Source organism: Scyliorhinus torazame, chromosome 7 (assembly GCF_047496885.1).
Source record: "Scyliorhinus torazame isolate Kashiwa2021f chromosome 7, sScyTor2.1, whole genome shotgun sequence".
NCBI classification, from domain to species: domain Eukaryota; kingdom Metazoa; phylum Chordata; class Chondrichthyes; order Carcharhiniformes; family Scyliorhinidae; genus Scyliorhinus; species Scyliorhinus torazame.
This window is the reverse complement of record NC_092713.1, coordinates 67,238,759-67,310,847: the sequence shown is the minus strand read 5'-3', so window position 1 is coordinate 67,310,847 and position 72,089 is coordinate 67,238,759. Positions and strand designations below refer to the sequence as shown.

Here is a 72,089-nt window from a genome sequence, read left to right as displayed (position 1 = left end):
CCGTAATAGTGACCGCCAGTACACTGCCTTTGAAGCAGATGGGCGGCTCTACCACTTTTTAAGGGTTCGCTTCAGTATCACAAATGGGGTCTCGGTCTTCCAGCGTGAGATGGACCGAATGGTTGACCGGTACGGCTTACACGCAATGTTCCAGTATCTTGACAACGTCACCATCTGCGGCCATGACCAGCAGGACCACGTCACCAACCTCCGTAAATTTTTCCAGACCTCCTAAATCTGACCTACAATTTCTCTGCACCTCCTAAATCTGACCTACAATAAGGAGAAGTGCGTGTTTAGCACCGACCGTCTAGCCATCCTAGGCTACCTAGTGCGAAATGGAGCCATAGGCCCCGACCCTGAATGCATGCACCCCCTCATGGAGTTCCCCCTCCCTCACTGCCCCAAGGCCCTAAAGCATTGCCTAGGCTTCTTTAGCTACTATGCACAATGGGTCCCTAATTACGCCGACAAGGCTCGACCCCTGACCCAATCCATAACTTTCCCCCTGTCGACGGAGGCCCGCCAGGCCTTCTCCTGCATCAAAGCGGACATCGCAAAAGCCACGATGCACGCCATTGACGAGTCCTTCCCCTTCCAGGTCGAGAGCGAAGCGTCCGACGTAGCTCTGGCCGCGACCCTCAACCAAGCGGGCAGGCCCGTGGCTTTCTTCTCCCGCACTCTCCATGCCTCTGAAATTCGCCACTCCTCGGTCGAAAAGGAGGCCCAGGCCATAGTAGAAGCTGTGCGGCACTGGAGGCATTACCTGGCCGGCAGGAGATTCACTCTCCTCACGGACCAACGGTCGGTGGCCTTCAGGTTCGATAATGCGCAGCGGGGCAAGATAAAAAAACGACAAGATGTTGCGGTGGAGAATCGAACACTCCACCTACAATTACGAGATCTTGTACCGTCCCGGGAAGCTGAACGAGCCTCCTGATGCCCTATCCCGCGGCACTTGTGCCACCGCGCAAGTAGACCGCCTCCGAGCCCTCCACGAGGACCTCTGCCACCTGGGAGTCACCCGTTTCTTCCATTTCGTTAAGTCCCGAAACCTGCCTTACTCCATCGAGGAGGTCAGGACAGTCACCAGGGACTGCCAAATCTGCGCGGAGTGCAAACCGCACTTCTACCGACCAGAGAGGGCGCGTCTGATAAAGGCTTCCCGTTACTTTGAACGCCTCAGCATGGACTTCATGCTGCAGGGGGCGTCGGTGCCCCCCTCCACCGACCGCAACACGTACTTCCTTAACGTGATTGACGAGTACTCCCGGTTCCCATTCGCCATCCCCTGCCCAGACATGACCACAACCACCGTCACCAAGGCCCTCCAAAGTATTTTTACACTGTTCGGTTTCCCTGCATACATCCACAGTGATAGGGGGTCCTCCTTTATGAGCGACGAGCTGCGCCAGTTCCTGCTTGGCAAAGGCATCGCCTCGAGCAGGACGACCAGCTACAACCCCCGGGGTAATGGGCAGGTAGAAAGGGAGAATGGAACGGTCTGGAAGACCGTCCTGCTGGCCCTTCGGTCCAGGAATCTCCCAGTCTCCCGCTGGCAAGATGTCCTCCCAGTGGCCCTTCACTCCATTCGGTCCCTGCTATGTACTACCACAAACCAGACACCTCACGAAACGTCTCCTTGTTTTCCCCAGGAAGTCCTCCTCTGGGACCTCGCTCCCAACCTGGCTAGCGACACCCGGACCCGTCCTGCTGCGGAAACATACGAGGGCGCACAAGTCGGACCCGTTGGTCGAGAGGGTCCACCTGCTGCATGCCAACCCCCAGTACGCCTACGTAGCGTTCCCCGACGGATGCTAAGATATGGTCTCCCTTCGGGACCTGGTGCCCGCCGGAGCCCCATGCGCGCCCGCGCCACTGCCCCCCCCGCAGCACCTGACCGGAGGGTCAGTACTGCCGCCGGACCCCTGACCCAGCGCTGAACAGGCACCAACGCCCCCTACAGGCGCCCCCCCCTTGCCCATTTTGTCGCCCCTACAGCGCCGCCTAGGGGTGACGAAACTGCCTGGGAGGAAGACACCACGTTCCCGGAGTTACAACCGCCGGGGCCCTCACCAGGATCGCCGCCAAAACTTAGACGCTCCAGTAGGACGACCAGGCCACCCGATCGTCTGATTGCAGCACCATGAAAAAATAAACAACCCAAGGACTTTCTCCGTTACCCTCGACAGCATGGTACCTGCAATACCTGGTCCTACCATGCAAAGGCGACAGTGACACTGGCCATCACCCCGCTGGCTCCTTTTTTAACGGGGGTGAATGTGGTAATACCAGTTATTGCAGTACCTGAGAGGTGAATGACCATTGGCTAGACTGCGGGGTCTACCATTGGGTAATGTACATAGCCCCACCCTGAGAGGTGGGGTATAAGAACTGGTGCCGTCCCAGCAGCCTTCACTTCTGTAACATCACTGCTGGGTACAGTTCTATCTGATTAAAGCTGAATCGATATGACTCCCCGTGGTCTCAAGAGTATTGATTGTGCATCAGTTAGGAACGGCAACTATTGCTGGAGATGCTTTGGCTTCAATTGGATAGGTAGGAGTTGCACCAAATAAGGGCAGTCACTTTGGACAATGGAAGAGAAGTGGGGATCATGATGTGGTCAACTGTTTATAACTGCAGAGAGCTTGAGGATTATGAGGCGAGATAATTCACTGGAATACGATAATTCACAGACATTGCAATTTTTGACTTTGATAAAGATTGTTTTGGTGCAGTGGCAATCCAAAATCCAGAACAAACAAATTCAACCAGCAAGTTGTGATAAAGGTGGGGAGAGATTTGGGTTGTGAGAAGACATAGCATTGCTGACAGGGCAGTCGTCTATATGGCCAGCCAAGTTGAAACAGTGACGATAGTGGTTTTGAAAGAGGGAAATAGCACCTGAAAAGAGAGAAACATTGATATTGTCAGATAGTGACCCAATTCGCGGCAGTGGTGGGACTTCAGGCACAAACTGGCATGAGTTAGCCATTTAAGAACCCTTCCCCACAATCACTGTCCGATTAGGAAGGGTGGGTAGGGAGCAGAGGTGGGAGATGCATACAGTGCAGCCCAGTGTTCAGGTAGCCAACAGCCTTCATAATGTCATCAGTTAGAGCATTGCTGATTGGGTAACAGCAGGAACACAACAGAAGCGCCACCATTATCAGGGGAGCAGCTGATACTGGCATCGGTCCCAACACAATTGGAAATATTCATCTCCAGGAGATCCCGACACTGGGTTGGTGGGTACCTTCATTAACCAAGGTCTGACCTCCCACTGTGCGGCTGTCTCCTCCAAGTTGCCAGGTTCGTGACACTGAGTGAGGTGGTGGAAGGGTGTGGTGAGTGGGTGGGCATGTGATAGGGGGGGGCACGGTAGCATAGTGGTTAGCACAGTTGCTTCACAGCTCCAAGGTCCCAGGTTCAATTCCCGGTTTGGGTCACTGTCTGTGCGGACTTTGCATTTTCTCCCCGTGTGTGCGTGGGTTTCCTCCGGGTGCTCCAGTTTCCTCCCACAGTCCAAAGATGTGCAGGTTAGGTGGATTGGCCATGCTAAATTGCCCTTAGTGTTCAAAAATGTTGGGTGGGGTTACTGGGTTACGAGGATAGGGTGGAGGTTTGGGCTTGGGTGGGGTGCTCTTTGCAAGGGCCGGTGCAGACTCGATGGCCTCCTTCTGCACTGTAAATTCTATGATTTTATTATGCTGGCAAAATTGTCTTGTGTGGGAAAAATCACTGAAAGTGATCCTTTAATTACCTTAATTGGGTCCCCACAGCAGACCTGCGGGATGCCGGCATGGGATTCAGCCCTGGGAAAAGTGGCTGGAGGCAGGAACTGCTTAGTTAATCACGCATCACAATCCTGTTTCCATTTTTTGGGCACTATTAAACTTAGCCCCCAAACCTACTTCAAATGACTGATACTTTCATTCTGCAGAAATGAACAAGGCTTTACTTTTTAATGTGTCTATTCAGGTGAGATGTGATTAGATATTCTTTTTGTGATCACCTGCAGCAGCTGATCATTGCCATATGTCAGAGATGAAAGGGGGGGAAAGGTAGTTAAAAGTGAAATGTGAAAAGGAGTTTTCTTTCAAAGCTTGATCTTAGCAAGCTGGAAGTTAGTTCTGTCACACCAATTAAGCAGAGAGATATTTTTAAGTTTCTTTAAAACGGTGATATGCTGTGCTCAAGTATCACTGTAGAATTTCACAGCCCCCCCACCCACATTGTGGTTGGTTAAATGTCTGTCTCAGACAGGATAATAAGATTGCGGGATTTTGCCCTAGTTTAACACAGTGGCCGTCTTGTGAAAGAATACATGTCTCCGTCTCTCAACCGTCTCTTTCTGACAGTGAAGGTGTTGAAAGGGCGTCCAAACCCAAGATCGGAATCAGTAAAAGCCAGTCTGCCCACTTAGCTCCTAAGTTTGATTTTAAATCCAGGAAAAATCCATTCAACTCAGAAACAAAATCAGAATATGCTGGAAATACTCAGCAGGTCAGGCAGCATGTATGTGTGGTTAGAGGAGCAGTCAAGAAGCAGAGAGACCTCAGGCTAGTCTGGTGAGGTACTTTCAAGATAATCAAGTCAGAAATGTTATCATCTGGAAGGTTTTACGGAGGATTCAACCACAAGAATACAAGAAATAGGAGCAAGCACATGCTGTATATTCTGCCATTCGATATGATCAAGGTTGATTGTGGGCTTCAACTCCATTTTCCTGCCCACCCCCCATATGTCTTAATTCCTATGGACCAAAAATCTGTCTATCCAGCCTCAAACATATTCAATGATAGAGCATCCACAACCCTCTGTGGTAGAGAACTCTAAAGATTCACAGACGTTTGAATGGAGCAAATTTCTCTGCACCTCAGTCCTAAATGATTGGCCCCTTATCCAGAGACTTTGCTCCCTATGTGTTATATTCCCCGACCAATGGAAACAATCTCTCAACATCTACTCTATGAAACCCCGTCAGTGTTTTGTAGATTTCAATGAGATCGTCTCTCATTCTTATAAACTGCAGAGAATATAAGCCCAGTTTACTCAGTTTCTCATTGTAGGACAATCCCTTCATCCCAGGCACCAATTTAGTGAGTCTTTCCTGTACCACCTCCAGTGCAAGTATATACTTCCATAAATGTGGAGATTAAAAGTGGGCGGGATTCTCCGGCCCCCTTGCTATGGGTTTCTCGGCAGCGTGAGGCAGTGTACCGTTTGTTGGTGATGGGATTCTTTGCCATCAGGGAATGTAATGATGCCTCTCCCAATTAAGCAATGGAGTAATTTTCCACTCCATTGAGTGATATGGTACATGATAAAGCACATATATCCAACTATGGGTTTGTTAATCCGTGTTTACTGATTAACTGGTGGTGCTGCCATCCAAAAAATCTTATAGCTGGTGATTGGCCAGTTCTATCCCTTGGACCTTGATCCCGGGGATGGCCCACCGCTGGGTGCCTGGGTGGCACTTAATACAACGGTTCTGCTCTAAAAGAGGTGATCCAGGGCTCTTGCCAGCTCTCATTCCAGCAGTTGAACCCCCAATTGCCTCCATTAAATACCACCCATGGTGACAGCTACGCATAGCATTGACACTAACTTGACAGCATCTGAATATGTCCCTGTTTAAAGGGGCACAGTCAATTTTTGGGTTATCTAGCTTTCAATGTCAAAATACTGAGCTAGAGAATATCAGTGACTAGATTACAACAATATAACTGAAATTGGTTTGAAACAACATATACTATTAAGTAGTAGATCAGTCAAGATTTCTTCCAGTTTTACGTTGGTAAACTCAAAGCCATCCCTTCCACCTCTGCCGCTGGTTTGAATTCCACAGCTGCTCCCTCAGGCTTTGTTCATATTGTCGCCATTAAGGATACTGGGTTCTGTAATCAAAGGCAATATTTTACGAGAGTGCTATGAAACCTTTTCTGTGGTTGCTTATATTCAAAGCAACTAACATTCTTCAGTGCAATATATACACAGCTGTTTCTGTAGGGCCGGTACCTTGAATACTACAAAGGAAATTTAATACTCAGTTAAATTAAAGATACCTCACTAATGCATCTGAACATGTAAAACTTACCTACTTGTCTATTAGAGTGGATCAAGCCCCACTCCAGGTTTTAGATAAATCTGTTAGATAAATAACTTTGGGTGAATAATGGATTGCAATGGAAATCCTTACAGCTAGCCAACAGCAATATGGCAAAGTTGGTCATTTAGTATTGCCAATTAATTGTTTCCATGTTATTGAGCAGATTGTAGATTTAGTAATGTCTGTAACAAGTAAAGCTTCTTCTTCTGCTAACTCCAATTATTGAATATGTAAACATTTGTCCTCCTTGCACTCTCAGATTGGCAAAAATGGTACATCATCCTGAGCAGACCTCAAGTCCTCATGTTACATCGAGAAATAAAGCCAAGTTAAAGGGCAGCCATCTCCATATTGGGTACTTGAACATGTTTTTTTCTATCTGCTATCCTGGTTCTGCATTTAGGTTACACTTGAAAGCCTAATGCTGTTGGGTGTTGGCTGCTGTTGGACAAGCTCATGGAAATGTTTGACACTCATCTCAAATCAAGTAAGGCCTGGGTTGGCCCCAGGACTTCAAGGTGGGGGTCAAAGATTGTGTTGCTCACCTGAGGAAACAGAAGCCTCGGTCAATCAGGCCCTGATGCACCAAAGGTTCTTTGTCCAGGTCCGGGTGATCATTTATCAGCAAATTGGCAGATCCCATTAAATTGAAGTCGCCAAAGACTTTTTTGACCTGTAACCTGTCCTCACATGTCTGAAAGTACTGCTCTGTCAATACTATTTACCCAGATATCCAGTGCATCAATCTATGCTCCCATTGTGCAGGAAGCAGCAACTTGTATCCTCGGTTGTTGCGAAGTGGGTGACAGTGTCATTTTGCAATGAAGCTACTACACACCCTGTTAGCTTCTGCAGTGAAGCAACTGTGTTCCGGAAGCTCATGGATCAAATCGAGACTCTTGCCAAATGCTGCACATCCTGGCTGAGCTGCCTCCGTGTCTGCATATGGTGGGATGTTTCTCAAGTCTCCTTTTCCCTAATTTCTGACTTCACTACCTAGTGGCTGTAAAGCCCCAGTTGGAAATTGCCAAATCCTCCTCACTTTCTATCACCACACACTCCCTTATATTCATCAATAAAATACCTTCATTGCCATTATATTGTCTCTTCCTCACTATCTCTGAGTTGAGGCATAGGTCAAGACTTGGCATATTGGTGCAATAGGAAGAGAGCGAGGGGGAAATCATGCAGAGTTGCAATCAGATGTTTAGTGATCACTGACCTCCTGAACAGCTTTTCTGAAATCAGAATTTCCTTTGATATTATTATTATTCTCATCAGCCCTCAGTTCCTCCCATTGCTGCAGGAATGCCGAAGAAGAGAACATGAACTAAACATGGAATGTGCAGCACAGGTAGCCTGTAGTTCCTTGAGAATTTGGTCCCTTAAAGTAACACAGTGGAAGCATGAACATAACACCAACTCACTTGCAACTGATTGGTTCATGGGTACCGTCATTTCTGACTTCCACTGTTATTTGCCTTCATTGGTGTTTTTTTATTCGTTCATGGGATGTGGGCATCGCAAGCTGGGCTGGCATTTATTGAGGGGGCAGTTAAGAGTCATATAACCCTGCTATGGATCTGGAGTCATATGTAGGCCAGACCAGGTAAGGATGACAGATTTCCTTCCCTAAAGGACATTAGTGAACCAGGTGGATTTTTTTTACGACAATCGACAACGGTTTCATGGTCATCATTAGACTCTCCTAGATTTTGATGAATTCAAATGTCACCATCTGCAGTGGCAGAATTTGAACCTGGGTCCCCAGAGCATTACCATAGAAGCATAGAATTTACAGTGCAGAAGGAGGCCATTCAGCCCATTGAGTCTGCGCCAGCCCTTCAAAAGAGCACCCCACTTAATCCCACACCTCCACCCCATCCACGTATCCCAGGAACCCCACCTAACCTTTTTGGGCACCAAGGGCAATTTATCATGGCCAATCCACCTAACCTGCACATCTTTGGACTGTGGGAGGAAACTGGAGTGTCCGGAGGAAACCCATGTAGGCACAGAGCGAACGTGCAGACTCTGCACAGACAGTGACCCAAGCTGGGAATCGAACCTGGGACCCTAGAGCTGTGAAGCTACTGTGCTAACCACTATGCTACTGTGCTGCCCTTCCCTGGGTCTCTGGTTTACTAGTCCAGTGACAATACCATTACGCCACCACCTCCCCTGTTTGACAGGCTGGTTCTTGACATCTGCCAGCTCTTGTGTCTACGATCCTGTTGCTCGCGCTCCTCGGGTGTCAGTGTCAATTTCTTCTGAAACAATATTAACAATGGTGGATGAAGGACAGTGCCTAGAGGGAATTGCTCAGGCTTCAGCAGGCAGTCAATGTCACCAGGAAAGTGATAGGAGGACTCTAGCCCAAGAAGGTGGAATAATATGAAGCTACATTCTCCAAGGACACATGAAGGGAGAGACATACAGTGGTTGTAATCGGAAAGAATCATAGATCTATTGAACCCCATTGCATCACGAATGAAAATTTGTCTTTCCATTTAGGAATTGAGCGTGATCGGTGAAATTGGCATTCTACGAAGATGGCAGTTTTCATACTTTTGCCACCCTGGTCAAGGTATTAAACCTTTCTCAGCACTTGTTCCATGACTCTGGCACTGCAATCCTTCACATATTTCTGGTGTGTGCTTTCAGTGACCTCCTGCCCAGTGAGCCTAACATGTATTTACTCCTCTGACACATATCATCGAAGAGCATCTGAAGATTAGCAACTGAATGAATCTGAGCTTGTCTCTTTCTTCTACCTATCCAGAACAATGCAAATATGTAATGGTAATGCTAAACAATTTGTTACATTGGTGAGATTATAGAATATTGGTTCCTGGTGGTTTATAATGCATCACATTATGATGAAAACTGACAGATGTCAACCTTAGTTTTAATTCAAATGTATTGTTACACAACAGAAACTTACATTTCTATGTTCATTTGCTCAACAATATCTTGAAGCATTTTCTAGGGTGGTCAATAGGGACTAGGTACAAAACAGCAGGGGAAAGAAGAGAAGTGGGTTAAGAGGGATTAATCTCTGCATGGTTTTGCTCCTTACTATCGCTGTGATTTCCTCTAGCATGTATCTTCCAATCTTAGGGCCCAGAAGGAAATTTAGATTGAAATATCGGCATTTCTTTGAACTTGTAAAAGTTTTGACTTCTTGTGCCAATGATTTAGGAAAAGATGATTGACTAAACATTGGGGTTATTGATAACCGAATCAAAAATTATTCATCGTGTGACAGTAAAATTTAGTTTATTGTTTACAATGTTGAACGATGACATATTAAAGTTAGCAGAGTCAGTTTTTCAAAATATGTGCAATTATTATTTTTACTTTACTACTGTAACATAATTACCGCCAAATTAAGCCTGTGTTTAAAATGCATGTGAGGTTGAGACACCTCTACCACCTAAAGTACAATGTTCCACACATATGTGATTGGGCACAGACATTCTTGGCAGCTTGAACATCCTAATGGGGCAGGCGGGTGATATTGTTCCTAATTAAAAGGAGTTTGGAATTTTGACTAAGTTCCCAGTTTGTTTAAAAGTTTCCTTCATTTGTGGAGTTGGCTCATACACTTCAGCTTTGGAAAATTATTTGAATTTTACTTATTTGCATTTCTGGATCCTTTCTCATTCTCTCTATTTTGTCACTTACTTTCAACTTCTACCATGAAATAATACTATTATGTTACATTGATTGTGCATTACTAAAGCAATCTGAGAAAGGTTATTTGCATATAATCATTGCACAGTAGTCATCAACTGTTCTTTTCACACATTGTCCGCAAAGGTTTACACAATTTTTCCTCTTACTTTACATTGCATCATCTTTCGGTCAGTTAACTTATTTTTCTGATTATTGTTGACCCCATTATTATTATTGAAATACATAATTAAAACTATTTTTAAAGTGGATGCCTCTAATCATCAAATCTCATGAACATTTAAAAACTGAGATAGAACCTCGAGCCAACTAATATTCTCAAATTTCTTTCCATGTTCCGACGAAGAGTACAAAACGCTGAACAGAGAAAGATCAGCTGGTCCACTGAGCCTGTACCAATCTGTCCTGTTGCAACCTGACGACACAATTTCAATACTGCCCGCCTGCCAGCAAGGAATTCTGAAAAATTATTCTGTAATTCCCTAAGGGTCTTCAAATGGAATTCCAGGAAATAGCCATGATCAGATTCTTTACCCATCGTCCCATCTATCTTTCATTCACAAATATATCAGTCTCCTCCATTTTGGAAGGTTTCAGCTAACTTGCACCCACTATATGAACTGGCAACTTACCCTAAAGCTTAGTGGTCCTCTGAGCAAAGATAAACTTCCTGACCTGCAACCTTTGGCAGCATTCCATCTTTGTACCTTGCTGATCAAATACATGTCTGACGAACAAGCGAGTCAAAGACTATCGGGGGTAGACAAAATGTGGAGTCAAGGCCACACAACCTAATCAGCTATGATCTCATTGAATGGCAGGGCAGCTACAAAGTACAGAATAGCCTACTCCTGCTCTTAATTCATATGCTTCCATGTTGTGTGTGAAACATTGCTCAGGAGCTCCATTCTGGCATGGTATCTCCATGGTATTTGCTGCAGAAGAAGAACCTAGATTTGTACTTTAAATTCTGGTAAATATAATTCCCTGTTCTCCCTAACGTACCAAGTTCAACTGATCTATCTACATGTACACAATCATCATAGATTTTACCATAGAATTTACAGTGCAGAAGGAGGCCATTCGGCCCATCGAGTCTGCACCGGCTCTTGGAAAGAGCACCCTACCCAAGGTCAACACCTCCACCCTATCCCCATAATCCAGTAACCCCACCCAACACTAAGGGCAATTTTGGACACTGAAGGGGCATAGTTATTTGGTAACTAGGAATTGCAACTTCAATTTCTGATTTTCACTAATGCCTAAGAAGACATCTGTGAACTTGGAGTTTCTTTAGAGAGCCCTGGTGCCACTCGCTTGGAATAATGCTTATGAAGTTGGAACTGCCAGCAGTGCCGATATTGTAATTGAAACAAGCTTCTATTTTCATCAAGTGACAATATTCATGTCTTCTCGATGAAGGAAAAAAGGACATTTAAGTGGTGGTATCCTTGCCTATTCTCTATTCAATGTCTCATGGCAACCAGCCCTGTTTGGAACCCAGGTAGGATCTGCAAATACCATGGAGTCAGATTGTTGCATATCGAATTGGGTCAACAATGAGGCAAATGACTAAAAAGGTAGGATCAATGTTATGTGTCATGACATCCCGCCTCCATTGCTGATTCTGCTGATCTTTGTGAGGGCAGGGGAGCAGAGGGAAGGGCAGGAAGGTGAAGTCACACGCACCGTTAACTGAGGGCATTTAAGTTATCAAGCAATTCATTTGGAGCTGGCTTTCTATGGCACCACCATTTTTGTGGGAGTGGGTAGCTTTTGGGAGCGAGGTTATTCATGAAGGCCCTGCCTTCTTAACCTTGCCCTTTGCCTGAGGTGTGATGATCCTCAGGTTAAATCACCACCAGTCAGCTCTCTCCCCTCAAAGGTGAAAGCAACCTATGTCATCTGGGACAATGGCAACTTTACTTACTAAAGTTGAACAGCTCAGTCTTTTGGGAACAAGGTCAGCAGGGACGGGAAAAAATTTATTGCATTGAAAAAATGCCTAAATTTAAAGAAAATCTATTCCACAACAATTACATTTTAATAACACTACCATTTTCCCACCCTAGTCCAGGATCCATCCCTCCATTGCCTGGACTAATTTGAAGATTCAGAAGCTCTCATTTTTAAAATCAGGTACAGCTCATGGCAATTGATGCTGATTCAGGACAGAGCATGGCTTCCTTCCCTGGTCCCTGGCCTCTCCCCTTCCCCCAGCCGCTAATCAACCCCAACTCTCGGCCCCTCACCAATTAACCCCTCGCCTCCACCAAAATAGAATGTTTGTTTGCTTCCTGTAGATGGCGGGTTCATGACAGGGAAACAAACCCGCCTGTCAAATCTCACCTCCTCAACCAAAATATGGCCCCAGTGACCTAGAGGCAGAACTGAAAATATCTTTATTGGAAGGCAGATAATCCCAGTAAGAAAAAGCCAAACTTTCTTGGGATAAGTATGGGAAATGAATCTTCCCCATTGTTTTCCCCTATTTCATGTGAATTCTGGTGATCATAGAGTAGGACATTCATTAGGTTTCTAGAAGATTTCAATGATCAGTGGACACTAAAGGAGATTGAATCAATATTCAACTCAATTTTTAGTAAAATTGTGGTAAATGGGTGTCACATTAGCTGAGGCAGCCCATATAATGTTATGGTAGGACCTGTTCAGTTACTTGCAGGGGACATACATGCGTATGCCCTTCCTGGGTGAACCTCACACCTCCAGGGGGATGATTGGTTTCAGTAGCATGCCTAATGTTGCACTATTCACCATAACTAACAGCCTCATTGTTATTCTGACAGCAAATATTGGCTCCATTATTGTTACAAAATTATGAGGAAAGAAATGACCTATGATATCAGTTTACAGTTTTAACTTGGATGCACAGTAAAGCACATTGGAAAAACAGAGCTAATTGAAATAATCAGGTTGGAACAAAATGTTCGACTCAAACCTGTCTCTAATCAAAATTCAATACAAAAAGAAAGTGCAGCATTTCATCCAGTAGCACAGTGTACATCTGAGCTAAATCACTGGGAAGCGATTTGATGCAATGTAGCGATCTATGTTCATAAATCCTTAGAGTTTCCAGTCGTGTCCAAATGTTTTGCCAAGTGGAGTCCACAGGCACTGGGGGAGAGGAAAATCAAGGGACATAGAGCATAGAACATACAGTGCAGAAGGAGGCCATTCGGCCCATCGAGTCTGCACCGACCCACTTAAGCCCTCACTTCCACCCTATCCCCATAACCCCTCCTAACCTTTGTTTGGACACTGAGGAGCAACTTAGCAAGGCCAATCCACCTAACCTGCACGTCTTTGGACTGTGGAAGGAAACTGGAGCACCCGGAAGTGTAGACTTCGCACAGACAGTGACCCAGCAGGGAATCAAACCTGGGACCCTGGAGCTGTAAAGCCACAGTGCTAGCCACGTGTGCTACCGTGCTGCCCAAACCTCCTGACACATTCTGCCATCCAGTTAGAAAGCAACTATGGCAGAAGTTTAGAATTTGCAGAATTTCTCAGCACTGAACCAGACAATGAGACATGAAGTAGGGTATGGATCAAAAAACAGATAGAAAAAAGAAATTTAATTTTTCTTTTCAACAAAGTGCTACAGTAAAGGTATAACATCCTGAAATAATTAGTGCTTCTAGGCACTTTTGGAGCAGAATTTATTTTGACTCTCATTCATTGAATAATCATTCATATTCCCTTAACCAGGGGGAGTCACTGCTCCTTGATTAACCACATTCAAATAAAACTCTTACTATTTTTGCCTTTTAGGCACTTGCTCTGATAATAAACCAGTTCCAGCCCTGGGTAAGAACTGTGCAAACCGACAGCTTTTCCATTAGGTCATGCAGGAAATGAATCCATGTCGTGGCTCAGGTCAGACTTTTCCATTAATGTTTACAAGATGTCCATTAGCTGGCTTTCATTGTACCAATATTTTAGAAACAAATATTATTCTATTCTCTATATTAAACATGATAGTCAACCTGAATAACTGACCAGCTGCATGCTTCATATGAGTTACCAATGTCATTTCTGTTGTTAATCCAGATATACTGGTTCTGGCTGAAGTTTTGGATATTGATTTTTATCTTAGACAAAGTCCAGATAATTATTATATTTGATATGTGCAAACAAGAAAGGAAAAGTTACAGGGAGGCTCTTTTGTACTTAGATGCACTTGTGGTTTTAGTAACGCATGACTGATTTTATTCCCTTTCTGTAGTGAAAACATCGAGCTTTGCTTTATTATGCATGTTTGCTTAGTTTACTGCATGCTTGACTGAGCAGCACCTAGCAACAGACTAACACAGGAGACTATCTTTAGATTTAATGCCCACTTGCACATATGAAAAGGCAGGCTGCTCGCTAGTGGATGGGAGAGAAGTGGCAACAGTGGCAGCAGGAGGTTGGCACTCTTTTTGTTTCTGTTAAACTTCTTAATGGAGATGAAGTTGCATCATGCTTTTCATTCTTCCGTGTTGCAGTGGACAAGCACAAGCTTTTATTTTGTAATTATGTAAACAATCTGCATGTCCTGAGCTGAAGTACAAAAACGCTGATTATATAGTGGAAAGCCCTGTGTAAAAACAGGAGGTGGGGGGAAGGTGGGCAAGGGTGTTAGGGTTCCATTTTGGTTTCAATTGGGGCAGTTATGATTTTAAACTTGCGTTCAATGATTTTAACTGTGTCTGAAATCCCTCCAGACTCTCTGGTCTCTGAGGGTCCGTGGTTTGCTCCAGTTTCCTCAGGAAAACCTCTGCTCCATGCCCAACTAATATTGAGAATTCCTGCTTCTATTGTCTATTTACAGGTACGTGCTCACATTGTCTTAACATAGAAACATAGAAAATAGGAGGAGGAGTAGGCCATTTGGCCCTTTCAGTCTGCTCTGCCATTCAACATGATCTTGGCTGATCCCCTATCTCAAAGCCATACTGCAGCTCCCTCCCCACATCCCTGAATACCCTTAGAGTCTAGGAACCACCTATTTCCTTCTCAAATGTATTTGGTGTTTGGCCTCCAAAACCTTCTGTGGTCGAGAATCACATAGGTTCACCACCCTCTGAGTGAAGAAATTGCTCCTCATCTCAGTCCTAAGTGACCACCTCATATCCTGAGACTGTGGCACCTTGTTCTAGACTCTCCAGCCAGACGAAAACAACCCATGCATCCAGTCTGTCCAGTTGTGTCAGAACTTTGTATGTTTCAATTGGAACTCACTCTCATTTGTCTAAACACCAGTGAATACAGACCCAGTCAACCCTGTAATGATGTGTATAGTACCAGTGTGGTAAAGGGTTAACATCTGAAACTATGTGTAAATCAAAAACTAGATGGCATTACTAATTCACTGTACATAAGACAGCATCTCTAGAAATTCTGGGAGAAGCTGAAGAGAACATGATGAGAGCAGAGTGAGAATTAAATGTAGAGCTGTCGCACAAGGTCAAGTCATAGTGTAGTTTACTAGTTGTTTAGAATATTGATTGCTGTACTACAGATTCAGTATCATTAGTTTAGTATCTGTAACTCAGTAGAGTGTGCGAACTTCAATTAGTTTAGTAGTGTAAAATAAATTTGTTTTGATTCAAACTTCTTATTTTTATATTCTTTGTCAACACTACATATCTGACTATCCTGGAGGAAAAGGCAAGGAAAATAACAGAGACAATCTCTCTTCATACAATTCCGTCATCCCAGGAATCAGTCTGGTGTACCTTCGCTGCACTCCCCCTTTGGAAAGCATAATCTTTCTTCGATAAGGAGGACAAAACTGCACACAATACTCCAGGTGTGATCGCACCAAGGTCCTGTACAACTGCAATAAGAAACATTGTTCCTCACGTCCTCTTGCAATGAAGGCCAACATTCGATTTGCCTTCCTAACTACTTGCGGTACCTGCATGCTTGCTTTCAGTGACTGGTGTACAGGGACATCCAGGTCCTTTTGCACATTAACATTCCCCAATCGACCACCATTTAAATAATACTCTGCCATTCTGTTTATCCATCCAAAGTGGCTAATTTCACATTTATCCATGTTATACTGCAGCTGCCATGTCTTTGCCTACTCACTCAACTTGTCTAAATCACCTTGAAGCCTCTTAACATCCTCCTCATGACTTACCTTCCCACCACGTTTTGCAAATTTGGAAATGTTACTTTTGGTTCCCTCGTCTAATTATTGATGTCAATTGTGAATAGGTGGGGCCCAAGCATTGATCCCTGCAGGACCCCACCTGTCACTGCCTGACACTTTGAAAATGGCCCATCCATTCCTACTCTATGTTTCCTGTCTGCAACCAATTCTCAATCTATGCCAATATATTACCCCGATCCAATTTGCTTTGAAAAAGACCAATCAGCTCATTATGCTTGAGCCAACGCTTTTCTGGAATAATTTAAAACTGATAATAAACTGAATAATTTAAAACTGGATTCAAAGCTGGCTGAGCTGTAAGAAACAGAAGGTGATGACAGACGGCTGCTTTCGTGGCTGGAAGGCAGTGTCCAGTGGTGTACCTCAGGTCCCCTATTATTCGTCCTTTATAAAAATGACTTAAATGATTATGTGGGGGTAGGATCAGTACGTTTGCAGATGACACAAAGCTAAGCTGGGTGGTTAACAGTGAGGTTGAGAGTCTTGGGTTACAGGAAGATATAGGCGGGATGGTCAGATGGGCAGAGAAGTGGCAGATGGAATTTAATCCTGAAAAGTGTGAGGTATTATACTTTAGAAGGAGCAATATGACAAGGAAATATTCAATGAATGGCACCACACTGGGAAGTCCTGAGGAACAAAGAGACCTTGGCGTGTTTGTAAATAGATCTCTGAAGGCAGAGGGGCAGGTTAATAGGGTGGTGATAAAGGCATATGGTACACTTGCCTTTATCAATTGTGGCATAGATTACAAGAAGGGTGGCACGGTAGCACAGTGGTTAGCACTTTTACTTTACAGCGCCAGGGTCCCAGGTACAATTCCCGGCTTGGGTCACAGTCTGTGCGGAGTCTGCACGTTCTCCCCATGTCTGTGTGGGTTTCCTCCGGGTGCTCCAGTTTCCTCCCACAAGTACTAAAAGACGTGCTTGTTAGGTGAATTGGACATTCTGAATTCCCCCTCAGTGCACCCGAACAGGTGCCATAGTGTGGCGACTAGGGGATTTTCACAGTAACTTCACTGCAGTGATAATGTAAGCCTATTTGTGACACTAATAAAGATTATTATAAAAGCAAGGAAGTCATGTTGGAGTTATATAGAACATTGGTGAGGCCACAGCAGCTGGTGTACCGTGTGCAGTTCTGGTCGCCACATTATAAGAAGGATGTGATTGTACTGGAGTGGGTGCAGAGGCATTTCACCAGGATGTTGCCTGGGATGGAACATGTTAGCTATGTAGAGAGGTTGGATAGGCTTGGGTTGTTATCGCTGGAGCAGAGAAGACTGAGGGGTGACCTGGTCAAGGGTTACAAGATTATGATGGGGCATGAACATGGTGGATAGGGAACAGCTATTCCCTTTAGTTGAAGGTTCGATTATGAGCGGATATTCAAGGGGGATTTGAGGAAAACCTTTTTACCCTGAGGGTGGTGATGGTCTGGTATGCACTGCCTGGGAGGGTGGTAGAGGCAGGTTGCCTCACATCCTTTAAAAAATACCTGGATGAGCACTTGGCATGTCTAAACATTTGACACTATGGGCCAAGTGCTGGCAAATGGGATTAGGATTGGCAGATCAGGTGCCTTTCATAAGGCAGTGCAGACTCAATGTGACGAAGGGCCTTTTCTGCACTGTATTTTTCTGTGAGTCTGTGATACCATTGCCCAGTGCTCACTTTTCCTTTCAAAATGCAAAACTAAATTTGTTGTCTGCATCAATGTTTCCCAGTGGAAAAGCATTCCATGATCTAACAACTCTCTACTTTAAAAGCAGCACAGTGGTTAGCACTGTTGCCTCACAGTGCCAGGGACCGGGGTTAAATTCCGGCCTTGGGTACTGTGTGGAGTTTGTATGTTCTAACCGTGTCTGCGTGGGTTTCCTCCGGGTGATCTGGTTTCCTGCCACAGTCCAAAGATGTGCAGGTTAGGCGGACTGGCCATAAATTGCCCTTAGTGTCCAAAAGGTCAGGTGGGGTTTTGGGGTTATGGGGATAGGCTGGGGGCATGGGCCCAGGTATGGTGCTTTTTCGGAGAGTCGGTGCATACTGAATAGGCTTAATAGCCTCCTTCTGCACCGCAGTGATTCTCTTATTCTATGAAAACTTGCTCCTCATTCTTAAACCAGAGAAAATACACTTTCCCGATCCACCAAACTTGGGAATGGTGAGTTTTGTACTGGATTTACATATTGTATTCTGTCTACATACTTCCTATGGTGACCTCTGAATATCTACCCTTAAAATCCCAGTTATACCTCAAAGACTGAATCTGTATTGATATTATCACACTTTTGAATGGCATAGACAGTTTTGCCTTCCTTTTCCGAGCTGCTGAAAGACCAGAAATCCATTTGGCTGTTATAACAGCCGAACCCCAGAGAAAACATTGCTTCACTGATCTATTCTGTCAATTGGAAAATGTTTATTTACACAAGCTGAACTCATTTCAAGTGTTTGCGGTTTCAGCTATTGATACAGTAGAGTCTAGATAACTGACACTTTTTAGGGCTGTAGTGAAAGGAGATTTTTTAAGAAAGTAGAAAGTTCTGAACAAATTACTTTTAAAATGCTTTTAGTGCTAGTAACAATCCTATTGTTTCTACAGAGTTTCATACAGAGTGTCTCGTGTGTGTGAATGGATATGGAAGTGCCATAACTTGGAATGGAAGACATAGATTAGACCTTTTGACCTTACATTTCAAAAGGCTTCCTCATTCAGACTGTGGTTCATGACACCTCTGAAATGCCATGAACAATGTGTCCTGTAAAAGCTGGCCAGATTCCACAAAGATCGCAGAAGACTAGAGCATACGAACAAGGAGCTAGCCATTCAGCCCCTTGAGCCTGCTCCGCCATTTAATAAGACTATAGCTGATTGACAGTGACCTCAAATCTTCATCCCGCCTACCCCGGATAACCTATCACCGCCTAGCTTATCAAGAATCTATTCACCTCTGCCTTAAGAATATTCAAAACTCTGCTTCCACCACTTTTTCAGGAATAGATTTCCAAAGGCTCACGACCCTTGAGAGAATTTATTTTGCCTCATCTATATTTTAAGTAGGTAACCCCATACGTTTAAACAGTGACCCCTAGTTCTAGGTTCTACCACAAGAGGAAACATCTTATGAAGGAGCAGTGCTCCGAAAGCTAGCGATTCGAAACAAACCTGTTGGACTTTAACCTTGTGTTGTAAGACTTCTTACTAATCCCATAATGGAGCAGGTCCACACCCTTGACCCATACTGGTGAAAAATTGTAGCGACAAGGATCAGGTCGGGAATCTTTGAATCGGTTACCAGCTGCCATTTGCCTACCTCCACTGAGTCTCCATGGTTCTATGAAAATGCACTCCATCATCTCTGATGAGAATTGCAGTTAGGTATCGGAGGATCAGTTTGGATGCAGTTCCAGAGGCCTAAAGCCAAAACCGCATGTGAATTTTAAGGTTTTTCAATTAGCTTGTCTCAAAGTTCAGATTGTCAGAAGATCATTAATATTAAACTATTTGAACTGCCTTGTAACTGGTACCAAAGAGCTGATGCCCAACCTCAGTAACTATAGATGGGAGAGGAATTTATGGTAAATTGGTTTAAGTATTCGTAAATTCATTTCAAGCCCTCATTGGTCTGCAGCCAACCTTTTCCTTGTTTCCAACTCTGCCATTGTAATTATATTTAAAAACAATATTTTCCTTTGGCACGCCTCTCAATCCATATTATAGACTGCATCTTGGATCATAATGAAGGAATGCCACAGGAGATACAAAGATGAGAATATTTTTCTGATAAAGTTGTATTACAATTTTTAATACCCATGAAAGAATCTTTCTCATTGTTGCATTCTGATATCAAGCATGTGTTAACGAACATTTTTGTGACTGTGTCAAACTTCTGATTGAATGCTCATCTGTTCCTTTGAGTAAACAGACATTGCTGTACACACCTGGGGCGGGATTCTCCGACCCCCCGCCGGGTCGGAGAATCGGCAGGGGCTGGCGTGAATCCTGCCCCCGCCGGTTGCCGAATTTTCCGGCACCGGAGATTCGGCGGGGGTGGGAATCGCGCCGCGCCGGTTGGCGGCCCCCCCCCCCCTTCCCAGCGATTCTCCGGCCCGGATGGGCCGAAGTCCCACTGCTGGGATGCCTGTCCCGCTGGCGTGGATTAAACCACCTCTCTTACCGGCGGGACAAGGCAGCGCGGGCGGGCTCCGGGGTCCTGGGGGGCACGAGGCGATCTGGCCCTGGGGGGGGGGGCCCACGGTGGCCTGGCCCGCGATCGGGGCACACCGATCCGTGAGCGAGCCTGTGCCATGGGGGCACTCTTTTCCTTCCACCTTCGCCATGGTCTCCACCATGGTGGAGGCGGAAGAGACCCCCTCCACTGTGCATGCGCGGGGATGCCGTGAGCGGCCGCTGACGCTCCCGCGCATGCGCCGCCCGGCAATGTCATTTCCGCGCCAGCTGGCGGGGCATCAAAGGCCTTTCCCGCCAGCTGGCGGGGCGGAAATCAGTCCAGCGCGGGCCTAGCCCCTCAAGGTGAGGGCTCGGCCCCTCAAGATGCGGAGGATTCCACACCTTTGGGGTGGCGCGATGCCGGACTGATTTGCGCCGTTTTTGGCGCCGGTCGGCGGATATCGCGCCAATTGCGGAGAATTCCTCCCCTCATTTCTGTTTGCTAAGACTTGTAATCGGATGTTATCCCTTCCATGGTAGCAATTATCTTCTGTATTGTACAAGTGATGTATATTTCATAGATTCATAAATGTCTACAGTACAGTAACATGTCCACGCAGTCAACAAAGATCTGACTGCACTAATTCCATTTTCCAGCGCTTGGCCCACAGTCCTAAAGGTTACAGCAGCGCTAGTGAATATCTAAATACTTCTTTAATGTTACGAGTGGTTCTGACTCAACCACTTTTTCAGAGGAGTTCCAGACTCCTACCACCCTCGGAGTGAAAAGGTTTCCCCTCAACTCCCCTTTTAGTCTTTTACATCTTACCTTAAATCTATGGCCCCTTGTTATTAACCCATCTACTGATGGAAAACGTTCCTTCTTATCCACCCTATCTATGCTCCTCATAATCTTATACACCTCTATCAGCTCCCCTCTCAACCTTCGCTACTCCAAGGAAAGCAGCCCGAGACTATTCAATCCTTCTTCATAGCTCAGACCCTCCAGCCCAGGCAGCATCCTGGTAAATCCCCTCTGCACCCTCTCCAGTGCAATCACGCCCTTCCTATAACATGGTAACCAGAACTGCATGCAGTACTCCAGTTGTGGCCTAACCTGCATTTTATGCAATTCCAGAGTGAACTCTCTGCTCTTGTATTCTGTGTCTCAGCTAAATAGGGTGGGATTCTCTGTCCCCGCTACACCCGTTTTCAGTGCGGCGCACCCCCGCCGGCAGCAGGATCCTCCGTCCCGGCAGCCGGCCAATAGGGTTTCCCACTGTAGGCATCCCCACGCTGTCAGGAAATTCGCAGGGTGAAGCGGAGGATCCCACCAATGGAGCATCCAGCCCAATACATTTCTGCCCAAATCATTAATAGACATCACTAATAGCAATGGTTCCAGAACGAGCCCTGCAGAACCCCACTGGAAATAGACTTCCAGTCACAGAAACATCCCTCTACCATCACCCTCCGCTTCCTGCCTCTCAGCTTATTTTGGTTCCAGTGTCTCACATTGCCTTGGATTCTATGGGCTCTTATTTTCTTGATCAGTCTTCCATGAGGGACCTTATCAAAAGTGTCATTAAAGTCGATGTAGACCACATTAAATGCATTACCCTCATCAACGCTCCTTATTACGTCCTCAAAAATGTTTATTAAATTTGTCAAGCACGACCTTCCCTTAACAAATCCATGCTGACTATCCCTGATTAATCCGTATCTATCCAATTACAGAAATATTCTGTCCCTCAGAATTCTTTCTAATAACTTCACCATGCTGACGTTAGACTGACTGGTATATCATTTCCTGGTCTATCCCCACCTCCCTTTCTAATAATGGGCAATGTTGGCAATCTTTCAGTCCTCCGGCATCTTACCCGTGGCCAGAGAGGATTACTGCCAGTGCCCCGATAACTCCTCCCTTGCCTCCCTCAACAGCCTGGGACACATCACATCTGGGCCTGCAAATTTATCCCCATTTAAGCTGTTAAACCTGCTAGTACTTGCTCTACATCTATGTTCATTTTGTATATTTAAAAAAAAAAGTTTCATTGTATTTTGCATCAAATGAGGTCTTTATTCCTTTACATAGTACTTGAGTTTGAATTCAAGGGATGTGACATTGGCAATCAAGCAGCTGTGTTGAGGAGATTCATAGAAGCATAGAATCCCTATAGTGCTGAAGGAGGCCATTCGGCCCATCAATTCTGCACTGACCCTCTGAAAGAGCACCTTTCCTCGTACATCGCACTTGCTCTATCTCCATAACCCCACCTAACATTTTTTTTTTTTTAAATGTAAAATTAAGAGTACCCAATTCATTTTTTCCAATTAAGAGGCAATTGAGCATGGCCAATCCACCTACCTTGCACATCTTTGGGTTGTGGGGGCGAAACTCACGCAAACACGGGGAGAATGTGCAAACTCCACACAGACAGTGACCCAGGGCCAGGATTCGAGCCCGGGTCCTCAGCGCCGTAGGCAACAATGCTAACCACTGTGCCACCGTGCTGCTCCCCCCCCCCCCACCTAACATTTTGAACACTAAGGGGCAATTTAGCATTGCCAATCCACCTATCCTGCACATCTTTGGACTGTGGAAGGAAACCCACGCCGACACAGGGAGAACGTGCAAACTCCACACAGACAATAACCCAAAGCCAGAATTAAATCCGGGTCCCTGGCACTGTGAGGCAGCAGTGCTAACCACTGTGCCACCATGTCGCCCTATTGTGATTGTGACAGCCTCAATACCTATTCTGTTTCAGATTGTAAGAAATTCTGTAGATTATTTTTCTCAAGTAATTTTAATGTTGGCCAGTCATGTAGTCATTTAAAATGGTTTCTGTTGCATTCAGATTTGGTATTTTTCTGCTTTTGTGTTTGCCTTTGGAATGTTGTCAAGACCAAAAGCTATTCAAATTTGTAACAGGTGGAAACATTATGATTACTTCTTTAATAGCTTAATTTCATTGATGAAGGAGCATGATCTTAAAGTTGAATCAATTTCTAACATAATTGTCCCAGTGTCATGCTACCTTCACCTGACAGGTCAGTCAAGTATTTATTAGGCTAATCTCTTTATTCCCCATTGAGGTATACATTGGATCTGCAACGCCTAAATAATTTGTGGGTCAGCATTTAATTCAGCATCTGCAGGATAAAGATATTTCATGTTGGTTTTCATTCACAGTCCTTTATCTCAGGGGCCAGAATCCATTTTGTTGGCAATCGTGTTAATTGTGAAAAAGAACTGTTAACATTTCTGTCCACATCAATGAACATGAAAAGCAACAGATGTAACTAGATTCCTGGTTTGTGTTTCTTATTTCCTTATTTTGCTGTTCCACTTTATGTATTGGGAAATTGATGAGTACTCCAGAGGTTAATTTCTTACATTACCTGTATTCCTGGGCTCATGGGCAAAAAGGTCATTTAGAGAAGTGCTAATATTTCGGAATTGGGTGTCTAAAGTAACCTATCTTCTTTATTTGTTCGAACTGAAGTAGGCGGCGTGGCCAATGCCAGCATTTATTCCCATCCATAATTGCCCTTGACGAGGTAGTTGTGAGTGGCTTTCTTGACCCATTGCCATCCATATGTGGTGTAAATATACCTACAGTGCTGTTCGGGAGGGTGGTCAAGCATTTTGACCCAGTTATAGTGGGGGAACACTGATATATTTCCAAGTCAAGGTGGTATACGACTCGGAGGGGACTTCTGTATGTGCTTACTTAATAAATCTGCTTACTATTTTGCTTAGGCTACAAAGTCTGCAAGCATGGTATGTTGCCCCTGGTACAAATAGACCTGAAGTGCATGGTGACACTTTGCATTGTTGCATGTGTGCACTCCAGCCATAAAAGAGATCATACCTCAATCTGTGGCACACCATTCCAGATATTTAATGCAAAAATATCTCATTTCTTCCATTAGGAATTGCTTAACTTTAGAAATTTATTTTTACAGAGAGCACAAATAAAAATCAACTTGAAGAAGCCCAAATTATAAGATGAATTATAAAATGATTTAAATTATTTAGTATGTAATGGTGAAAGCTTTATACCAGTGAAAATAAGTTTTGGCAGTGTCAGCAGGGTTACAACATGCTGTCTTAAGAGTTTGCTTGAGCAATAAATAACCACAGAACATGCTATGTGTATAAGGTATCTATTTTAATGTTTTGATGTCATCATATAACAAATGTGTTAAACAAGTTTGATTTTCTAGCACTGCAGTCTCACGGCGCCAAGGTCCCGGGTTCGATCCCGGCTCTGGGTCACTCTCTGTGTGGAGTTTGCACATTCTCCCCGTGTTTGGTGGGTTTCGCCCCCACAACCCAAAGATGTGCAGGTTAGGTGGATTGACCATGCTAAAAAAAATTGCCCCTTAACTGGAAAAAATGAATTGGGTACTCTAAATTTATTAAAAAATACAAGTTGATTTTCCAAAGAATTCTGATCTGCAGTGGGGATCCTGAAAATCCAGGTATTAATTTTTCTGATATGTTTTGAAGGAAATGTGCGATTGCCCTTGGTAAGTAACCCCGTTACCCACCTCCTTGGTAGGATCCACCTACTTTCTTTTGCAATTTTAACTGAAAGCCTACTTTGACAGAACAACGGGCTTGAATATCACTCGGTACATAATCATTCTTTATAGGCCAAGTTTGAATGCTATTCGATGAATAGAGGATGGAAAAACATGATTAAAGTTTCTTGCTTAGGTTAATTATCTGGCAGAGAAATGTAATTTGTGGCATCTCGTGACAGCTGAATTATTCTGCAGTCCCGATTCATAAGGACATTGTGGTGCATGGGAAAAATTAGATTAAACAAGAATTAAAGAGTAGTTATCAAGCGGTTAAAATCGTTTCGCCTACATTAAAACATTAGCTGTACCAAAGGTACTTAATTGACATTTTGGGATACCTTCAAATCAATGAGTCATCATTATGACATGGAACACCAAGTAAACCAATTTTTAGTTGTTTGTTATGGATCAATTTATCCACATATATTGGATGGCATGTTTTGATCTATCAAAAATTTGTTGCACAATTTATGTTAATTTTTTCAGTTGCTGAATCTTTAAACAGGACAACAAATGATGTTGTTTCTTAATCTCATGTCAACACTGACATGGTGCAATTTTCCGAGTATTAGATTTCCTCACTGATGTGCAGGTCCTAGACAGTGAATGTCAGCAGCTATTTAGCCTCACGTGGTATGACTCATTCCGGTCCTGGACTCATAAAACATCCAAACCAGTGTATATCATCTCTGCAAAGGAATCAATGTGTCAGAAACCCTCCTGAAACTCAGTGCAATGAAGTGGTGGGCAGCACTGTAGGACAGTGGTTAGCACTGTTGCTTCACAGAGCCAGGGTCCCAGGTTCGATTCCCGGCTTGGGTCACTGTCTGTGTGGAGTCTGCACGTTCTCCCCGTGTCGGCGTGGGTTTCTTCCGGACGCTCCGGTTTCCTCCCATAAGTCCCGAAAGTCGTGCTGTTAGGTAATTTGGACACTCTGAATTCTCTTTCAGTGTACCCGAACAGGCGCTGGAGTGTGGCGACTGGGGGCTTTTCACAGTAACTTCATTGCATTGTTAATGTAAGCCTATTTGTGACAATAAAGATTATTAAGACTATTATTAATAGTTTGAGGAACTTCTCAGACCATAAATGGCATGAAAAGGTTTGCAGCAAACAAAACCATGAGATTTAGTCTTCAATTTATTTCCAAGAGTTACATTATTCTCTGCTATCATATGGATGCTTGTACTGCATATTATTCTGATTCTAAAAATAAATTTAACCCATTGCAGTGTTAGTTGAGTCACCTCATGAGAGCAGGGGCAAGTTGAAGGTATCAATTCAGGATTTTGAACTTGACCAATTTTAGTAAAAAATATGATCAAGCATTCATTTGGAATTTCCTTCATTAGCATATTTTGTTTGATTAGGTTGTTATTCAATGTGAAGATTTGAACTGACACGCAAACTCTGTGACTTTCTCCTGAGTTTAGAATTAACCTGTCTCATGGAAAACTGACAGGATGGGATTGGCCACCTGTCGTCTGGTGGGTTTTTGTCCCCAGTGACTTCAACAGATCTTAACAGAATGTACCAGGTTGGATGCATTCTGTAGAACTGAACAGGAGAGACAACAGGAACGGTAGGGTAGAAATGAACGACTGGTTTATTACGGTATACATAGAATCACAAAAATTACTACACCTTTCCCCGAAGGGCCAGGTCAGGGTTTTTTTACAGAGTAGTTTTCCCTTGTTAAGAGGCAACCCTGCCCCCAAAAACTGTTGTAATATGCCTTTATGAAAGCAGTGACCATTGCTGTTTTAACATATTTTATACCTCTTTTCCTTCTCACCCCTTGAGTTGAATTTGATAAGAGGCACGCAGGTCTTGAGGGAACCAAAAGTGGGCACCACTTCTGCTTGTGTGTTGAGACCCAACACACACACAGTTCATTTAAAGGGATAGCAGCAGGCACAGGGGCACACATGATTACACAGCGGACTATTCATTGGTGGATCTCGCCATCAGGTGACAGCTGAGCAGGTACTGGTAAACTATAAAAATGCTTCCTGGACAAACAGGAAGGCTCTGCATCAGAGCCATAGATTTCCTGTCCATCTTTATTCTATCATGTACTTTAGCAGAATTTTACGCTCCCCCCTAGGTGGGTTCTGAGATGGGGGGAGTGTAAAATTAAATGGGCAGGATCACCATCAAATTCCTCTCATGCTATTCTAATTAAATCATTATTGCGTAAATTGAATGGGGAAATGACTTAATGAAGTTAGCGCAAAAGGAATTTGATGTGAATGAGCTAAACATCGACTGGAATTTCAACCACTTGTTTTAAATCATCACTGAGCTGCTGTTAGAAGCACAAGAGAGCGGCATGGTCCTCAAAGCGAATGCAAGTGACAGAATGTTCAAGAGCCTATTCCAGGGCATTCACTAAGAATATTGCAGATTACACAAATTACTCTGTTGCAGGGTTGATGACTGGAGGAGCTGTCGCCACAGATTCTTCCCGCCACATATGCTTGGTGGTACCTGCTGTATTGTCTTAGGAAGCTGGAGACCTCACAGGTCTGGGAAAGATCATCGTTGTCTTCCAGAACTGGCTTTATTTCAGGACTGTATTTGCCCACTTTAATTAGCTTTCTCTCATGGGGATCAGTACACAATGTTTCTGTAAGCAGCTGGTTCCTTTGAACTCCATTATAAACAATCAATAATATTCTTCCCAGATTCAGCTTCTTTGTCCAGGAGCCCGGAAAGACCTTGCCGTTGATGTACATCAAGATCCAGCTTCCCTACCCCCAGCTTGAACCTAACTTCCACCTTCTAATTCTGCTGGTTTTGTTCAGGTATCAGAATTTGCTGTGTGGTGAGGAAAGCAAGGACAGCAACCAGAGGTGATATTCAGGGATAGCGATCTGCTTAGATGCATTAGAATTGACACAAAGCTGGGAATGGTCTTGAATTCCTGATCCTATAATAATTTGACAAGAGCAAGCTACAAAAATCTACAGTGTTTAATTCCACGCAGCAACTGGGAGCCAGGTCATGGCTGAAGGAAAGTTTGTGACAGCAAAAACTGGGGGAGGGTGGGAGAAAAACATTCATCTCATTACAAAATTCAGTGATCATGGGGGCGAGATTCTCCGACCCCCCTGCCGGGTCGGAGAATTGCCGGGGGCTGGCATGAATCCCGCCCCCGCTGGTTGCCGAATTCTCCGGCACCGGAGATTTGGCGGGGGCGGGAATCGTGCCGCGCCGGTTGCCCCCCCCCCACCCCCCCCCCGCAATTCTCCGGCCCGGATGGGCTGAGGTCCCGCTGCTAGGATGCCTGTCCCGCCGGCGTGGATTAAACCACCTCTCTTACCGGCGGGACAAGGCGGCGCAGGTGGGCTCCGGGGTCCTGGGGGGGCGCGGGGCGATCTGGCCCCAGGGGGGTGCCCCACGGTGGCCTGGCCTGCGATCGGGGCCCATCGATCCGTGGTCGGGCCTGTGCCGTAGGGGCACTCTTTTTCTTCCGCCTTCGCCACGGTCTCCACCATGGCGGAGGCGGAAGAGACTCCCTCCACAGCGCATGCGCGAGGATGCCGTGAGCGGCCGCGAACGCTCCCACGCATGCACCGCCCGGCAATGTCCTGCCAGCTGGCAGGGCGGAAATCAGTCCGGCGTGGGCCTAGCCCCTCAAGGTTAGGGCTGGGCCCCCCAAGATGCGGAGGATTCCGCACCTTTGGGGCGGCGCGATGCCCGACTGATTTGCGCCGTTTTTGGCGCCGGTCGGCGGACATCGCGCCGATACCGGAAAATTTCGCCCAAGATAACCAAATTGTTAGCACGTGGCTTTTATAAGAAGAATTCCTGTAAATAACAGTGATTTCTCTTGAATGCTGGTCTGTCTGGCCCGTTGATCAGCTGTATAGTCTTAACACCTGCGGCCAGATTTTGCCATCCTGACAGGGGAAAAACCAATGTCAGGCAGGCAGAAAAGGAGGCAGGTGGCACCCATGTGAAATTTCCACCCCCATTCCCATGCCTGGAAATTTTGAACAGCAAAATGGGAAACAGTAAGTTCACAAGCCCACATGCATGAGCCACGAACTTGCCGGCTTCATTGCAGGACTGGATATTTTAGATGCGCTCATAAGTTTGAGGGAGTAGGGTTGGCTACAGAAGGTGATATAGTTCATTCCATCTTGGAGGTGGCATGAGTAGTGGGGGTTCCCTAGTGTGAAGTCCGGAACCTTTTGACAATTACGTTCAAAAGGTGTTACCAACGTCATATGTCAGAATGCTGTGTGATAAGTTAGGTATATTTTAATACAGTGATTGATGATTGGGTTTTACTCTTAAAAAGTGAGTGGCCATTAAGTTGGCCAGCATTGTGAAAGTGGAAAAATGTTCAGATACGTTACAGTACATTACCTAATGGATAAAGTGCTCTTCTGCATTGAACAATAGTAATTACTCAGATTTAACTACGTCCAGTGCCTCCTGTGATTTTCTTTTCATTGAATGACAGTTCAGAAATCTGCTTCAAAGCTTGATCAGATGACCGAGATCTTGGAATGGCTTCAAAGGTATTATGTATTCAGGTATGGAGTTTTGTTTATACAGCTATGCATTGGAATTCCAATATGAATGAATTCCAAACCTCAATAATGGATTCAGCTCAGCAGGGGCTGTTGATATAGTCATTCAATGGAATCTTATTATGAATTCTTTGCTTTCTCTTAATACCCACAAAGGGATTCAATGAGCCTTCCTGCCCACCCACAAATTGAGACCCATTAGTGGGCAATTAATACCACTGTGCCATTGCTTCTGGTTGGTCTTTCATAGAAACATGCATAGAAAATAGAAGCAGGAAGAGACCTTTCAGCCCTACGAGCCTGCTCCGCCATTCATTATGATCATGGTTAATCATCAAGTTCAATACCCTGATCCTGCCTTTCCTGCATATCCCTTGATTCCTTTAGCCCTTGGAGCTATATCTAATTCCTTCTTGAAATTACACAGCTTTTTAGCCTCAACTACTTTCTGTGGTAATGAATTCCACAGGTTCACCACTCTCTGGGTGAAGAAATTTCTCCTGACCTCAGTCCTAAAAGATTTACCCCTTATCCTCAAGCTATGACTCTTCGTTCTGGACTCCCCCACATTGGGAACATTATTTCTGAATCTACCCCATCTAATCCTGTTAGAATTTCATACATTTCTATGAGATCCCCTCTCACTCTTCTAAATTCCAATGAATACAATCCTAACCGACTTAATCCCTCCTCATATGACAGTCCCACCATCCCAGGAATCAGCCTGGTAAACCTTTGCTGCACTCCCTCCATAGCAAGAACTTCATTCCTCAGATAAGGACACCAAAACTGCCCACAATATTCCAGGCGTGGCCTCACCAATACACTGTACATTTGCAGTAAATTTCTTGCTGGTGGGAAAGACGATACTGAGGGATGGTGGTGTCTGCGACATTGCCTGTAAGGTATGATTCTGCGAGTATGACTATATCAGGTGATACATTTTTTAAAATATAGAGTCCCCAATTCTTTTTTACCGATTAAGGGGCAATATAGCATGGCCAATTGACCTGCCCTGTACATCTTTTTGGATTGTGGGGGTGAGGCCCACGCAAACACGGGGAGAATGTGAAAACTCCACACGGACAATGACCCGGGGCTGGGATCGAACCTGGGTCCTCAGCACTGTGAGGCAGCAGTGCTAACCACTGTGCCACCATTCTGGCAATGCTAGATGATACTTGACTAGTCTGTGGGACAGATCTCCTAATTTTGACACAAGCCCCCATATGTTAATTAAAGGAGGACTTTGCAAGGTCAAAGGGAATGGGTGTGCCATTGTCAATTCCAGTACGTACGTTTGTGCCAGATGGTCAATCCAGTTTCCCTTCTTTTTTCACATTTCATCACAGTTTGATACAGTTGAGTGGCCTGCTTGGTCATTTCAGAGGCATTTATCAGTTAACCACAAGAATGTTTAAGGTAACGGATGGGGTGCCAATCTAGTGGGTTGCTTTGCCCTGTTTGCTGTTGAGCTTTTTGAGTGTTGTATTCCATCTGCCACTACTTTGCCCACTCTCCTAGCCTGTCCAAGTCCTTCTTCAGCCTCCCTGCTTCCTCAACACAGCCTGTCCCTCTACAGGGGCAGCACGGTAGCACAGTGGTTGGCACCGTTGCTTCACAGCTCCAGGGTCCCAGGTTCGATTCCCGGCTTGGGTCACTGGATTGGATTGGGTTGGATTTGTTTATTGTCACGTGTACCGAGGTAGAGTGAAAAGTATTTTTCTGCGAGCAGCTCAACAGATCATTAAGTACATGAGAAGAAAAGGGAATAAAAGAAAATACATAATAGGGCAACACAACATATACAATGTAACTACAAAAGCACTGGCATCGAATGAAGCATACAGGGTGTAGTGTTAATGAAATCAGTCCATAAAAGGGTCATTTAGGAGTCTGGTGACAGTGGGGAAGAAACTGTTTTTGAGTCTGTTCGTGCGTGTTCTCAGATTTCTGTATCTCCTGCCTGATGGAAGAAGTTGGAAGAGTGAGTAAGCCGGGTGGGAGGGATCTTTGATTATACTGCCCGCTTTCCCCAGGCAGTGGGAGGTGTAGATGGAGTCAATGGATGTGAGGCACGTTTGTGTGATGGACTGGGCGGTGTTCAGGACTCTCTGAAGTTTCTTGCGGTCCTGGGCCGAGCAGTTGCCATACCTGGCTGTGACACAGCCTGATAGGGTGCTTACTATGGTGCATCTGTAAAAGTTGGTAAGAGTTAATGTGGACATGCCGAATTTCCTTAGTTTCCTGAGGAAGTAAAGTTTTGCCACGCAGTCGTGTGTGTACAGGGAGTAGAGTAGGGGGCTAAGTACGCAGCCTTGCGGGGCGTCGGTGTTGAGGACTATTGTGGAGGAGGTGTTGTTGTTCATTCTTACTGATTGTGGTCTGTTGGTCAGAAAATCGAGGATCCAGTTGCAGAGTGGGGAGCCAAGTCCTAGGTTTTGGAGCTTTGATATGAGCTTGGCTGAGATTATGGTGTTAAGGCGGAGCTGTAGTCAATAAATAGGAGTCTAATGTAGGAGTCCTTGTTTTCGAGATGCTCTAGGGATGAGTGTAGGGCCAGGGAAATGGTGTCTGATGTGGACCAGTTGCAGCGGTATGCGAATTGCAGTGGATCAAGGCGTTCTGGGAGTATGGAGGTGATGCGCTTCATGATCAACCTCTCGAAGCACTTCATTACGACTGAAGTCAGGGCCACTGGTCGGTAGTCATTGAGGCACGTTGCCTGGTTCTTCTTTGGTACCGGTATGATGGTGGTCTTCTTGAAGCAGGTGGGGACCTCGGAGTGGAGTAGGGACAGGTTAAAGATGTCCGTGAATACCTCTGCCAGCTGATCCGCGCAGGCTCTGAGTGCACGACCAGGGATCCCGTCTGGGCCCGTCGCCTTCTGAGGGTTCACTTTCAGGAAGGCCAATCTGACTTCGGAAGCTGTGATGGTGGGTATGGGTGAATTATGGGCTGCCGGGGCACTCGCCAGCGGATTGTTGGTTACCTGCTCGAACCGAGCATAGAATGCATTGAGTTCATCGGGGAGGGGTGCGCTGCTGCCAGAGATACTGTTCGGCTTCACTTTGTAGCCCGTTATGTTGTTTAATCCTTGCCACAACCGCCGAGAGTCTGTCTGGGACTCTAGCTTGGTTTGATATTCTCTCTTGGCATTCTGGATGGCTTTGCGGAGGTCGTACCTGGATTTCTTGTATAGGTCAGGGTCGTCTGCCTTGAACGCCTCAGATCTGTCCTTCAGTAGGGAGTCAATCTCGCGATTGAGCCATGGTTTCCGGTTGGGGAACGCACGTACTGCTTTCTTTGGCACGCAGTCGTCCACACATTTGCTGATGAAGTCTGTGACGGTGGTGGCATACTCATTTAAGTTGGTCGCTGAGTTCTTAAATATGGACCAGTCCACTGTCTCTAAGCAGTCACGTAAGAGCTCTTCTGTCTCCTCGAACCAGCACTGCACAACCTTCTTAGCTGGATTCTCCCGCTTGAGTTTCTGCTTGTATGCCGGGAGAAGGAGCACCGTCTTATGGTCTGATTTCCCAAAGTGCGGTCGGGGGATGGAACGGTAGTTGCCCTCGATTTTTGAGTAGCAGTGGTCAAGAGTGTTGTCGCCCCTGGTGGGACAGGAGATGTGCTGGTGGAATTTTGGCAGTACACTCTTGAGGTTGGCCTTGTTGAAGTCTCCGGCCACGATGAACAAGGCCTCCAGGTGTTCTGTTTCGTAGTTGTTTATTACTGTGTATAGTTCGTCCAGCACCTTCCTCACTACGGCCTGGAGTGGGATGTAGACCGCTGTGATAATGGCTGAAGTGAAGTCACGTGGAAGATAATATGGGCGGCACTTCACGGTCAGGTATTCCAGGTCTGGGAGCAGTAGGTCGCCAGAATCGCCACATCCAAGCACCAGGAGGAGTTGATGAGGAGGCAAACGCCTCCACCCTTGGCTTTGCCTGATGATGCCGTGCGGTCCGCCCGGTGAATTGAGAAGCCTTCAGGTTGTATGGCACAGTCCGGTGAGGCAGGGGTGAGCCATGTCTCTGTGAAACAGAGCACACAGCAGTCCCTTACTTCCCTCTGAGAGGTAAGTCTGGCGTTAAGTTCATCCAGCTTGTTTTCGATCGCTTGGACGTTTGCCAGGAGTATGCTGGGGAGAGGGGTCTTGAAACCGTGTTGCTTCAATCTAACCTGCAGACCGCCGCGTTTCCCTCGCTTCCTCGGTCGGCGGCTGCTGCTGGATGATCCTGGGATCCGATGGCCGACGTCAGCTCTTGTGGAAGGTAGGCGGTTGCGTCTGGCGGGGTCCAGGGCGCTGGCGGGGACCAGGGCGCTGTCTAGGTATCTGGGGTCGCGTCTGGCAGGGTCCCGGGCGCTGGTTGAGGGAGAGGTGTTGCTAGGGGGGCATGTTTGCGATCTGGATGGGTCCTGGCGTTCTGCGGGCGCAGGAATACCTTGCAGCGCGTTCGGGTCCTCGTGAGCAGTCTCCGGCGTTTTGGGGTCCTGGGTCGTGGGCAGGGGCTTCCTGAGGCAAGTTCGGCTGGGTCCCGTGGTCTGTTCCCTTCCTGGGCGCTCCTGGGGTCGGATCTTGAAGTAGGCCCGGTTGAGCCTCCACTTGGATTTTTCTTTCTTCCATCACCGGGTAGGTCGGGTCGCTGGACGGGCCTCTCCGGGTCGGGTCGCTGGGCGGGTCTCTGGGGGTCACGTTGGGCCGGGTCTTGCCGTCGGGGGTCGGGTCGGGAGCTCCGGGGACTGGGCAAGGCGATCCAGGGGCTGGCGTCTGTAGTTAGGCCGGGTTTGGTGCTCCGAGGTCCGGGTCGGCTCCAAATCGAGGTCGGGGCTTCACTTCCGGTTTGCGCCCGATCTTCTTCCAGGTCGCGGAGGTCAGGTCGGGTCGGGTCAAAAGGTCTCCAAGGGCCTCGGAGGATGTTCAAGCCTACAAGAGAAGATAAAAGAGAGAGGTTAGTAACAATGTTAGGTTTAGAATTAATTTTTAAAAGATTAGAACGAGTATAAGTTAAGTAAAAAGTAAGATCTGTTTGTGAGAGCTCGCAGAGAGTCGCCTCGCTCCGGCGCCATCTTGGTAAAGCCCTGTCTGTGCGGAGTCTGCACGTTCTCCCCGTGTCTTCCTCCGGGTGCTCCGGTTTCCTCCCACAGTCCAAAAATGTGCAGGTTAGGTGGATTGGCCATGCTAAATTGCCCTTAGTGTGCAAAACGTTGAGGTGGGGTAACTGGATTACGGGTATGGGCTTAAGTGGGGTGCAATTTCCAAGGGTGCCGGTGCAGACTCGATGGGCTGAATGGCCTCCTTCTGCACTGTAAATTCTATGATTCTGTGTATCATCTGCAAACTTAGCAACAATGCCCTCAGTTCCTTCTTCCAGATTGTCAATATATATCGTGAGTAGTTGTGGTCCTAATACTGACCCCTTCGGAACACCCACTAGTCACCGGCTGTCACCCTGAAAAAGATACATTTATCCCCACTCTCTGCCTTCTTCCAGTCAGATACAATCCTCTATCCATGCCAGTACCTTGCCCCCAACACCATGGACTCTTATCTTATTTAGTAGCCTCCTATACGCACTTTGTCACAGGCCTTCTGGAAATCCAAATAGATCACCTCCACTGGTTCTCTTTTGTCTAACTTCCTCGTTACCTCCTCAAAGAATTGTAACAGATTTGTCAGGAGCGACCTCCCCTTGACGAATTTGTGCAGACTCTGTCTTATTTTACCATGCACTTCCAGATACTCCGCACTCTCATACTTAGTAATAAACTCTAAAATCTTACCAACAACCGAAGTCTGGCTAACCGGCCTATAATTTTCTGTCTTCTGCCTCACTCCCTTCTTAAACGGGTGTTACATTAGCCATTTTTCAATTCTCTGGAACCCTCCCTGACTCCAGTGATTCTTGAAAGATCACCACCAATGCCTCCATAATCTCCTCAGCTATCTCCTTTATGGGGTGTAGTCCATCCGGTCCAGGTGATTTATCCAACTTCAGACCTTTCAGTTTCCCCCTCATCTTCTCCTTAGTGATGGCCACTACACTCACCTCTGCTCCCTGACTCTCTTGCAGTTCTGGTATGCCACTGGTGTCTTCCACTGTGAAGACTGATGCAAAGTTCCTACCCAGTTCCCCTGCCATTTCTTTGTTCCCTATCGCTACTTTTATAGCCCCATTTTCCAGTAGTTCAATGTCCACTCTTGCATCTCTCTTAGCTATTATATATCGAAAAAACATTTATTTTACATTACTAGCTATCTTGCACTCATATTTCATCTTCTACTCCCTTATTGCTGTTTTTAGTTGTCCTCTGCTTACTTTACATTAATAAGCACAAAAACTCCATCTGTGACACTCTGTAACTACAAAGCTGAAAAGAAAATTCTTAATATTAAGAACATTGATCTCAGTCAGGAGGCCTTAGGCCAAGGCATATTCAAAAACCTGCTCTGAAAACTCTGCTCACCGTTTGGCACCTGTGACAATTTGTAACATTTTAAAACGATCAACAACATTCTAAAAAAAAGTCAATTTGCCTTGGGGGCGATTCTCCCAACTGGAGCCCAAGTATTCGCGCCGTCGTGAACACCGTCACGTTTCACAACGGCGCGAACCGGGTCTGGCTACAACCTATTCTGTCCCCCACAGGGGGCCAGCATGGTGCTGGAGCGGTTCACGCCGCTCCACCCTCCTTTCCCTGCGCCAAATGGGCGCCGCGCCAACCCGCACATGCGCAGTTGGGCCGCGCCAACCTGTGCATGTGCGGGGGACTTCTTGGGCGAAATTCTCCCCCAACGGCGGGATGCCCGCCGACTGGCGCCAAAGCCGGCGCAAATCAGACGGGCATCGCGCCGGCAAAAAGGTGCGGAAGTCTCCGCATCTTTGGCGGCCTAGCCCCAACATTGAGGGGCTAGGCCGACGCCGGAGGGATTTCCGCCCCGCCAGCTGGCGGAAATGGCGTTTGTTGCCCCGCCAGCTGGCGCGGAAATGCGGCGCATGCGCGGGAGCGTCAGCGGCCGCTGTCAGTTTCCCAGCGCATGCGCGGGAGCGTCAGCGGCCGCTGTCAGTTTCCCGCGCATGCGCAGTGGGGAGAGTCACTTCCGCCTCCGCCATGGTGGAGGCCGTGGCGGAGGCGGAAGGGAAAGAGTGCCCCCACGGCACAGGCCCGCCCGCGGATCGGTGGGCCCCGATCGCGGGCCAGGCCACCGTGGGGGCACCCCCCGGGGTCAGATCGCCCCGCGCCCCCCCCAGGACCCCGGAGCCCGCCCACACCGCCTCGTCCCGCTGGTAAATACCAGGTTTGATTTACGCCGGCGGGACAGGCAATTCCTGGGCGGAGCTTCGGCCCATCCGGGCCAGAGAATCCAGCGGGGGGTCCCGCCAACCGGCGCGGCCGGATTCCCGCCCCCGCCCAATCTCCGGGAGCGGAGACTTCGGCGGGGGCGGGATTCACGGCGGCCAACGGCCATTCTCCGACCCGGCGGGGGGTCGGAGAATGACGCCCCTTTAGTGCGCCGGCCCCGACTCAACATGGCATCAGTGTTCAGGGGCCGGCCACAGGGAAGAAAGCCCGGGGGGGGGGGGGGGGGCGGGGGGAGAGGAGGGCTTGCCGATCGGTGGGCCCTGATCGCGGGCCAGACCCCATCGGAGCCCCTCCCACCCCCCGGTGAAGCTGCCCCCCTGCCCCCCCCCCACAGGCCGCCCCCCCCCCCCCGACCGTTCGTGCAGAGTTGCCACCGGCAGCGACCAGGGGTGAACGGTGGCAGCGGGACTCTGTCGTATCTGCACGGCCGCTCGGCCCATCCGGGCCGGAGAATTGGCGGCCCCGCCGATTCCAGTGGCCCGCGGCCAGCGGCATGCCAAATGCGCCGGCGCAAATGGCGCCGATTCTCTCCGGCCCGGCTCGGAGAATCGCCCCCCCTTATCACCCAATTTTAAGCAACCCTTTTAAAAATTCAAGAAATCCGTCCATTAGTGTTTGAGATAAATTGCTTACAGCCAAATAGGCAAACTCAACAAACAGGCAAAAATATTCAAAGAAAATTACTGCAGATAATACTTTCAATGACAGGGGTAAAATGCTGTTAATAATATCAATTGAAATTGTCAAGTGATATGTCAAGTATTAGAATAGATAACAGCGTGAAAGGTAATTTCAGTTTGAAATGTGAAAAATGGGTGCTGAAGTATACAAAGGTTGAAGTTTGAAAGACTCTCAGCTGGATTCTCCGTTCCTGGGACTAAGGTTTGGATTCTCCAATTCTGCGGCTATGTCCGCAGGATCCATCTGGTCTTACGACCAAAAATTCGGCACTGCCCCCACACTGATCCTCCACCCGGTGGGGGGCTAGCAGCCGCGCCGTGAAAAACTCCCGGCTTTACCTGCGGATAAGGCCGCAGAATGGCTGGGTCTGTGGCCGCGCAAACGCACGGCGGCGGCCTGTGGCGGCTGCGATGTACAACATGGTGTCAGCCACATATGGACTCGGCCTGTCCAAAACTGCCCCCCTGTAACCCCCCACTCACCAACCCCAGACCACCCCCCCACCGGTCACCCCAGCCCCAGCCGAAGCTGGAATATTCAGCACCCATTCAGGGATCACCCAGGTGGATGGTGCAAAGTGCTACCATGGGCAGGAATTAGATGTTGCCGAATGATGCGCAGCACTAAAGCTCATCCCAGAGCGAGTTGTCATCATCCTCCATCCCATGGGCTCGACCAGCTTTTACTGTCAACCCAAAGCCCACACCCCGTAGTGAAGCAGGTAGGAATCATATAGGGGGTTGCAAGGTGGAGGGTGGCGCAGCGAGGGTATTCATGGGAGGGCGTGGCAGGGGGTGAGAGGAGGTGTGATGTGATGTCCATGCCCCTGGCCAGTCGCCCTTGACGGTGAACCTGGAGGCGATCAGAGCGCCCCATGCACGTGTGGCCTCCCATACGTGCCCTGGCCCCATGTCCTGCCCACCCTCACCCTCCCCTGCATCCTCCTCGTCGGATGATGCCTAGCGCTCATTCTCCTCCTCCAGCATGTCGCCCCTCTGCTGTGCGATGCAGTAGAAAATGCAGCAGACCACCCTGATGTCGGAGACCCTCCCAGCGCTAGACTGGAGGGCCCCTCCAGCGCGTTTCAGGCACTTCAGGAAACCGAAGCACCACTCGATCACAGGCATGGGTGTCATTGTAGCAGGTCTCAGCGTTGGGCTGTGTCCTCCAGATAGGTGTCATCAGCCATGAACTCAGTGGATAGCCCCTGTCACCCAGGAGCCAACTCATCAACCGGGGCGGGGGGGGGGGGGGGGGGGAGGGGGGGGGTGTCGAAAAGGTCAGGAACCGTGAAGTGTGCCAGGATGAAGGTGTTGCTAACTTTTGTTTAGTTCAATTTGCTCTGTTTCTACAACCTTTGCTCTAGAGTCGCCAGGTATCTTTATGATACCGCCATGAGGTTCATGTTCAAGTACTGATCAATAACTCAACACACCAATTAGTCAGATTCAAAACAAAACACATTTATTATACACAGTAAATCACTGCTCATGCATAAACTCTACTTTCTAGACTATTCTCTATCACTAAAAGGCCTATACGTAGCTTCGGAAATGGCCCACCAGGTCAGGGGTACAAATGGCCTTTCGTTCCATCTGAGTCTGCAGTATTCACAGGCTGGTATGGACTGGTAGCTAGGAGCGCCTATCTCGTAGCGTGCGTTGACTGGAGACTTACTTGGTTGATGCGGCAGCTTAGACAGTTAACTCTCAAGGGTTGATTCGCTGCTGAGTGACCCTGCAAGAAGGACGATTTGAACTTGGGGGCTTTGCTTTATAGTCCCCAGGGGCTTCCCGCCCTTTGGGGCGGACCTCGTACCTGGTTCCAAATGATTGGACTGCGTTCCGATCATTTGGATCGATTTCTCCAATACTGGAGTTGTTCCCTGATCGCTGGGCGGTCCCTAAATGTCCATTGGCCTTCCTTTGTCTTGGCTCCTGCTGGCGCCGAGGAGTCTGGCTTGGCTTTATTCACCTTGAGTGTTGCAATTGTGCCTTGAATTGCTCATTACTATGCAGATGGCTGCTGGTTTCAGTGCTGTCTGGTTTTTTGCAAGTTTCAATACACATGATTTCTGCACTTGCTCAATTTTGCCTGTGTTGGCTGAATTTCCCTTTAGTCTTTGCGGTTCTCCATTTTAAGTCAGGAAGTGGCCAACCCAGGTGGCTACAAAGGCGTCGTGCACACTGCCCGGGTATCAGGCGCAGACATGCATGATGCGCATCTCATGGTCACACACCAGCTGCACGTTCATTGAGTGAAACCCCTATTGGATATGAAGACCGGCCTGTCACCTGCAGGTGCTTTTAGGCAACATGCATTCTGTTAATCACCCCCTGGACCTGGGGCATCTCGGCGATGGCAGCGAACCACACTGCCCAGGCATTCTGGTGGGCTCAGTCCACATTGAAATGGATGTGCTGTGCCAACTGGGCATATGGGGCCTCTGTGACGTCGCAGACCCACCTGTGCACTGAGCTCTGTGAGATTCCGACTTGGGTCACTGTCTGTGCGGCGTCTGCATGTTCTCCCCGTGTCTGCGTGGGTTTCCTCCGGATGCTTCGGTTTCCTCCCACAGTCCAAAGGTGTGCAGGTTAGATGGATTGGCCATGATAAATTGCCCTTAGTGTCCAAAAAGGTTAGGTGGGGTTACTGGGTTACGGGGATAGGGTGGAGGTATGAGCTTGAGTAGGGTGCTCTTTCCAAGGGCCGGTGCAGACTCGATGGGCCGAATGGCCTCCTTCTGCACTATAAATTCTATTATTCTATGATTAAAAAGAATAGTTTTTACATCATACAACAATTATTTCAATAATCACATGATAAGTGCATCCTTTGAACCTCCTGGTAACTGGAAGTTGCGTGTCAGTCATGGCTCAATGGATAGCATTCTTACATAAGTCAGAATGTTGTGGATACAAGGCCCATTGCAGAGACTTAAACTTGTAATCAAGGTTGACATTTCAGGGCAGTACTGAGCACTTTGTGCTGTGAAAAGTAGTATCTTAATGATAAGGTGTTAAATTGTGGTCCTCTCCGTGCTCTCAGATGGACATAAATGGAGCAATTTGAAGAAGAGCAGGGGAGTTCTCCCTGGGGTCCTGGCCAGTATTTATTCCTTAGCTAACGTGACCAAAACAGGTCAGCTGGTCATTTTGACATCTCTGTTTGTGGGGCCATGCTGAATGCACATTCAATGCTATATTTCTTACACACAGCTGGGCATCTCAAGCAATACCTTATTGGCTGAAAAGAACATTGGGAGGTCCTGAAGTTGTGAAAGGCACTGTATAAATGCGCATCTTTCATTGCTGAAAGAGACTCAGTAAAAGCCCACCATGGGAAATGCTGCAGGTGAGATGATCAATTTAAAAGACCATTAATAGGTCTGTTGACCCCGGGCGGGACTGGGAAATCCCACCCAGCGTATGGTGGAGGGAGATGTAAAGAAATGTTTTAAAAATGAAAGAATTGGCAGGAAATAATCCACAGAAGCTTCCAATCAGAATGGATTTAGCCACAAATTGAGTCACACATTTCAGTTTAGCCACTCCTGTCTCTGTTCAACTGAGAAGGAGTACTCTTATCTGGTTCCATTTGTATGTTTCCAGTCGAAGAGTCATTTATAATAGCTTCTTTTGCTGCACCCGCACTGCTACTTCTGGAGGGCTCCAAGAGTTCATTGGCCTCCTTCTATTTCTCATCTTCATGCTACTCCTTCAAACATCATCTGACTGATGGAGGACTGTGGGAGGAAACTGGAGCACCCGGAGGAAATCCACGCAGACACGGGGAGAACGTGCAGACTCCGCACAGAGAGTGACCTAGCCGGGAATCGAACCTGGGATCTGGAGCTGTGAAGCAATTGTGCTAACCACTATGCGATTGTGCTGCCAGTATTGTATGATACTATGTGTGCCCACATCCCATTGTGATGTAAAGGTGCTCATCCACGGTATGATGTATAGAGTCACATAGTTATAGACTCAGAGCCAACATTCTAGCAATTCCCCTCATGAGGGACACAAATGCTTCATTTTTGAAGTGCAAATGTCAGTATTCTCTCAAAGCCACTCAAACCTGGACTGCGCCAACAACTGCACACCTCCCAGGGTTTCAATCTCATCTCCCGAAACACTGCCACTTGGATTTCCGTGTTAGCACTCAGCCTCTATTTACTGGCACAATTTATTTTTAATAGTCCACGAGCTTCACTGGGCTGTTACTGCCCCTGGATTTAACAAAGCTCCAATCTCCCCAGATACACCAAGCTTAAAATGTAAGGGCTTCTTCTGAGCCTTAACCTTTTCTAACATAGAGCCAGTGACCTTCTGCCACCTGTTCGGCTGCACAGGATTTCTCCTGAGCCTTGACTGCATGGAGCTTTCAATGTCTCCTGGGTCTTCTCTTGAGACCCAACTACACAATGTCACCTAACAGCAATACTTCTGCTGCCTGCAGGCTGTTAACAGCAGTACTTGGTTAATAATGCCTTTTCCACTGCTACAGAACACTCAGTCCCCCAGTAAACATGCAGATAAATTGAAACCCTAGAATTTTCTTAAGCTCCAGCCATCTCCATGATGGCAAAGTCTTCTAGGGCTTATGGAACGCTTTTAAATTAATGGTAGCTTTAAATCCACCTCCCCGCCAAAGAAAATTCCCTCAGCTGCATTTCTTTGCAAGCAGGGTAAACACCCTGTCACTAAATCTCCTTGCTAAGTAAGCCCACTTGCTGTTAACCCCTTCAGTCAACATGGCTCCAAAATTTTAAATGTACTAGTCTTCAAGGTGTTTTAGTTGTGTTTATCCAATTTTCTACAGTTATATCTTTCCAGAATTAAATATTACCTCTGAAAAATTACTATGAGCCATATAATACATGCATGTATGCAGCTTATTTCATATGAGAAACAAATTTATAGCGAAGAAACAAATTGATTGAATTCTTTTTGCCTTACTGTACAAAATCACAGAAAGGTCTTGTGGTGCATGAGTAATGTCTCATAAGCTCTGGGTGCAGGACTTGATAGCCAAGGAAAGTGTGTAATAATGTGGCCAAACAGGTTGACGATCAACCTGCAAATTCATTCTTCCAACACGTACCATGGCAAGAATGAGAGAGACTCCTGGTCAGCCAAATGGAAAAGCTTAAGCCAGTACCATCTCTACTCCCGCCTACAACATACTTGTAAAAAGTGCATGCAGCCACAGCAACATGAACTTCCTGAGTGATCTGTAACACACCACGAATAAAGTATCAACTCGACTGGACATCCTCAATAGATGTTAATTATAAAGCCTGTAATATTATCAAGTTTTCACCCTTTAGTAAACTGTGAATTTGTGGGCATTAATCTTTGCATTGACCATCACTCTGCTGAATATCATATAATTACCATACACTGTAGCTCCTGTAGAGTCCACGGTGAAGATCAAAAAAAGTGGTCATTTCTATGACGTATGGATTGAACTTTACCTGCCCTTCTGAGGATATTTTGCAACCACTTATAAACAATGCCCTTTTCCTATTAAATTCAGACAAATTAATACTATGTCTAGCCAGGGCATGCAGACACCTGTTGTGTACAATTTTCCATTCATGGCATGCCAAGTTCACTCAGCATGCATCCAGTAAATTGTTGTTCCATGTGAGGAATGTAGGCCTCTAGATGTGAGACATGGCCAGTCTTTATCAGCTACAGCTCATCATGCAGAACAATTGTAGAATCAGTTGAAGTGTTTCATTTGGAGTCTCAGTTTTCTTGCTAAATGGACAGTTGTGTAAATGTCGCCTCCACTCAAATTTCTTTCACCTTTTGTGCTGAACATTGGCAAGATGCTGTTATGTTGTAACACTGCTACTTTGCTGCATTATTTTTCGGAAATCGGTCATGATAATGTTATGAAAGTGTCTTGGAATGTTTTACTGTGTTAACGTTACACAGGTGTAAAAGGTAAAATGGTAAAGTCGCCACAGTCCCGGATGACCATAGGCTGCTTTCTCCTTTGAAGGAGGTTGCTGACTGGTGGTGATTTAACCTGAGGGACATTACACCTCAGGGGCACTGCCAGGGTGCCAAGTTGGCAGGAGGGTACGGGGGGGGCGTGTGTCCCAGGGGACTCCGCAGGGTTGGAGAGGTGAGCGGGGGTCAATAAAGTGGCGGGGGGCCTGAGAGGGGATGGGGGAAAAGATTAGATCAGCAGGTCAAAATGGTGCCTGGTCTGAGAGCAGACTTTCCTGCTTGCGAGGTAAGCTCGCCAGCAGCAAATCACTGCTATGTACGACCTTGGCAGAGAGAAAATCCCCATGGCCAAAATTAAGCGACAAAGTGCCACTGAATAGCAGATGTCTCTCAGTGCTGCAGCTAAAGGCGTCCAATCGTGGATTTAGTTTGAAGTGGGGCTGGTTTATCACAGTGGGCTAAACAGCTGGCTTGCAATGTGGGTTCAATTCCGAACAGGCTCCGGAATGTGGCGACTAGGGGCTTTTCACAGTAACTTCATTGAAGCCTACTTGTGACAATAAGCGATTATTAATATTATTATTATTAAGTCCGCTGAAACGCGCCCATCATTTCAATTCTCTTAGGAACTTTTTATTTCACATTTGAAATGCCTATTCAGTGAGTAAACATAATAGGTGAAGCCAACTGAACAAAGTGGCATTATGTATAGCATTTGTATTGTAGCCATCTGAGATGGCCACCTGCAAAGGACCATGAGAATTATGGCCAACCCAGGACTCAGACAGATACAGAGCTTCTGTGTATTTGAAATGCAGGTAGCTAGACCTGATCGAAACCCCCGCTCGTTTGCATTCTAATGGCCCATTTCCCCAGAACAATAGGACTGCAATCAAGAAACCGATACAGCCACAGACTGATCAGCGCCACTCCCTTTACTGAGAGAGTCCAATCGCCAAGGTCAATGACCGCTAAGGACCCGCCCAGCCACCAAGGCTACCGCTGCCCCTTTATTGGCCGAAATCGAAGGCAGTGATCAGAGCCCTGTCGAACTATTGGGTCCAAGATCAAGGACCGCCCCAAAGAGCGTGAAATCCCAGAGGGATAAAAGGGGACACAGCCATGTGTTCTGCCTCTTTTGGACCCGGCCAGTGCCAGCCTCTTTTGGATCCGGCCTGTGCCAGCCCAACTGTAGCAGGAGCAGCCAGCCAAGTTCAAGACCAACGATCGCTACCTGACGGATGAGTCCAGCAGAGACAGAGCCACTTCTTCAAACCAGCCACGTGAGATCAAGATAAGGGCTTTATCAATCTGCACAGCGCCGGTTGCCCTGAAGTTAAGTATAGGTTATTGTAGCTGATAGGTGTTGTTTAACTCGTAGTAGATATTGTGTTTGCATGTCGAAGTAATCCTAGTGTGTGTAAATAAACCATCTTTTGAACTGACTAACTGGTTGTGTGGTCATTTGATCAATATAAGGGAAAGACTTGTGGTTGACCGAGATAAATAGAAATACCCACAGTATTGCGACGCTGTTGGGACATAACATCATATTGGCGACTTTGAAGAGCAACATTATTCAACTTATCTATGAGTAACCTCGGAGAACTGTGACATTAATATTATTTTGCTCAGTACAATGCTATCAACTCTGTTTTATGTACAAATGTTTTATTTTGATTGTGCATTAGTTGAAAACAAATTATGCTAAACAGAGCTTCCATTAAAAATACAGGGAAAAATAGGAGCAGGAGCAGGCCATTCGGCCCTTTGAGCCTGCTCTGCCATTCATAATGATCATGGCTGATCATCCAACTCAATAGCCTAATCCCGCCTTTCCCCCATGTCCTTTGATCGCCTTCGCCCCAAGTGCTATATCTAACTGCTTCTCGAAAACATACAATATTTCGGCCTCAACTACTCCCTGTGATAATGAATTTCACAGGCTCACCACTCTCTGGGTGATCAAATTTCTCCTCATCTCTGTCCCAAATGGTCTACCCCATATCTTCAGGCTGTGATCCCTGGTACTGGACACTGCCACCATCGGGAAAATCCTTCTTGCATCAATCCTGTCCAGTCCTGTCGGACTTTTATAGGTTTCGATGAGATCCCCCCTCATTCCTCAGAACTCCTGCGAATACAATTCTAATTGTTACAATCTCTCCTCATTCGTCTGTCCCACCATCCCAGGAATCAGTCTGGTAAACCTTTGCGACATTCCCTCTATAGCTAGAACATCCTTCCTCAGATAAGGAAACCAAAACAGCACACAGTATTCCAGGTATGGTCCCACCAAGGCCCTGTATAATTGCAGCAAGACATTCCTGCTCCTGTACTCAAATCCTCTCGCAATGAAGGCCAACATTATTTGCCTTCTTTACCTCCTGTTGCACCTGCAAGTTCACCTTCAATGACTGGTGTACGAGGACACCCAGGTCTTGTTGCACATTCCCCTCTTCTAATTTATGGCCATTCATACAATAGTCTGCCTTCCCATTTTTGCTACAAAAGTGGATAACCTCACATTTTTCCAAATTATATTGCATCTGCCATTGCCATTCATTTGCCCATTCACTCAACTTGTCCAAATCACACTGAAGGATCTCTGCATCTTCCTCACAGCTCACACTCCCATCCAACTTGGTGTCATCTGCAAATTTTGAAATATTACATTTAGTTCCCTCATCTACATCATTCATATATATTGTGAATAGCTGGGGTCACAGCACTGATCCCTGCGGTATCCTACTAGTTACTCCTCGCCATTTGGAAAAAGACCCATTAATTCCTACTCTTTGTTTCCTGTCTGCCAAAGGTTTTCTATCCATCTTAATACACTACCACTAATCCCTGTGCTTTAATTTTACATGCTAATCTCTTATATGGGACTTTGTCAAAAACCTTCTGCAAGTCCAAATCAACCACATCCACTGGCTCCCCCTCATCAACTCTACTAGTTACATCCTCGAAGAATTCCAGTAGTTTTGTCGAGCAGGATTTCCCCTTCATAAATCCATGCTGCCTCTGACCGATCCTGCCACTGTTTTTTAAGTGCTCTACTATAAAATCTTTGATAATGGAATCTAGAATTTTCACCACTATCGACATCAGGGGTGAAATTCTCCCGAAACGGCGCGATGTCCGCCGACTGGCGCCCAAAACGTGCGGAATGCTCCGCATCTTTGGGGGCCGAGCCCCAACATTGAGGGGCTAGGCCGACGCCGGAGGAATTTCTGCCCCGCCAGCTGGCGGAAACGGCCTTTGTTGCCCCGCCAGCTGGCGCGGAAATGACATCACCGGGCGGCGCATGCGCGGGAGCATCAGCGGCCGCTGACAGTTTCCCACACATGCGCAGTGGAGGGAGTCTCTTCCGCCTCCGCCATGGTGGAGACCGTGGCGGAGGCGGAAGGGAAAGAGTGCCCCCACGGCACAGGCCCGCCCGCGGATCGGTGGGCCCCGATCGCGGGCCAGGCCACCATGGGGGCACCCCCCGGGGCCAGATCACCCCGCGCCCCCCCCAGGACCCCGGAGCCCGCCCACGCCGCCTTGTCCCGCCGTTCAAAAGGTGGTTTAATCCACGCCGGCGGGACAGGCAATTTATCGGCGGGACTTCGGCCCATCCGGGCCGGTGAATCGAGCGGGGGGGCCCGCCAACCGGCGCGCCGCGATTCCTGCCCCCGCCGAATATCCGGTGGTGGAGACTTCAGCAACCGGCGGGGGCGGGATTCACGCCAGCCCCCGTCGATTCTCCGACCCAGCGGGGGGTCGGAGAATGACGCCCCACTTCACTGGTCTATAATTCACTGTCTTCTCTCTATCTCCCCTTTTAAATGGAGTTACATTAACTAGCCTCCAATCTGTAGGAACTGTTCCTGAGTCCATAGAATCTTGGAAGATGACCACCAATGCATCCCTTATTTCTAGAGCGATTTCCTTAAGTATGCTGGGATGTAGATTATCAGGCCTGGGGCTTTATCAAACTTCAATCCCACCAATTTCATCCAACACCATTTTTCTGCAATATATTGATCTCCTTCAGTTCCTCCCTCTCACCAAACTCTGCGTTCAAAGCATTTCAGATATTTTGAGCGGGATTCGGCGCAGCCCCATGCCGAAATCGTGTTTGGCGCTGGGGCAGAGAATCAACGTTTATGCGGGAATCGTGCCTGGTGCTGCTCCTGCGTTTCTCCGGTCCCTGGAGAATTGCTTGTGAGCGGATTACGCGGCAAGGCTGGCGGGCCATTGACAGAGCCCCCCCCCCCCCAGCGATTCTCCAGGCAAAACTGGCCGAGTTCCTGATGGCATGGTTCAAACCACATATTGCCAGTCAGGAACCTCGGGTTGCAGCTGTGGACTCAATCCGCGGCCGCCCTTGTGGGAGGCGGGGGGATCGAGCACCGGGGGTGCCTCATGGGTGGCCGGGGCAGCGATCGGGTGGCTCGGATCTGCATGCGCCATTTCAGGGGGGGCCTACAGTGTTGATGTCGGTCTGCGATCCGAGTCCGCCATGGCACATGCTTGGACTCCTGACTGGAAGTGCGGTGGCCCGAATCCACACCCAGAGCTATGAGAAGCACCTGCTAGCCTCCTGCAGGTAAGTGAATCGCTCTTGACTTTTTAAAGGAAATTCAAGAGTGAAACGCTAGCGTTTTTACTTCGGCGTGGGGACATAGCCCCATTTTTGGAGAATCCAACCTCTTATTGTTGTCCTCATTTGTAAAGACAGAACCAAAGTATGTGTTTAGTTGCTCAGTCATTTCTTTGTCCCCCATTATATATTTGCCTGTTCTTACTGTAAGGGACCTACATTTGTCTTCACAAATCTTTTTCTCTTCACGTACCTGTAGAAACTTTTACAGTCAGCTTTTATGTTCCCTGCAAGCTTACTCTTGTACCCTTTTTTCCCCTTCTTAATCAATCCCTTGGTCCTCTTTAACTGATCTCTAAACTGCTCTCAATCCTCAGACCTGTTGTTTTTCTTCAATTCATATTGAAAAAGTATGGATAATTAGAACTTGAATTCCTATTGATATCAAAGTTCAACCTATAAAATATGCTGGCCTTTGTAAAGTGTTGAGAATGCCCCCCTGGGTTGCAGTGCTTCATTCAATGGAGAGAGAGAGCGCGAGAGAACGAACAGCTGGAGAACATGGCTAGCTAGATGTGCAAGTCTAACTCCACTAAAGAAAAATAAATAATCATCCAATATATGAATGGTCATCCTGAAGAAATGAAGGAAATATTGATACAGAAATGTAACACCCCTCCCACCACCTATACAACTATACAATGGAAAAATAAGAACCGAATCACCAATGATTAACAGTCAAATTTATATCGGCAATGGACGAGGATGCACATGTCAGCTTAGTCCCAGCTTTGACTCCGCTCTGCCTAGCCGGGTCGAAGTAATTAAACATCTAGGCTATCTTGCATCGTCTTGATGGAGAAGGGAAATTAGTTCTCCAAATCATTTTAAATTGGCTTTGTGTTGGCATCTTGGGATCAGTTGCCTGAAAGACTTACTGTGTAATCAAATATAAGCGTAGACGATGTTCTTCCAGAGAGCACCAACAACGGGATGAGTGGTGGTAAGCTGCCTGAACTTTTATTTCATTAATACGCCTGAAGGTGAATTGAGCTTTTGTTTTCAGAAGTTTCATCCGTACAGAACAGATGATCACCAGAAATTGCTCAGGTTGGAAAAATACTTGTGTTCATGTAATATATAGTGTGTCATTAATTAAACTGTTCTCACAGTAGGTTAACTGAATCTTTTTTAATGCATGAAGTGTCTTTCAATTAAACGGTGTGGCCTTTATTTTAACAAAAGTAAGGTAGGAAACATATTAACTTCCAGCTGAGCATAATTCAGTGATTCCTTATCTGGAATATCTGAACATCAAAATGAAAATTAGATGCTGTTTTTTTGTCTTTAATTTAAGAAGTGTATTTGGTCCAAACCTGCCAGATGTTAAGGTATTATAATGAAGATGTGTCGGTCTAGACTTTCTGTTTTTGCAGAATTAGAATCCAGCTGGGTTAAACCTCTGTCCACCAGAGAATTCTCTGTATTGCGAGTTCATCCCTCCTTCATCCCTTGCTATTAACAGACGGGCCAATATGGCATATGCTGGCAAAAGAGAGCTGAGACCGGACAGAATCATTGACTACAATCATTTAAGAGAGGTTGTTGAATCAAAATGGCATATGAGCCTGGAATCAGAATTTAACAAGGCTTTCCTACTGAATTCCTTTGTGTCAAATTAAAATATCAAGCAGCAAGTTGTGGTGAATGTATTGCATTAACCATTCACCATGTATGTAACTGTATCACGCTGTTGCCCATGAGGGCTCCACCTATGGACCATTGTAAGGTATTACCTGTGATGTATCATGTTGGTGCCTTTGTGGGCTCCGCCCCTGGCCCCTCCCCTTGAGGGGAGGTATAAAGAGCAGTAGCCCTGTAGGTGGCTCCCAGTAGCAGAGCAGTCGCAGGCAGGTACTGTTCTAGTCGATTAAAGCCACAGTTTCCTTCTATTCCTTGTTTCGTGTGAATTGATGGTCACATCACAAGTGCAACTACAATTCGTTCTTCAGTGATTTGTTGTCAGTTTCTGTGGCTGTAAATTTATCATTTTGCAAAGTTTCTGGAAAAGTGGAAAGGCTGTTGATTAAAGGTGAATAAATATTCAATGCTACTGATGAAGGCTTTGAAATGTTAAAAATCTGATACATAGTTCAGGCCTCAGGTCTGAACTGTGTCCTCTGTATGTAAACGTTATGGAATTTGGAAAGCTTATTGTGAAATGTTCACACATGTAAAGAAAATGCAAAAAGAAAAATCCACAGCTGTCCAAATAGAAATAACTTAATACTGATCAGAGTTCTCACACATTAGAATGTGGTAAAATATTCAATATGTATGTCAAAGAATCACATTTAGCCAAAATCTAATTTGCAACTTGGGCCTAAGTGTGTCTGTTTATACTCATGTATATTTAATGACTCCAAAAAGTAATTTTATTTTTGACTTCATTGTGGAAGACAACTATTTTTCTCATTATTTATTCCTCGTACATTGCACAGCACTCCAGTGGTGTAGGCTGTCAGTAGCTTAATCCTTCGATTCTTTGTTAAAGCTTTAATTCCAAGGATATGACATCACTGTTAATTTTTGTCCAACCCTAGTTGCGCAGGTAAGACGGTGATGACCTTGTCACACTGCTGCAGTCTATCATTCTTTGTCGCACTGATATAACTGAGTGGCTCACTTCAGGGGGGCTGGTATGGGACTGGCATCACATATCCCAGTTAGGCAAAACAAGTATCTTTCCCCAAGAAATCTAAACTTACTGAACTAGTTTAGATTTTATTACAATAATATAGCTTTGTGGTCACTTTTATGAATATAGCTTCTTTGAAGCAAACTGAATTTAAATTCTCAAACTGCCATGGTGGGATTTTAAGACTGGTTCTTTGGGCGTTAGTCCAGGGTTCTGGATTACTAGTCTGATAAGGTAATGACTATACTGCTGAATGCTCAGATGCTTTATAAATGAGTATTGTGGAATGGATGAAAGTGGTGCATGTTGAGTAACTCTCTAATTTATCCGTCCTGTGATGGAGCACTCAACAGTAGAAGCTTCATGTTTTAGCTAATCATTGGGATCCACCATATTTTACTGTTCTGTCGCAAAACATTACTGTAAAACCACACTGCAATGCTTCCATAACCAGTGTTTAGAACTAATTGATGCCGCATTTGCAGACTGTGTCAATTTAACATACAAATCACAAAGCTAAATACAAAATATGGGAGCCTAGTTTGCCCATCTAGTTGATCTCTCCATTAACAACTGGAACCTGCAAAAAGCCTCTTTGAATGTTTTGAGAGTTCATCTTCATTACCTTTCCTAGAAAATCATTAAATGTATTAATCGTTCTTTCCATGAAGAATAACTCTCTGATATTTTTTGTTCAAATTATTCATTCACAATTTGTGGGTGTTGCTGGCAAGGTCAGTGTTTATTCACCTTCCATAATTTACCTGGAACAGGTGTTGGTGAACCATCTGCTGCAGTTTGTGTGGTGAAGTCACTCACACAGTGTTGTTGGTACGGTGTTCCAGGATGTCTACCCAACCGCAGTGAAGGAAGATGGTATATTTTCAAGGCAGAATTGTGTGTGTCGTTGAGGGGAACTTTGTCAGGGATTGTGGTCTCACGTGCTTGCTGCCAATGTTCGTCTCAGGGATAAAGATTGCGGCGGGAATCTCCGACCCCCCACCAGGTCGGAGAATCGCCGGGGGTCGGCGTGAAAACCGCCCCCGCCATCCTCCGAATTCTCCGGCCCCCCAAAAATCACCCCGGCGTGAATCGCGCCTCCCGCCTCGGAGAATGGCGGGGACCGGCGCGACTCAATGGGCCCCAGGGCCGCCTGAAATCTCCTGGCCGCGATGGGCCGAAGTCCCGCCCGTTTAACAAGGGTCCCGCCGGCGTAAATCAAGTTTGGTCCCTACCGACGGGACCCAGCTCCGTGGGCGGCCTCCAGGGTCCTCGGGGGGGCTCGGGGCGATCTGGCCCTGGGGGGGTGCCCCCACGGTGGCCTGGCCCGTGATCGGGGCCCACCGATCCGCAGGCGGGCCTGTGCCGTGGGGGCACTCTATTCCTCCGCGTCAGCCTTGTACCGATCCGCGATGGCCGACGCAGAGATGAACCCCCCCCCCCCACGCATGCGCAAGGATGACGGCAGCAGACGCTGGCGCTCCCGCGCATGCGCCAACTTGTGCCGGCCGGCGGAGCCCCTTCGGCGTTGGTTGGCGTGGCGCCAAGCCCCTTCCCGCCGGCCTGTGCGGCGCAAATCACTCCGGCGCGGTCCTAGGCCCCGAAGGTGTGGAGGATTCGGCACCTTTGGGGCAGCTCGACGCCAGAGTGGTTCCCGCCAGGGTTTGCGCCGTTTTTTCCCGCCCCGACAATTTGCGCAGAATTCCGCCCCAAGGGTTTGGACGGTGCTGTCGAAGATCCCTGGGAAAATTGCTGCAGTGCATCTTGTACATAATACATCCCGCTGCCGCTGCGTGTGAGTGGTGGAGGAACTGAGGCCGGGATTCTCCGAAATCCCGGCCAAGTGTTGACGGCAGCATCAAAAGCGGCACGAGCGATGCCGGCGTCAACAGACCTCCAGGCCCAGTCATTCTCCCCTTCCTCGGGGCTAGAACAGCGCCGGAGTGCTGTGCACTGCTCCGGCGCCGAAAGCCGGCCCTACAAGGCCGGCACGGGTCCGCAGATGCGCGCCACATGCGTCTCCGCGCCGGCCCCCGGGCAACATGGTGGAGCCCTACAGGGGCCCGGCGCGGAGGAACATAGGGCCCCCCAAACCCCGGAATGAGCGCGCCCGCTGATCGGTTGCCCCCGATCGTGGGCCTGGCAATCGTGGAGGCCACCCCCGGAGTCGGCTCCCCCGCCCTCCCACCAGGACGGCCCCCGTAACTAGAACGGCGAGGTCCCGCCGGGTAGGACCATACGCGAATGACGCCGGCGGGCACTCTGCCTGTCAAGCGCAGCGAATCGTCGCGGGCCACCGGAAAATCGGCGGCGTTGCATGATTCACGCCCCCCCCCCCCCTCCCCCGGCGATTCTCCGACCCGGCACGGGCTCGGAGAATCCCGCCCTGAATGTTTAAGGTGGTTGATAGGGGTGCCAACCAATCCGGGTGCTCTGACTTGATTGGTATTGACCTTTTTGAGTGTTGTTCTAGCTGCACTCATCCAGATAAGTGAAGAGTATTCCATCACATTCCTGACTTGTTCTCTGTGGTGGTAGAAAGGCTTAGCATAGGCAGGGGATGAATCACTAACCACAGAATATCTCGCTTCTGACCTCTTAGCCACATAAATAACATACAGTTACGTTTATGGTCAATAGTGACTATCCAGGCTGCTGATGGGGAATTTGGTGGTGGAAATGTCACTGGATATCAAGGGAAGGTGATTGATGCTCCCATGGTCATTGCCTGAAAATCATGTGAGTCAAATGTTACTTGTAATCATCAGCCCAAGTATGGATGTTGTCCAGGTTTTATGTGTGCGAGGAAGGATGGCATGGTGGCACAGTGGTTAACACTGTTGCCTTACAACGCCAGGGACCCAGGTTCAACTCGTCTTGGGCGGTCGCTCCATGCGACATGGCGGACTCACACCGCGGACCAGCCCCGAAAATATAGGCCCCCCCAAGATCGCACACGCCCGTGGATCAGTGGCCCCAGATCATTAGCCTGTCCATCCATGAGGACCCTCCCGGTGAAGGATCTCCCCTCCCGCACTAGGGCGGCTGCGGAGGCTGTTCCCGACAGGCAAAACGTGGTTAGAAACAGGCTGTTGGGAACTCGGCCAGTTTTTGTCGGAGAATTGCCATGGGGGGCCTCTGTCAATGACCCCCTACCCGCGCCGCGTAGACTGTGTGCGCGTGCTTCGTGGATCATGGGAGTAGTGTCGGACCAGATTTCGGGGTTGACACCCATTCTCCGCCCCCGCGCCCGATCACGATTTTGATGCGGAGACTCAGAGAATCCCGCCCAATGTGTTCCACAAGCCATCCTGTTATGAAATGTTGCCTAAATTTATTTTCCTTTAAGCTGTGTCTCTTGGCCCTTGAACCCTTCACCTGACTATTGGGTGGCACGGTAGCACAGTGGTTAGCACTGTTGCTTCACAGCACCAGGGACCCGGGTTTGCTTTTCGGCTTGGGTCACTGTCTGTGCGGAGTCTGCACGTTCTCCCCGTGTCTGTGTGGGTTTCCTCCGGGTGCTCCGGTTTCCTCCCACAAGTCCTGAGAGATGTGCTTGTCAGGTTATTTGGACATTCCGAATTCTCCCTCTGTGTACCCGAACAGGTGCCGGAATGTGGTGACGAGGGGATTTTCACAGTAACTTCATTGCAGTGTTAATGTAAGCCTACTTGTGACAATAAAGATTATTATTATTATTATTGTTCAAGGGGCTGATCCCTCAAATGCTGCTTAATTATTATTGCCCAGTCCATTCTTTGAAGATTGTATTTGCACTACAAGACCTTTGCTATCCACAACTTGCAACTTACTATTAATACTTCAAAATGTTTAACAGTTAAAACCTATCTCTCAATCCCGGCGAAGGCAATGCTCACCAGCCAATCAACTCTCAGAGTGATCCTCTCGCTCTCTCTGTCGCTCTGTCTAACCCTGCCGAACACTCATTGGGGCGGATGTACACTGAGATACACTGGGTGGTATTCATCACGCAAACCACCTCATGTTTCACGGCGGCAGGATGTGGCCCACCATTGGCCAGTGGTGGGATCTTCTGGTTCTGCTGTTGTCAACAGGGTTTCCCGCTGAATGCACTCTTCGCCACTGGGAAACCCGCAACGGGGATGCGTCATTGGTGGGTCTGGAAGATCCCGCCAGTGTGAACGGCTGGAAGACTCTGGCCACTGTGCCTGGAATGGGGTCCAAACAGCTGACGTGAGGGGGTAGGGGGAAGAGAGAGTGTGTGAGGGGCTGGGGAGGGAGTGTGTGAGGGGCTGGGGAGGGAGAGAGTGTGCGAAGGAGTCAGGAGCAAGAGAATGGGTGAGGAGAGAGGGAATGTGTGAGGAGGTGGAGGAGAGAGTGTGTCCGGGGAGTGGGGGGGGGGGGGGGGGCACAGAGAGAGTATGTGAGGGGTGGGGGAGAAAGAGTGTGTGAGAGGTGGGGGGAGAATAGTATTTATCCATGATCAGAATCACAGCTCTATAGTTGATGAATCCAGTTTTTTAGAGCCTGATAGAAACGTGGGTTGACTGTATGAACTTCTGCTATATCAGATATTCTATTATCCACCGACAATTAAGATAAGTTTTTTAGCAATATGAAGGAACAGTATGGACATAATTCTCCCATTTTGAGAATGTGCAGTGGTGGGAGACTCCAGCAGTGCCTATCCCGCTGACCAGAATGGCAGGATACAGGGCCAGATTCAGCACTTGGAACCTCATTAATTATGCACAGGCAAGTTCCCCTCCAACTCTCCCTGTGGGCCAGCAGCTGATTTGCCCACCCACCCTCAGCTGGTGGGTTATAAGGTCCCGGTGCCATTTTGAAACTTTAGCCCGGCACACTCATATCACTCTCTCCAATTCACCTGTCTTCACCAGACCGTGCAGAATGGCAGCAACCCAGAAGCAAACGGCGAGTAGCCTCAAGAAGTAGGCCCCACCTGTTTTTAACCACCAGTGCCCCAGATAGAGGTCTTTATTCAAGGAGTCCAGGCCCACCGGCAGGTGCTGTACCCAACGGATGGCTCGAGAAAGCACATCAACCTCACCTCACTGGCCCGGGAGGCTGTTGCCCAGGAAGTGGCTGCCTCCCATTCGCGAAGCACCAGGAAGTGGATGGATCATCCCTCCTCTCCGCTAAGGTAAATCCTCGCTCAGCTCCCTCCACTCAGCATGGCATCACGTACTTAAACAGCTGCTCTCTTTACAGATCTGACACACACAGCCGTGGGAGACACTAGCGTGCTTCTGATCATGTGAAGGTTGCTCAGCCTGACTAGTCACGACCAAACTCACTCATTTACAGTCGAAGGTCTGGGCTTAATTTTATGAACCATACTGAAGCTTAATGAATAATATAATCCATATAGGTTTCAAGTTTTGAATAATCAGAGTATGTTTATTACATGCAGCATATCTAAATATGGCACAACCGATTCTAACTGTTCTTATGTGGCTGATAATAAAACTGATTTGTTCTCCATAGACTTCACTGAATGACCCCCCCCCCCCCCGGTTCCCTTAATCACGGTTATTAAACCCCCAAAATGATCGAAGGTTTGGTGGGGAAAGGCTAGGCGACTCCACAGGGTGTTGGGCTGTGTATTCTGCAGGCTGCGGATGAAACGTTCATCCTGGCATGCCCTCTTTGGTCAAAGTCCTCGGGGCCATAGCTACTCCTTGGGGTCCGCAAATTTCTTCGATCCTGGTTGTGGAGGGAGGGTGAGAGCGAGCCAGACACTGCTCTAATGTATTTAGTTTTTGTTTCACCCGCAGCTTGACCCCCTTTTTCCTTTCAGAGGTTGCTCCAGTTACACTGTTTGCTGCCTGGTCTACCCCGATGGTGAATAGAAACCCCAAATTGTATCGATAGGTCCCCTGGACAGAAAGCTTTGTCCGAATGTGGATTATTTTCCTGCATTTCCTCATCTTCACCTTCTGAGGGGGGGCTCCTCCTCCTCCTCCAGTTTGCCGTCTGGCATGGCTTGAACTCTCTGCATAGCCAGATTGTGAAGAGCGCAGCAAACTGCGATCATGCAGCAAACCCTCTTCAGTGCGCATTACAGAGAGCCACCTGAATGGTCCAGGCATCTGAATGGCACCTTCCTATGGTCTGCTGTATGAGGGAGCGCGTGGCGGCGTGAGCAGCATTGCAAATTTCCTCAGTTGGAGTCTGAGGGCGGCACAAACAGCAATTTTGTCGATAGGTACTCGATGCAATTCTGTCATTCTGCCGTTATAACGTCACGTGTCATCAATAAAACGCATTGTTGGTCTGCTGAATGTGCATTCTGGAATAACAATTTGATGAAACAAGACTTGGCTTGCACAGCAGTCTGTGAGAACCAAGTAACAGAAATTCTCCTGGGCAGGATTCTCCGAAATGGAGGCAGAGTGTTTGCGCCGTCGTGAACGCCGTCGAGGTTCATGACGGCGCGAAACGCCCCCTATCCCGACCGATTCAGGGCCCGATCTTGGGCTAGGAGCGGCGCCGCGTCATTTACGCGCGCCAGGCCTTGGCGCCGTGGAAAGGAGGTGCCGCATACATGACGCGGCCGGCGCCGCATAACTGGCGTCACCCGCGCATGCATGGTTGCCGTCCTCTCCGAGTCCGCCCCGCAAGAAGATGTCTAACGGATCTTGCGGGGCTACGGAAGAAAGGAGGTCCTCCTTCAGAGAAGCCGGCCCGACGATCGGTGGGCACCGATCGCGGGCCAGACCCCATTTGAGGCCCCCCCCCGGTGCAGGATCCCCCTCGCCCCCCCCGCAGGCCGCCCCCCCAGCGTTCCCGCGCTGTTCCCGCCGGCAGCGACCAGGTGTGGACAGCGTCAGGGGGAACCCATCGTTTTGGGCAGGCCGCTCGGCCCATCCGGGCTGGAGAATCGCGGGGGTACCGGTGAATCGCCATTTTGGCTGTCTCGGGCGATTCACTGTACCGCGCCGTGCAAAATGCGATTGTGCCGATCTGGCAGCTTCCGTGAATCGCGGGAGGGCGTCGGACCGGAGAATCGCGCCCCCTATTCCTCCCACAAACCCTCGCGGAACTGCAGTAGTCATTCTCCTGTTTGGCGGGGTGTGTTTAGCATCTGTTATTCTACGGGAATTTAGTGAGAACACTTCACAGTGTCACCAGACCAACTAGTTAATTTCTTCATCTTTAAATTGGGTTATGCAGAATGCAATGTATTCTAGGTGTATTGCTGGAGGATGGCAAGTTTGACCGATAGTAAAGGCATCAGAAGAGCCATGCTTAGTTTATGGGTGTGTGTTAAATTCCTCGTTCTAAGTGAATAATGAACCCTTTGCAAAGAACAAAGAAATGTACAGCACAGGAACAGGCCCTACGGCCCTCCAAGCCCGTGCCGACCATGCTGCCCGACTAAACTACAATCTTCTACACTTCCTGGGTCCGTATCCCTCTATTCCCATCCTGTTCATGTATTTGTCAAGATGCTCCTTAAATGTCACTATCGTCCCTGCTTCCACCACCTCCTCCGGTAGCGAGTTCCAGGCACCCACTACCCTCTGTGTAAAAAACTTGCCTCGTACATCTACTCTAAACCTTGCCCCTCTCACCTTAAACCTATGTCCCCTAGTAATTGACCCCTCTACCCTGGGGAAAAGCCTCTGACTATCCACTCTGTCTATGCCCCTCATAATTTTGTAGACCTCTATCAGGTCGCCCGTCAACCTCCGTCGTTCCAGTGAGAACAAACCGAGTTTATTCAACCTCATAGCTAATGCCCTCCATTTACCAGGCAACATTCTGGTAAATCTCTTCTGCACCCTCTCTAAAGCCTCCACATCCTTCTGGTAGTGTGGCGACCAGAATTGAACACTATACTCCAAGTGTGGCCTAACTAAGGTTCTATACAGCTGCAACATGACTTGCCAATTCTTATACTCAATGCCCCGGCCAATGAAGGCAAGCATGCTGTATGCCTTCTTGACTACCTTCTCCACCTGTGTTGCCCCTTTCAGTGACCTGTGGACCTGTACTCCTAGATCTCTCTGACTTTCAATACTCTTGAGGGTATTACTAAAGATTTATAGGAATTCCATTCGACATCATGCCAATTCAGAAATGTGGTTGGAAACACATTCGATAGATGAGATACTCAGAAATGAAATCTATATAGCTCTGAAGGGTAAGAACGAGGTGCTAAAATCAAGCCAAGAAAGATATTTGGTGACAGTTCAGAAAGGGTTAAGCAGACAAATCAAACAAATGGGGTCCGTGGAAAACTTTCTTTAAAAGTTTGATAAAACTGATGTTTTCTTAAAAAATAGTCTGATTCTTTTTCAAATAAAATGGATATAGGTTTACAAAGTATATATACACATAAACCTATGGATCTATTTCTAACTCTGCATGCCTTAGCTCGACCAACCCAAGTACTAATATATGTCAATAAAACTTCTTGAGTTTTGAAGGTCAGTCTTTCGGGGGAAAAAAGCAATCTGCTCGAGCATAATTACCTATCCTCATAACCAATAAACACCATGTGTAACAGAGCCAAGCTTTGACATATAAAACCGAAATACTGTGGGTGCTGGAAATTACAAATAAAAAGAGAAAATTGTGTACTGGAAATGCTCAGCAGGCCTGGAAGCAGATGCAGAGAGAGAAAAACAGAGTTTCAGGTCAATGACCTTATTCAGGTTCCAACAAAAGATCGACATCACAAAACATTGGGCTAAATTTTACAGGGGTGCAGGGGCATGCAAACACTTGGAAGAAATGTTGGTCCCAAGACACCTGACATTAAACCCTGCAGCCTGAGGGGAGAGTGGGATTTCATAGAATCATATTGAATCATAGAATTTACAGTGCAGAAGGAGGCCATTCGGCCCATCGAGTCTGCACCGGCCCTTGGAAAGAGAAGCCTACCCAAGCCCACACCTCCACCCTATCCCTGTAACCCAGTAACCCCATCCAACCCTTGTGGACACTAAGGGAAATTTAGCATGGCCAATCCACCTAACCTGCACATCTTTGGACTGTGGGAGGAAACAGGAGCACCCGGAAGAACCCCATGCAGACATGGGGAGAAAGTGCAACCTCCGCACAGACAGTGATCCAAGCCGGGAATCGAACCTGTGTTAACCACTGTGCCACCGTGCCTCCCACTGAAGAACATGATTTTTAGTTGTATTGAATTTATTGCAGCAGTCTCCCTCAGCTGAACAGCTTTAAATGGTCATCATAGAAGAGTTTGGAGAGAATAAAAGTGATTATGTTACCTTTGCAAACCATTCACAGCAGTGGTGAGTCATCAAATTGAGCAATTTAATTTACAATCCTTGCATTGGTTGAGCTATTTCCAGAAAAGTACTTTGATCTGATCCAAGCGTAAAGTATACACATTCCTGATTAATGTGAAACATATTATTATAAGGAGGATTCTATGCTGTGAAGGTGGAATGGAGAACATCTTCAGGCAGAGTTTGGATGTAAGTTCTATGTCATGTTACTCTTGAAATGGATGATCTGTACTATATGGCCATACAACTGATTGGAATTACAACCAGAAAGTGATTCTTCTATGAAATATTTTTGTTCCAAATTGCTTCGTTTTCTAACCTTCCTTCTTGGAGCACTCTAACTCCTGAACCAACATGTCCATTACAACTGTTACCATGTCTGGGAATCTGGACAATTTGGGCTCCCTTCCAACAGAAAGCTTACACAGCTACTGGTGCGCAGGTATTGATTATGCTTAGCAAGTAAACACGAAAAAGCATTTAACTGTTGTCATTATTAGTTGATAAAATTGGACTGTCTAAATCCAAAGTTCTGAAACTGTGGGTCTATGTTCACCATAAGGGGCAGGATTTAGCAGGCACATTAGCCGTGGCCGCTGATCCTGTAATGGCTGCTAATTCTTGCGAGAGGCCAAAAACAGGATTTGCGCCAGTGAGATTTCGGAACCCAATCTTCCCGGGCCCTCCCCGATGATGCTATCATGTTCGCGCCTAGGAAGGGCACGAACCTGATTGGCATGAATTTTAATCCATTATAATATATTTGGCATGATTAACATCGCATCTTCAGTCCTCATGGAATCCTCTCACACACCAGGAGTGATGTCAGGATGGTAGAAATTACTGCTGCTGTTTAAAAATAGGAACTAGGCGCCATGACCTCGGAGAGGGAGAAAGGAGGTGAGCACCACTGTCTCCACCTAGCATAAAAGAGTCAAATGGGACAGAGCATATAGAGTGAGGGTGGGTGGGTCTTGTGGGTGTCCGACGACGGGGGAGTGTCAGAGTTTCTGGGGGGGTTTCAGTGATGGGGGTCGTGGTTGGCGTTGGCAGTCCTGAGGTCTGCTGTCTGTTGTTTAAAAGTTCATAGACAGCTGTGTTACTCTTATGGCTGTGGCATGGGGCGGCTGCGAGCCACATGAGACAGAAGGCTACATGGTGCCTACCCTGGAAGGATGTAAAAACAATAAGATGTAGGAACAGAAGTAGGCCATTGAGCTCGTTGATTCTGCTCCGTGCAATGTGATCATGGCTGATCTGATATAATCTTCAACTTCACTTTCCTGCCTTATCCCCATAACCTTTGATTCCCTTACTGATTAAATTTCTGTCTATCACAGCCTAGAACATACTTAACGACCCAGCGTTGAAAGCTCTCTGTGGTAAAGAATTCCATAGATTCATTCCCCTCCAAGAGGATAAATTCCTCCTCATCTCTAACTTAAATAGGTAAGCTCTTTTGCTGAGATTATGCCCTCTGGTCCGAGACTCTTCCACAAGAGGAAACATCCTCTCAGCATCTACCCTGTCAAACCCCTGAGAATCCTATATGTCTCAATAAGGTCGCCTCTCAATCTTCTAAACTCAGATGAGTACAGGCCCAATCTGCTCAACCTCTACTCATAGAAAATCCTTAATACCTGGGATTAACCCAGAGAACCTTCTCTGGATGGCCTCCAATGCCATTATATTTTTCCTTCGATAAGGGGACAAAACTGTTCACAGTATTCCAGGTGCAGTCTAACTAGTTCCTTGTATAGTTTTAGCAGGACTTTTCTATTTTTATACTCCATTCTCTTACAAATAATGTCCAACATTCGATTTGCCTTCCTAATTACCTGCTGAACTTTCATGCTAGCTTTTTATGATTTATGCATGAGGACCCCCAAATCCCTCTGTGCTGCAGTTTTCTGCAGTCTTTCTACATTTAAATAACATTCAGCTCCTTTATTCCTCCTACCAATGTACTTAACTTCACATTTTCCTACATTATATTCCATCTGCCACGTTTTTGTCCACCCACCGAACCTGGGTCCTTGGCGCCATGCGGCAGCAGTGCTAACCACCGTCCAGTTGATCCTGCCCATTGCGGGTATGTGAGCTTATAAACCTCCTGTCAGAACCACTAGTGTTATAGAGAATAAGGGAGGGGAGAGTCAGACGGGAGCCAAAGGTGACTCTGACTGGGTGAGGGTATAGGCTGTGGCTTGTCCTATAATGGAGATGGGAGGTCACCTGAGCTGTGGGTGAGCAGCAGCTGCCGCATAAGGTCTGGGACTGGCTGCTTCCGTGTTCAAGAAGCCAATGGTTCCGTTAAGGGTACTGATGCTATCCTGCTCTGACACCGATCTGACGTTCTCTCTCTTTCTCATCCCTCAAGGTAACTGATTGCTATCAGAATGGAACCAGTGGAGCTCGCTATTCAACTGATTAAAGCACTGGAGGAGCACAGACTCCAGCAGCAACATGCAGTGGCACCCAGGGAAGACTCAGCGGCAGGAAACCAGGGGGCCCGCAGTTTAGGCTCAGGGGCCAGAGGCCCCTCCAGCCGTGCAGGAGGCAAGAAAGTGCTGAAGGAGATGGAGCGTGCACATGACCTGAGTGTTCTTCAGGGAGCTGTCAGACAATAAGTCAAGAAGACTCTGCCTCACCATGGAAGACTGTGCAATGCCTGTGCTATCTCCTAGCAGACCTAGCGCCAAGTGGCGGCGGAGGACAACCACTCCCTGTGGCCATGTAGGTCTTGGCAGTCCTCAGTTTTTATGTAATCGGGTCATTTCAGGGCTCCATGTGCCTGTGTAGCATCTTGCAGGCATCTGCCCATAAGTGCATCTGCGCAGTTATGGGTGCACACTATGCAAGGGGTGGGCTTTATTCATTTTGACCTGGACCAGGCACAGCAAGACGAGAGGGCAATGGGCTTCGACAACAGCTGGTCTGCCATGAGTGCAGGGAGCAATCGACTGCACCCATGTCATTCTTCACACCCCATGGCATCTGGGATGTCCCTTTATAAACAGGACGGGGTTCCAGTCCCTCAATGTGCAGTTGGTGTGTGACCACCAGATGTGATTCATACACGTAAGTGCATGTTTTCCAGGACACTTACATCCTTGGGCAGTCGCAGATCCGTGGCATTTTTCAGAGTCACCCCGGCTGCAGGGATGTCTTGTAAAGGACAAGGGATATCCCCTGACATCTTGGCTATTGATGCCAGTGCGGAGGCCAGACATGGAAGCAGAGACCCGGTACAACAGGTCTCACAGTGCCACCCTATCTGTGATAGAGCGTGAAGGGGGGGTTCAGCGATGATACCTCTTAAAACTGAATCGTTAGCATGCCACTAGAGTAGTTTTACTTAAGTTGTTTTATTAAGGATTGAGATGAATTACAGGACTGACTAATCATTATTAACCATTAAACATGTATTTTTAGGACACAGCAGTAATAAGTAATCAAATGGGATTTAGGATAGCTCACTTGACCAAAAGGACATTACTTCTGACATCTTGCCTTTGTGAAACAATTCAGGGTGCTGGTTCTGTTGTTCTGCTTCTCACAAACAGTCAGCAAGCTGCTGGGATTGTACGCAGCTGTAAGGATGAGGATCAATCACGTGCTGCTTGCGACTCTATTGGGTGAAGTTTAAACACTGCTTGCAATTCTATTGGATATGTTTAAAAGAAGCAGCTTCAGGGATTGGATCGCATTCAACTGCGGTGGGCTATTGATCTTTGAACGTTGTATAATTACTGTGTTCGGGTCTTTGTTCGGCAGAACAGGTCTTGGCCGATATCCAGTCTGTTCTCCGTGTACACGTAACAAGCTTGATTAAATAAGCCATCTTTGTCCATGTTGTCGTGTTTGTTCCCCTCTGTATTGAGTTCAGCCACAGGGAATAACCCCACGTGGAAGTTGACTCAATACACAGGTCTTGAAACCGCTCCTACAGAGCGGTGCATCGACCTCCTGAAAATATGCTTCTGCTGCCACGACAGGTCCAATGGGGCCCTTAAGTACAGAATCCAGAGGGTCTCCTGCATCATGATGGTCTGCTGTGCCCTTCCATAACCTGGTTCGGCATCAGGGCAATGACGATGAGGAAAACCTGGAGGAGCAGCACGTGTCCTCGGATGAGGAGGACATTCAGGACAGAGCTAAGAAAGAGCCTGCTGCGAATCCACAGGATGAAGGCCAGGTGGGGCAGGGGTGCACATAGGCGGAAGGGTAGGGACACTCTCATTGCCTCTTGTTACATAGGACCAGCATGTGCCTGACAGTGCAACAACTTCCCCCACACAACATTGTGACCCAGCTTCCCCATGAAGGCCGACCAACAAATCCGGTTAGGTTTATTGCAACCTCATTAGTGGGAGCTCTCATTGGCATGCACTCTGTGCCTGATCCAGAGACCTGACATCAGGAAGTGGGGTTGCTGAAAGCCACTCCCTTTCCCCAACCTTCACCAGCGAACCCTCCCTGCGACCTCCATCCCACCCTCACTCACCCATGTCCTGGGATCCACTGTTGCTCCTACTGCTGGGTCTCAGTGCATTACTGTCACTGCTCCCGGTGACATCTGCAATAGAGATCTGCAATCTGATTGGCTCGCAGTGCTCGGGGGGTGGGATTTCCACCCTCCAGGGCCCTTAATTGCTTGGGAGGCCCAACATGAGCCTGTTTGTATCAGGCCTCACCACTGGAAGTGATCATGGTTCAAGCTGTCTCTCCAACTATTGTGGGGTATATGTGGAGGGATTGCCCATGTTGCTGGAACCTATCTCTGCAAAGTCCTCCAGCGCCACAAGCTTGCGCACCTTCAATGTTGGCCTCTTGTGCAACCCTGATTTTAATCACTACAACATTGACTGCCATGTTTCAACAACCTAGGTCTGAATCCTATGTTCCAGAATTCAAGTAGTTGTTGTTGAGATACTCAACTTCCGCCATAGTTTCAATGGTGCAGCTGCATTTTATACTTGTCAATAGCATTGTTTTAATTTATGATCTGTTGCAAGTGATGATGGCAGAGTATAAAGCAAAAAACAGGTCACATTGATCTCGAATTTAAGCAAGAGATGGTGTTGGCAAGTATATTGGGCAGGCTAATGAATATACACACAGATGGTATGTTTGCAGCTAAACACGGGGTTGCAGTGGGTTGAGATGGTCAAATTGTTTATTTCTAAATTAACTTTTAATGTGTTTTCAGAGGGATAATTGTATGTTAATATCAGTGTCTATCTTTAGAAGAGGCCAAAGGGAGACAAATCCGATGAAGAATAATTTAAAAAACTAAACAAAACTCTACAAACTTGTAGCAACTGCAGCTCAGAATTGGAATTTAAACGTGTTTGTGAATTCTGCCACTCCCTAGCCACTGCACATCCTAATGTGGAGGTATCTCGAACAAACTGGACACATGAGGCTCCTATTCTTTACTCACATTGTGGAAGAATGTATCATAAGGCCACTGACAGGGCCAGGGCTTCAGGGATGGGGGGAGGAGGGACATGTGGGGACAGAGTCCGCAGTGCCAACAGTGGTCACCATGTAGCTCAGTGGACCTGGTTGGACACGGGATATGCACCATGATAACATGTCAGCCTCTCATCCCTTGCAGACAATGGATATTGGAATTCAACCAGCAATGGTGGCCTTTCTGCTAGTTGCTGCAGCGCTGGAGGATGCCCTATGGCTGTACGAGCTGGAGCTGCTCGAGGTGGAGGATGAAGCTGAGAGCGGGCCGCAGTGGAGCATGCCACAGAGGGACAGACGGCAGCTGCCCAGGTTGGAGAGCCAGCTGCCCAACAGGCCATGAAGGAGCAGGTGCCAAGAAGGTGCCACATGAGGATTTGTGTGTACCGGTACCGCCTGTCAATCAAGGACCCGTCGGACCGAGCATGTTGTCCAAGACTCTGGCTGAGCAGGGCATGCTTGGCAACACGGGGGTATGGGGGAGCACACCCACTCCCGGTGGCCATCAAGATGACGGTCGCCCTGAACATTTACACGACGGGGTCCTTCCAAGCGCCGAGTGGGGACCTGTCCGGGATCTCACAGACTTTGGTGCACAGGTGCATCTGCGCCGTCACAAAGGCCCTATATGCCGAGGCGGCTCAATACATCCACTTCAATGTGTACCAAGCCCATTAGGATGCCGGGCAGCGGGATTCACCACCATCGCCGGGATGCCCCAAGTCCAGGAGGTGATCGACGGGAAGCATGTCCCCGTACGAGGATCTGCAAATGACAGGACCTCTACACAAACCGAAAGGGGTTCTACTCGATGAACGTGCAGCTGATATGTGACCATCAGCTGTGCATCATTCACCCGGGCAGTGGAAACGACACCTGCATCCTGGCACACTCGACAATTCCTGACATGTTTGAGATGCCCCCCGCCCGCTGCTGGGTGTTTGACTCCTGGGTGACAGGGGTTATCCACTGCAGTCATGGCTGATGACGCCTATCCGGAGGCCACAGACCGAAGCGGAGACCCGCTACAACGATGTCCATGCAGCGACCAGGTCTACGATCGAGCGATGCTTCGATCTCCTGAAGATGCGGTTCAGGTGCCTGAACCGTTCTGGAGGGCCCTCCAGTATGATCCTGAGAGGCATCATGGTGGCCTGCTGTGTCCTCCAGCACATCGCGCAGTAGAGGGGTGACATGCTGGAGGAGGAGGAGGAATAACAGGCCTTGTCCGGCGAGGAGAATGTGAGGTGGAGGAGGATGGGCAGGACATGGGGCACAGGCAGGCATGGGAGGCCACACGACATGTGCGCCAGGACCAACACATACGGGATGCTTTGATCGTCTCCAAGTTCAATTATTTGTGGGGGTGGATGTGTGTGGGGTGGCTGGGGTGTGGGGGGGGGGGGGGTGGTGGAGGGGAGGCACTGGCCAGGAGCACGGATAGGGGCATGCATCCCACCCCCTCACTCCCCACCCCCCCCCCCCCCACCCCCCCCCCCCCCAGCCCCATCCAGCCCCTGCCTGCAATTCCCTCATGATACACACCTATCAGCGGTCTGGTCCATGGGATGGAGGATGATGATAACCCACTCTGTGATGATCTCTGGTGCTCCACATCATTTGACAATGTCTGACTCCTGCCCGCCGAAGCACTTTCCACCGTCCACCTGGGGGATCCCTGCATGCGAGCTAGCCATTTCATCACATGGTCCCATTGAATTCCTGGGATGGTGGTGGTGGGACAGTTGAGGGGGGGATGTGGATCCAAGGCCAGCCACAGGGTCCGCCCACTCCCCCCATCTCGAGCGGCCAGCCCAGACCAGCCCACCCCTCACACATATCGGAGAGAGCACCGAGGCAGGTTGTAACAGTGATAACAGGTGCTTAATGTGAACGATTATATACAGATTTGTGCCCTTGCCCCTATCACTAAACTGTGCCCTGCACCCGTGCTAACTTAACTGGTCTCTACTTCCTGGCCTTCGGGACCCTAATGCTAAGTCTAGGTGGTCCCCAGACAGTACAGTAGGAATGGAGGCGGCCTGCTGTGATTCCTGCCCTGCGACTTGAGTCCTAGTTGGTGGGCGTCCTCTGGGATGACCCAACCCGGATGGGCCCCATCACCTCCTCCCAACTCGGGGTGCCCGAGGCCCTTGGGCTACTCCATAGGACACCTGGCGCTGTCAGTCCTGGAGGTCTGCTCTGGTCTTGACTATTGTCCACCCGCTCAAAGCCATGGAGCAAAGGGAGTGGACCATCTCCATCTGGGACTGAGCCACCTCCCTCTGTGTCTGCGCCACATCAGCCAGTGCCTGGTGTGGGGGTGGTGTAGGGTGAGGGTGGTGTGGGGGTGAGGGTGATGTGGGGTGAGGGTGGTGTTGGGGAGGGGGTGTTGACATACTTGTCATGGGGAACTGCAACTAAACGGGGTCTCACTTCTTTGCTCGCGGCTGAGCTCCACCTTGGCAACCTTCCATTCCTCCAGGCCGCTGACCACATCCAGGGCCCTCTGCTCGGCCATGATGAGGGACTGTAGGCCCGGCGACCCCCCTCCTGACTTCTCCCGCTTCTAGCGGTTGTGTGCGGCCTTTTCCTGAGGGGGGGCGGAGGGGACAGAAAACAACAGTGTTAGACAGTCCGACTCATACAGCCCAGGGGGTGGGCAGCTGGTGGCCTCAGTGGCCAGGGCACCCACCCATGGCGGCCGGTAAGAGTGGTGGCACAGGGAGCAGGGTGAGGGGGTAGGGTTATGGGTGTGTAAGATGCAGGTTAGTGCACAGTGTTACTTACTCACCCTGGCCGCCCTGAGGACGTTGTGCAGTTTCTTCTGGCACTGCTGGCCCGTCCGGATTATGTTGCCCATGTGGCTGATCGCTTCTGCCACCTGCGCCCAGGCACGATGAATGGCGGTGGCGGCAACCTCCTTCCCGGGCCAGGGTACAGGGTCAACTGCCTCTCCTCCACCGCATCCAGGAGGGTCTCCAACTCGGCGTTGGTGAAGCATGGAATGCTCTCCTTGCTGCCATCTTGTGGGCTGGGGTGGTGTGTGTGGGGAGTGAAGTATGTATCTGCGGCTGCAGCTTGTCAGCCTCCTGAGTGTTAATCGCGAAACCGGTGAATTCAGCGCCATTGCTCATTAGAATCAATTGTGTTCCACGTGGTGCTGGTACTCGCACCTTAACAATAGCGGAATTGGTCCAGGTGCGGCACCAGTTTTGCTGTCGTGAAAGTCCACAAATTCTGTGTTGGCATTAACACTTAGTCTCAGAAACGGAGAATCCCGCCAATGAATTCTTTGCCATGTCCCTTCTGTTCATTCCCGTGGGTGTAATGGCATTAGTGGCAGCAGGTTTCAAACGTTTGCACAAGCCAAACACATACCTGTCTTCTCCTCAATTTCGCTATCGACTCCCGGCCACCAAAAATAGCTTCTGGCTATCTCCTTCATCCTTACTATCCCACAATGACAATCATGAAATTAGTTTGGGACACCTTTCCTTAACAATAGTGGAGTGGTGGATCCCATTCTCCAGCGGAGACAACTAACCTCTCCGAATAGTTCAAGACTTCGGGTAACATATGGCTTTGACTCTCGGTTTGCTCCTGTGGTCTTGCCATGAAGCACCATGTCCATAACTTCTGACAGGAGTGGATTATTTCTGGTATACTTCTTAACTTGTCCTTCGGTTGTAAGAGTGTTATTAACATTTTTAAAACAGAAAATATTACCACTCAAACTATTCATTGATGACTCTTCAGGTGAATGTAATCTAGAGAGTCCATCAGCGATCCCGTGGAGAATTAATTGATGATATTTTATCGTGTATGTATATACTGACAGCAGCAATGCCTATCTCTGCATCTGACTTGCTGCTGGAGATGGAATACCGGTGTGTGGCCCAAGTATCATTATCAGAGGTCGATAAGCCGTTAGTGAAGTAAATTTCTTTCCATATAGATATTGGTAAAAATGTTTAATTCCGAAAATGATATTGAATCTTCCTTCTCGATCTGTGCATTGTTCATTTTTGCTTTGTTCAAGGATCTTGATACAAATACTAATGGCTTCTCTTCACCATTGGGCATTATGTGAGAAACCACGGCTCCCACTGCATAAGGTGATGTGTCGCAAGTCAATTTTTGGTTACCTGCCCCAATAGACCATGTGCCAAATTTTATTTGGTAATGCTCCTGTGAATTTTACTACGTCAGATACAGGTTTTTGTTGTTAAACATGGCAATGAAATCTCAGTATTACAACTCCACATTTTGTGTGAAAACAGCTGCAGTCCTTTTCCACCCAGCAGTTAAACAATCTTCAGCCACCTGGCAACTTAAAACAGTCATTTAATTAACATTCTTGTCAGATGATATCTCAGGCAGCAGTGGCATCCCATGTTTCTGACCACCCTTTCCACAGAACTCTGTGGATTTTCCAAATGATTCTGTTACAGGGCAATCGCTTCTTATCTAGCAGCACATTAAAGATTTAATGCCACTATTCAAAGAAGTGGTGGCCCTCTGGTGTCCTGGCAATACTATTCCTTCAACCAATATTCCTAAAACAGTGCACCTAACCTTTCCTCTCATGACTGTTTGTGGGACCTTGCTGCATTTAAATTGGCGACTGAATTTCCCTATACGCTGAAGGTAAAGTCACCATAGTTCCAGATGACCATTGGCTGCTTTCCCCTTTGAGGGGGGGAGAGCTGACTGGTGGTGATTGAACCTGAGGGTCACCACACCTCAGGCGAGGGGCAAGGTTCAGAAGGCGGGATCTTAATAAATAACCTCAGCCGGTATGAGAATTGAACCTGCCCTGCTGGTTATTAACCACACTCCATTGGCTGTGAAATGCTTTGGGATATCCTGAAGTCATGAAAGGACTACATAAATGTCAGTTCCCTCTTTCCTTACCTCTCACTGTAACCAGATCTGTGCAATATTATTTCCTGGTACTGTGCCATTTAATGGCAGGATTGTTGCAATGTTTGGAGCCATAACTAGTTCTACTCCAGCTACCGATCTCTGTTGGAAGGTCACTACTGAAGTCTGCTGACAATTACGCAAGCTTTCCTAGGCAGGCAATAAAGTTTTTTTCTAAGAAGTTGGTGAGGACAGAATGTTCCTCCTAAAGAAATGCAATTTTCCCCATTTGAGTTTTGTGGTATTGATGATTATAACATTACCAAAATATTCTGAAAAATAGGTATTGATGAGGATGATTAATCCTATTGCCTTGTTAAATTGCTTACTTGTAGTTTCTTTTGCTTTAATCTTGTGACAATGTACTTGTAGTAAATTGTTTGGCATTCCTATCTATCTATGCAAACCATGTTGTGGATTAATCCTTCCAAGTACTTTAACTTTTTTACGACAGGGAGTTAATTTGTGAGAATGTGGCATGAACAGCAAAGATGATTGTTAGAAAAAGGCTCTCTTTCACACAAAAGTAAAAAAGGTCATGGTGCGATTCAGCGGACCAAAGTTTAAGTCCACTTCTAAGTGCAGTTGGCGGGTTGTTTCTTGGCAGCTGCAGTGCTGAAAATCACACCGTTATTCAACAGCACTTTTGTCATTTTATTTGGCCTTGGGGAGTTTCTCCCCGTCGAGGTTACACTCGGAGAGATTTCCTGTTGGCGAACTGATCTTGCTAGCAGCAATGGCTGCTCGCAGAACAGGGCACCAATTTGAACAGCAGCCTCAATCTTTCCTCCCTTTCAGCTCCCTTTCCCCACGCTTTATTGACCCCCCTCCCCTCACCCCACCCCACAACCATGTCAAGGCCGCTGGGAACACCCCCCCCCCCCCCCCACCCTCCACCTCCAATAGGCAAGGGTGGCACTGCCAAGGCATCAGGCTGGAAATGTCAAGGTGCCAAGGTGCCAGGGGGAGTGCCAGGGTACTACCCTTCCCTGACCACCCAGGGGCCTCTGAGATGGTATTATGCCCGGTCCATTTTTGTGTAGACCAGTACTAAACGACACTCTGGCGATGTCTCGCAGGCAGGGCCGTTGACTCCCGGGCGCTGGGTGAATCCGTTGTCCGGATATTAAATATGCAGATCTGCATCTCACCCAGCAAGGGCAAGATCCAAATCATGCTGGGCAGAGAGAGTCAAGTGACTCGCCATCGGCCCAGCGCGGAGCCCGATTTGGGGCTCTCGGGCATTCACCCATTATGCCCGGATCCGTGTCAGGCGGAACGGGATCGTTGAATCATGCCCCATATCTCGTTTTTAATCTGAATGAATTGTTTTAACAGTGAGACTCAGCCCGAGTCACCCTCTATGTAGAGCGGTTAGGTACTCAAGCATTTTAATCTGGTTCACTCTTTTATCATGTCCCACAACTTAAATAGGAGGAAAAACTGGAATTACAATAACTTTCCATGATTATTTGCTTCAGTAAAGTTCAGTTCAATCATTTTAAAAGTGGAAGCGCCAACAACCAGACTGGCAGTGTAGTAAAACAAATAAATATTTGGACGATCCCAGCAGCCCCTAGCTTGGCAGTTCATCATTTCCTTCTTCCCACCCACAGGTCAGAGCTTTCAGTGCAGGATACCAGGTGCAGCAGCCTGCTTGACATTTAAAACAATATTGATATGGGGAGAGATTTGGCAGGTTTCACTCTGTACTTACGCGCTTACATTTATCCTGCAACCTGCCGTATTTTGATATTTTCATTAAGTCACAAGGTCATAAAATATCCTTATTTATATTGTTATA

General features: G+C 47.7%; 1 long non-coding RNA gene across 1 annotated transcript; it reads left to right on the top strand.

Annotated features, from left to right (window-relative positions):
• Window positions 1-14,167: 14,167 nt before the first annotated feature.
• Window positions 14,168-63,730, top strand: LOC140427284 (uncharacterized). The gene is made up of 2 exons (XR_011948438.1): window positions 14,168-14,243; window positions 62,262-63,730. It is a non-coding gene; the product is annotated as an uncharacterized lncRNA (long non-coding RNA).
• The last annotated feature ends 8,359 nt before the right edge of the window (window positions 63,731-72,089 follow it).